This window comes from Daphnia pulex, chromosome 5 (assembly GCF_021134715.1).
Source record: "Daphnia pulex isolate KAP4 chromosome 5, ASM2113471v1".
NCBI classification, from domain to species: Eukaryota; Metazoa; Arthropoda; class Branchiopoda; order Diplostraca; family Daphniidae; genus Daphnia; species Daphnia pulex.
In genome coordinates, this window is record NC_060021.1 from 4,983,009 (window position 1) to 5,055,097 (window position 72,089).

At 45.4% G+C, this 72,089-nt stretch overlaps 2 protein-coding genes across 5 annotated transcripts; both read left to right on the forward strand.

Annotated features, from left to right (window-relative positions):
* The first annotated feature begins 2,783 nt into the window (after positions 1-2,783).
* On the forward strand, positions 2,784-41,499 carry LOC124194993 (potassium voltage-gated channel protein Shal-like). 3 transcript variants are annotated; one of them, XM_046589435.1, is made up of 10 exons: positions 2,785-3,348; positions 3,584-3,644; positions 6,277-7,499; positions 15,960-16,599; positions 23,019-23,140; positions 29,323-29,578; positions 33,436-33,598; positions 33,995-34,216; positions 38,414-38,758; positions 39,875-41,499. In XM_046589435.1, the coding sequence occupies exons 3-10, from the start codon at positions 7,355-7,357 to the stop codon at positions 40,160-40,162; spliced, it is 2,181 nt and encodes a 726-aa protein (XP_046445391.1). In that variant the 5' UTR covers positions 2,785-3,348; positions 3,584-3,644; positions 6,277-7,354; the 3' UTR covers positions 40,163-41,499. The 3 variants fall into 3 exon arrangements, with proteins under 3 accessions (XP_046445393.1, XP_046445391.1, XP_046445392.1); XM_046589437.1 differs by lacking the exon at positions 38,414-38,758 and having other exon boundaries at positions 2,784-3,348; XM_046589436.1 differs by lacking the exon at positions 3,584-3,644.
* A 13,136-nt stretch (positions 41,500-54,635) lies between these two features.
* Positions 54,636-62,582, forward strand: LOC124194994 (heparan sulfate glucosamine 3-O-sulfotransferase 5-like). Of its 2 annotated transcripts, none has more exons than XM_046589438.1 (5): positions 54,636-54,969; positions 57,988-59,148; positions 60,296-60,425; positions 60,507-60,796; positions 61,220-62,582. In XM_046589438.1, the coding sequence occupies exons 2-5, from the start codon at positions 58,423-58,425 to the stop codon at positions 61,319-61,321; spliced, it is 1,248 nt and encodes a 415-aa protein (XP_046445394.1). In that variant the 5' UTR covers positions 54,636-54,969; positions 57,988-58,422; the 3' UTR covers positions 61,322-62,582. The 2 variants fall into 2 exon arrangements, with proteins under 2 accessions (XP_046445394.1, XP_046445395.1); XM_046589439.1 differs by having other exon boundaries at positions 57,994-59,148.
* The last annotated feature ends 9,507 nt before the right edge of the window (positions 62,583-72,089 follow it).

Below are 72,089 nucleotides of genomic sequence, written 5' to 3' on the forward strand. Positions count from 1 at the left end.
ATCTTTGCAGCGCAGCGAGTACGCGGCAGGAGCAGGAGCGTCGCCGAATAAAGAAACGGGGATTTCTTCGGTTGTTGCAACCCCCGACGAGTCGAGTCGAGTCGAGTGCGGTTTCGTTCTCCCGCTGAATCCATTTGTATTTGTCAAACTGCGTCTAGAGCGACTTGCGTTATAAATATACGAGAGAAAGAGAGAGAAAGACGCCGCCGCCGCCCTTTATTGACGTATGGACGTAACGGACTTTTGTGCCAAAGAAGAAGAAAAGTTACGACAGTCAAATGCACGGTGAGAGTTTCGCGCCATAGCGACCATATATAAATGAGACTGACATGTTATTCTCACCGTTTTTTCACGTTAGATCCCAGTGTGTAGACTAGAGAGAGAGACTGTAAACATAAATATCAATAATACGGGCGACGGCGACAGAAGGAAAAACTCGACGCGGGCCACAATCCCCCCAAAAAAAGAAACGAGATGAAGTCATATTCACGCTGCTGAGGCTGTTGAATCTACAAAAATATCGCGACATTTGCAATGATGCGCGCCCTTCATCATCAACACACGGCGGCTTCTTTATTTTCTTTCCGCCATTTATTCACGCCCACCGTGATCCGCGCAACTTCATCAGCAATTAACGGCGCACGGTGTGCTGAGCCACGCATCTCTCTCTCTCTCCATTATATTCGCCATTACGAATGCAACAGAGACGCGCCGCTGCTGCATCTATATTTGATTTCATCTGCTGTTTGTTTGTGTCTTTGTTTGTTTGTTTATTTATTTGTCGTATTGTTGTTGTTGTTGTTGCCCGGCGGATGAGCTTTGGCCAACAACAACCCGTTGCTTTTTCGTCGCCGGCTATATCAGCAGCAGTGGCGTGTCTTTTGTTTCTTCCGGCCTGTTTTTTATTATTTGTTTGGTCCAATTTATGTATTATTGTAGACGTTGCGAGTATTAGATGGAAGCGACGGCGAGTTGCTGGTGAACTGCACTCGAACGGCTGGTGATACGACTCATAAATCACTGCTGGATAGCGCCACGCTGCTGGTGCAGTTCTTCATCGCACACACAATCGATCGGGTTATAGTCTCCTGCTTCCTGCTGCTCGGCAAACACACGCAGCGCACACACAGAGAGAGAGAGAAGGAGCAGCACGCACAAAAGCTTGTGGGACGAGAGCTAGACTATATAATAGCGCCAGCAGTACTGCTGTGTGCAGCAGTCTAAGCGGTGGCACAGCAGAGTATATTAATGGCCGATATATTTCAGCAGCAGCACTACACCCACTACCCCTTCATTCTCTCTCTCCTTCTCTCCGGTTGATTCACACATGCGTATGCAGTCGAGTACATGCTAGGTCCATTCATTATTTCCCTGTCGTATTTACTTATTCGCCCATTATTTTGACATGAAAGAGATAAGAGAAGGAGAGAATATAAGGAGAGACGGGTGGGTGGAGAATAATAAAGGCGACGACAACGACTTGAACCACATCACACACCGCGCCACATCGTCGACACAAGAGAAAAGCCACGCCTGACCGATCACCCCGGCGACTTTTCTAAACTTGAAAAAAGAAGAATTTTCTCAACAAGTTTTGGTCCTTTAAACATTCTGACGTCATACGCACTATAATAGTGTATATATATAGAGAGAGAGGCTCTGGTGAAATCACGTATATAGGAAACGCTTCGATATATCTGGCGGTTTAACCTCGGCCGACGACTCCGGCAGCAGGGCCACGGTTGAACTTGTCTCGGGTTCTTGATTGTATTTTCGGGTGGTTGTTTGGCCGCAGCCGCAATGTCGATCCAGCGGCTGGGAATTGGGGAGTCGCTTTTAGTCTTCTTTTGTTTTCTTTTCTATAGGCCTGGGCTAATAGTATATGGGGGGCTACTATCTGCTGGGCAGAAGAAGAAGAAGGAAGAAGAAGAGTAAGAAAGCTCTCTAATAGCATTAAGGAGATCTGGTACACTAAGAGGACTCGTTCATCGCAACAGTTCCCCGGGATCAACAATAAATGGAAAGGGCAGCCTCCTTATTCTCCTTTTCGATAAATATCACAATGGCTTCAAATATACTTGGGGTCTATATGCACAATACACAAGGATAGCATGATGAGCAAGAACCGAAAATAACCACAAAAGAAAAAAAGAAAAAAAGAAAAAGAAAAATCTAATGAGAGAATTCGCTGCTGATGAATTAAGGCGATGATAATAATGGTTGGATTTTGTCGACTGCGAAGACATTCATGACGCGCCTGCGCCGTCAAGAAAGAAAGAAAAAGAAGAAGAAGAAGAATTTCCTTCAACCCTTTGGCCCTTATTTGGCTCATTATGACATAAAAGCCGATCTGAATATAGAGTACACACAAGGAGCTCACTGTTCAAGACGGACCTATAGGCCTATAATAGCTTCCATTTGTCCGTGTGTGTCGGCAGTGAAGATTTTTGGCGCGATTAAGCCGCTCGACGCCGTTTATTTCAAACGAAAAAGGGCGACTGATGGCCATAACCGAAAAGAAGAAGAAGAAGAAGAAAAAAGGAGGGCCAGGTAAAAGGTAGAGAATTGAAATGCACGCCCGTATTTGATTAGTGGATGAATAGCGCGCCGGTGAATAAAAGAGGCAAACTCCTTTTTGGCTGATTTGGTCGCCGGCGCAGAGCGAACGGCGCGCGCGCTGTTTCTCTCTGGTGGAAGGGGGCCGGGGCTCTGCCTGCCTGCGTGCCTGCGTGCCGACTCCTGTAGGAGTCGACCAGGACCTTTGCTGGCAGAGACTCTTGGCGCAAAACCCGAAACCAGAGCCAGCAGGCGGACGGACGGGCAGCAGCAGCAGAAGCAGGAGCAGCAGCGGTGGAGTATAAGCTCGACAGGGCCAGGGCATTTTCGAATCAGTTGGCTGCACGACGCCCTGCTCGATGGCAACAATCTCAGGCACCGTCTCCGTCGACGCCTGATCCACTCACTGCTGGTCCAGCAGTCGGCCGTGAGACAGCAATTCACTTCTTCTTGTGCCGGGTGCCGCAAAAGACAAACAAACGCGTGTGTGTGTGTCTGTGTGTGTGTGTTTGATCCAGCATCCAGCAGACGCTCGGGCAGAGAGAGAGAGAGAGAAACAACTTGTTCCGCTCGGCTACCAGATAAACTCACGACTACAAAAGTGTGGTGGCTTTTTTTCCTTTTCTCTCTCCAGTGACTTTTGGCAGGGCCGTTTCAATCGGGATGCAGCCCGGTCCCCAGTCGCCGACGCACAGGCTCCAACAAGCAAAGGCGTGAGAAGTGGGACCGCGTGCAAACAAGACAAGACAAGACGACCAGCGCCCAAGAGCAACCGCAAGACGGGCAAACAATGTAAATTTTACCACCGACCTACCTACTAACGAGTATAGTCATATCCTCCCCATTTGGATGATGAATTTCGTTTTATCATCAGAGCATTTGCCATTTCTTTCCTTGTTTGTTATTTGTTTTTCCGTCTTTTTCGTCCGGTGGATTTTTGTTTTTTTGGCCAGCAGTCAGCAGATAGAAAAAAGGGGGTGGGAGGAAATCTCGCAATCTCTATCATATCTCTCTCTTGTGTGGCCAGGAATAAGAAGGAGGATCGAAAGCCCATCATCTCGCTGGATCCGTTGGGGATCCTCGTCATTGTGAGTTTTGCTTCTTCTTTTTCTTATTTACTATTTGGGCCGTCTAGATTTCCTCCTCCTTGCTCATCTTGATTCCATCACGGTGGGAGGAGGCGAAGGAGGAGGAATAGACCTATTGTATTTATGACAATATATACAGCAGTAGTGTGTGCCGCTGCTGTAACAGTTACATGTCTTCATGGCATTGGCCTGTCTGAGGCTTGGCGCGGGTCGCTCGGGGTCGGGTCGGGTCGGCGTCTCTACTCAACAAACTGCCCACGCGGGACTTGTAAATACAAATACATAGACAAAAGATCCCGCCCGTTTCATCCTTTTCTTCCTTCCGTCTTATTTCTTCCTCACCTTCTTCCTTTTCTCTTTCCCTCCTTTTCTCTTTCGTTCTCCCGTCCTCCCGCTCCTGCCGACATTTCATTTTCACTCCACCCACAGCAGGCAAACACAATTGGGAGCTATAAATAAATCATCTATATAAAGAGCCGCTGCCAGACAAGTGCGGTCCGTGATGTTGTGTTTTTTCTCGCTGCGGTTTCTCTTTCGTCCCGCCTTTCGTGAGCCTCTAACCTTTCCGCTTCATTATTTACATCAGAAATGATCAGGAAATCTCAAGTGTGAGTCGGCCGTAATCGACGTTTTTGGCACATCACCTAAGTCGTAAGCACACAGTCATCAGAGGAGGAGGGAAGGGGAAGGGGAGGCGTCGTGTTTTATTTTTTTCCTTGTTAACTCGACGTTCGACGTCGACGACAACGTCAGTCATTTTGTGCCGATCTACTTCATCAGCCAGCCAACCAGAACGGGCTAACGACGCGACCTACTAGTCGCGCGAGATTGGGAAAATAACAAAACAACAACAACCCAAAAACAACAAAACAGAAAACAAAACACAAAAACGTTACGAAGTGTGGCGTCCACGTCTCGGAGTAAATGTAACGGGCGAGTCTAACCAAACACACATTGGATGAAAGGGCCCAGCAGCAGCAGCCCCCAATCCCGTCCCAACGTCGTCCTGACGGACTGTGAAGGACGTCAGTGTGGGGAATGTCTATAGCGCATTTTCACGCTCGTTTTCTTCTTCTTTCTTTCTCTTTTCTCTTTTCTTTTCTCTTCTTTTCTCTCTCGGCGTTGCCTATATACTTGTGCCCCCATCAGTTTTCGGGGGTGGCAGGAGGCGAGAGTGAAAAAGAGAAGGGGAGAGAGCGAAATTCACGTTGTTATAAATAGACGACATCAAGGACGAAGGACGACGTGCGAGTTACTAGTGGAATCCACCCAACACAGTATAGAACAACCGACCGACATCAGCTCACAGCAGAGAGTCCAGGACGTGTAGCAAAGAGCCCAGGGAGGATCGTGAGAAGAGGAGGAGGAGGAGGAGGGAAGGGAAAAAATCTTTCGAAAGGGCTATATGGGAATTCCGCATACTTTCTCCTTCGTTATCGCCATTGCGCCTCCTCCCACATCTTTTTGGAGATCTGCGAGAATTTTCGGTTAACGGCTGGAACCTGTGCGTCTTGTTAGTTTTGGAGTGTCTCTCTCTTTATTCTCTCTCCATCTCTGCATCTATTCGCGAGCTGGACCGACTTTTTAGGGATGCGGATCACGCCGAGGCTAATGATTGAAAAACCCAACCACTACCACCACCACGACGCAAGTATTCCGGTCCTCAAGAGGGGGTTGCTGCCGGCCAAACTCAATTGTTGCAGACACACGAGGATGTCATTTCCACCACACACACACAGAGACCAGCAATGAATAAAAAAAGAGAAAGAAAGTGAAACTCGGGTTGGGGATGGCGACTCAAAATCCAATTGTCCGTCCGCATCCCAATCTACCTGGGATAGCCCTTGGGGGGTGGGTAGGGAAGGGCGAGAGAGAAAGATATTGACTGAGAGTTGGACGACACGACAGCAGCTGTATACAGTAACTCTCTCTCTGTTCAACAGTATATTGTACTATGCGTTCTCCGGTGCTACAGACGACGAGGATCGACAAGCGAACTGTTTGAACAGCTTATATTTACAGATCTAAAGAGGACGGACGACAAACGGGCAGACACTCGCTGCCCTGTGCGTGGGGACGTACAGGAGAAGACACCCGTTCGAATTCCGTCGATTAAAAAGAAACTGGCGTGCGTGTCGGATTGGAAAAATAAAATAAGAAAATAAAATAAAAATAACGTGGGGGGAAATGATTATTATTAGATCCCTACAGAGATAGAGAGACAGAGAGAAAGAGTTGTTGAGTCTGAAAAGATGTACAGTGGGTGTCAAAGTCGCCATGGCAACCCTAGACGGGGTTGGCGGGATATACCGAGAAAGGGTCTGTCGTGTCTAACGCGACCAGCATTTCCTCCTCTTTTTCTTTTTTCCCGTTTTCTTTTCCGACGATTCCAACCTGGCAACACCTTTTTCCCTTTTTCTCCTTCTCTTGTTCTTCCTTATCGATTGGCCCAAAGTAAAACGCGGGCGACGTGGAGTAGTATAGTAGCGTGTGCGGTAGATTGCGTCATGTTTTGATTTGTGAAAAAAATCGATTTCCCCGCCAACCCCCCGGTCCCCTTTGCACAACTCAAACAATTTTCTTTTTTCATTCTATTTCTGGGTGGATCCGACCTGTGACGTCACTTGGCCAGTTATTGTAGGGGCAGCCGGGAATAAAGAGGAAAACAACAGGAAAAATCACCCCAGAAAAAAGAAGAAGAAAAGAAGGAGGGGCCCTTGCTTGCCTGCTTCTTCCGGATATTGCCAATAAAGCGGGACGCATCCGTTACCACTTCTTCCGGTTGGGTTAGCCGCAACCGAGCGCAGCCGGGCGAGGACCGCTGCGGCCAAACACAACACAACCGACGGCAGCACAGCAACACCACCAACCACCAAGAAGAAAGAAGAAAGAAAGAAAAGTGACAAACCTCAATGTAGTGTACAGCAGTTATTCTTTTGTCAATCCATCCGCTTCCACAAGCAATTCACCGCGCCAGGAATCTTGACCAACCTCCCAATTTAATCCATTTAATAAAAAGAAGAAAATTCTATAGGAGACTTGTCGACTTGCCTTCCGAATTCTTTTGCCCGCAAAACATTCGTGCACGACACACACATCAACGGAGGAAAGAGCCAACCAAGAAGGAAGCGAAAAACGGAGAAGATGATGACGATGATGACATTGGGCCAATCCAATCGAGCCACGTATAACCACTTGTGACGAGATCTTTTGTGATTTTGCAAAAAGGAAACGCCGGAATCATTTCTCGCCGATCTGATTGGGCCATTACTTTTTGTTGTGTGTGTATTTGTGTTTGTGTGTGTGTGTGTGCGCCAGCGGCGGTGTTTGGTTCTCCCGGTGTTGTTGGTGTGTCGGCGTGTGTCGTGGATGTGCGTCAGTGCCGCCGTGTCTGTGCGGGACGGAAGGAAGCCGAGCCGTCAGGAGCGGATGCGTCTGCATCTCTCGACGCGTCTGCATCGTCGGCGGTGGTGGCTACACCAAGACGGGACGACGAAGACGAGCAGCTGGACCTGAAGATTTGTCCCCCTGCTGTACGTAGATCGGCGTCGACGACAAAGAGTCGATAACTTTTGGGCGACTTTGGCGAATCGAATCGGTTGGAGTGGAGAGTCGAGCGAGGCGCCAGTCGTCGCATTGGTCGAATCAAAATTGCGCCTCACAGCAGTGGTGATCTTAGCGTGGCAAACGGTGGTGGTGCTGCTGGCAATATGGCGTCGGTGGCCGCCTGGTTGCCCTTCGCCCGAGCGGCAGCCATCGGATGGGTGCCTATAGCCAACAATCCTTTGCCTCCGCCGCCCATCGCCAAGGAGCGGCGCAGGCCGGACGACGAGAAACTCATCGTCAACGTCTCAGGTAAAATATGACCGACCGACCACTTTTCGTTTTTTTTTTCGTTTTCTCACGGCTGATTCATTAACAATTATTTAATTGGGGGCATATCGGCTATACGGGTCTATATACGGCGCTGGCTGCTGCCAGCACTGCCATCGCACAAGTTTGGCAGCAGGAGCCAATTAGGAGCGCGTCGCTCGAGACATTTGAAACATTTTCCTGTGCGCGAGCAAAGTTTTCGGTGACAAGTGGCCCTCGAAAAAACGGCGAGTCAATAAGTTTCCAGGCGGGACGAGTGGGGGGCAAGGGGCGAACAAAGTTACTGGGACGTGAATCTTGGCTGATCGATGATTGCATTTGTATTCCATGAATTTTGATCACAGCAGCACAAAAGGGGCAACAGGGAAGAATTATTATTGGCACAGCGTTCCCTGTTTTTTTTTCTTCCCCCTTTGCCCGTGCGCACCTCCCACCTTTTCCTTTTTCTTTTGATTCGCTTCTCTTAACTTGGCAACAGCCGAGAGAGAAGAGAGAGAGAGAGACTCCCACTCGGACTATTTGATTCTCGTCGAACATTATAGACGCGCTAACAATTCGAAATCTTATCAAAAAAGTTGCGACAGACAACAAGTGCTGCTGCTGCTCCTGCTGCTCCTTCGGGGCTCATATTATTAGACGCACTCTTTTCTCTGGAAAAAGATGCTTGCAGCGGGAGAAATTAGAAATGTTTAACAAAAATAAAAAAGCGGCAAGAATTTTGTACAGGAGAATAGAAGCAACCGAGTATATAAGATGTATAACAATTGAATGTCTCTACACAATGGATCGATTTTTTTTTCGTGTATCCGACGGTTCCGTTGGAGATAGAAGAGTCTGATCGAGGGAAACGGATCTGCTGGCGTGACTCAACGCGATGGCGGAGAATATCTTCAAAATAATTTATTCATTTGCGCAGTCAGTCACACACACACACATTTCCCTGATGACATGGCATATAAGGCCGGTCGGCATTCCGTCTGTTGAATTTTTGAATCAAGTTGCCGATCCGTTTCACAGGCAAACAAATAATGGATTATTAAAAAACAGGAGCCCGGAAGAAATCGAGCGATGGGAATTTCCTTTTTAATTTGAAAAATAAGAAAAAAAGGGCGCCAGGCCGGAAGAGAAGATTTCTGTGCGGGAGTGGCGCCTTAATTGATCAAAGCTTTCATCCCTCCCACCCAAATCGCGAATGGGCGGCTGCTGGAAAGAGAGTTATACACACACACATTTATTCGACACTCCTCCCACCATCCAACGACGTTGTGATTTGACGTGACAAAAAGAATAAAAAGAGGAAAAAAGGAAAAAAAAGAAATCGATCGTTCCCTCCCAACTGACGGGCCAATCTCTCAGTTTCCTTCTTATTTCCACAACGGGAGAATGAAACATTTTTCTCATTTCGAGCTGAGGTCTTTTAAATCAAGTCCAGCAAATCATCAGACACGATCGAATGGCGGCCTGTCGATCGAGTCGTGGACTCGGCGGCTGGGATATTCGCCGGAATGGTGGACAAGATATGCTGGAGGAATCAGGGCATCAATTCGCTTGCCTTCCAATCCGCACCACTTAACTGTTGGAAATCCCCGAATCTCGGGGTCTTATCTTTTTCGAGCTGTGCTGGCATTCGGCCGTCGTCCCGTCGTCCGCTCTAGCGACACACACTGTCGACTCTCTCGTACAACAACATCCAGCCGAAACGAGATTGGCTCCGCTCGGCTGCTGCCGCCGTGTTGTCTCTGCCGTTATCGATCGGGAGAGGAGAGGAATGGCGAGAGAAACCAGAGAGAAGCGGACGAATGGAGAGAGAAAGAAAAGGTCGTCCAGCATCAGGTTGATTAGAATGACACGCACTTGTTGCCCTAGGAGGAAAAGGACGGGGGAAGGGGGAACAAAAAAATCCAGTGCCCGGAATAGAGGCACAACATGACGGACACAAACGATTACCACGCCCTCATCTTGTTCCGCTCTTGCAGGACAACACAAAGTTTCCCCTCCACTTTTTTCTGCCAGCACGCGGACCTCCTCTTCCATCATCCGACGTCCAAACGTGTCGTCGTCGTAGACACGCGCGTGCGGCGCTGCCGTTGGCAAAAGATACGGCGGCGGGCGAGCGGACGGGCGGGCGGGCGGCGGCGGGCCAAGGATATCATCGCGGAGTGTAACGGCCTGATGGTGTCCCCGGGAGAATTGGGCCGAGGCCACGCCCTCCTCTCTATCGTGCAAGATGAAAGAGCTTACATCCATCAGCGCATTGATCTCGATATAAAAAGAAGAGAAAAACTCCTTCCAGTTGCCTTTGCCCGTCGAGTCCATTCTGGGGGGGGGGGCCTTAACTGCCGCTCGTCACTCGTCAAAATGTTTCGCCATTTCGTGTCCCGTCGTGATGATTGCCATCGCTACTTACTACATCATCGCCGCTCTATTGAGAGTGAGCGGATAACGACCCACTTTTTATTCGCCTTCTGCGCCGCCCCTTAAACATTTTCTCTCCTCCCTCCCCCCCCCTCACATCCGCACCGAGATAGAGAGAAAGAGAGCGCATAAAAAGAAGCTAGGAGCCGACCAGCAGCAGCAGCACCTTTTTTTTCCTCCCCTTCTTTTACCCGGGGATCATCACATACATGTGATGGAATGACTGTTGTACACTTTCGGCCGACGACGACGACGACGCGCAGCTGATGGCGCGGCCCATTTAGACTTTTGACAAATCTTGTTTGCAACAACACAGATGATGGCCTGCTGCTGCTCTTCTTCTTCTTCTTCTTTTGCGACAACAATTCCCACCCCGTCGGTCACTAAAAGCCCAAAGACTCGCCCTTCCCCCCAACTTCCTTGTGTGTCATTTGCGGATACATTGGAAGAAAAGAAAACCACCAAACTAGAAAACAACGAACACAAATAAATGATCTTTTATTTTATTTTTTCTGTGTTCTGCCTCGCTTCCTCATAGGGGAAAAAGTGGAACGACGACGACGACGACGATTCTCTTGGGCTTTTACTGTCTGATGGGCCGGGCAGACAAAAAAAGGGGGGAGGGCAACCAAACTCCGCATCCGCAAGTGCCCGAATTGGATTGGAAAGGCAAAGGAAAAGTCAAAAGAAGGAAAAAAGAGGCTTTTAATAAATGTATGGCGGTAGCGGGAAAAGCAAGCAGCAACAAAAAATACAAATAAAGGGTAGCGCATATCTGCACAATGCACGAGCATCTTGCTGCTTGCTGGCCCGCGTGAGCAACAAGTTTTAGCCGGTGCCACGTTGGCTCCCTTTTGCTTTGTTTTTGCCCATAAATAGTAGAGCGAGCAAAAAGAGGGAATTATCAATCCAAATTTAATTTCAATCGCGCGAACGGCAGTTGCTGCTGCCCTGCCAGCTGTTGCATTATAAGTGACGCGCGATATACGCAGGGTCCCATAATAATGGGCCGTGCCACCTCCGCTTATATATTGCGGGGGGGTTATATCCGTCCATCCATCTCTCTCTTTTCTCTCCAGTGACTTTAAAAGTGGAAATAAACACACAAAACTCTCGACTTCTTTCATTTCCTACTGATGGATTATTGATGAAAATTATTTAGCGCATACTTTCTTTTTCTTTGCCTTGCGAGACGCCATTTCTCTACTCCACAATGGATGAGCTCTCAAAAGTCCTCAACTGCGAAAAACTTTTTCCTGCTAGGTACCCCCATTTTTCATCGTTTTGGCTCGAAGGCTGGCAACGTTTTGGCCATTGACTATTTAACATGGAAACTAATGCAGCAGCAGCAGCGACAAAACAAATTCAACAGATGCTGGAGATGAAGGCGCGTGCTTTTGTTTTCTTAGTGTCTTGAAGCTGAGCCAACAGAAAAATAGGGAAACGAACTATTGTGAATCCATTTCATTTTTCGAAAAAATGAAAAAAAATTACAGAAGACAAAAAATATTTGCGTCATCATTCCACTTGATGTCTGTTTAAAAAAAAGGGACGGGGGAAAGAGAGAGAGACAGAGAGTTTCGTTCGTGCAGACCTGGCTTGTCCGTCTTCCAATTAGACGTCGATTCAGCGTGGCCAGTGCCATTCTATCCCCACGAACTGGCACCAAATCGGCTCGGCGCTCCGGTTTCGATTTACGACGGGAAAATTCAGACGGAATTTCATGTGCGCATCTGGAGGAGAGAAAGCCGACGAGCCGAGGCACAGCCACAGCCACACACACACACACACACACGGCGAGGAGGCGAGTATATAGAAAAGAGGCGATCAATACTCGGCGTCGTCTGGCGGGAGGCACGCAGAGTGACGGAGGAGGAGGTCGGTTCTTTGCCGAGGGAAAAAGAAAGAAAGAAATGGACAAGAAAAGGGGGAGAGAAGAGAGAGAGAGAGAGAGAAGACAAAATGAGAGATGGATGGCGGATGGAATAGAGAAGACAGGCCGAGCGTGATCAGACCACGCATGCCCCCTACTAGCTCCTCTCTCTCTCATCTCTCGCCGACCGTCTTCACGTTCAAACGCCAATAAAACGGGCGTAAAAACAATTCATCCTCCCATGATGAACACATACCACGACAACACGGCCGGGCACATAGTACACCAGTCGATAGATAACCCCCACTGATATCAGAAATGATTGCATCGTCAAAACGAATATCGCCAACGCTGCTGGAGACGTTGAATTATTCGGTCGTGATTCATGTGAATATACTAGATCTACTTAGATTGACTGCTGAACATCTAGTCTAGCTAGATGTACACACTTGTTCATCTTCATTATGTAGTAGTGCGCTGGTAGACGACGACGACGACGACCAAGTTGGCCATTGTGTCACAGCCCCCAGCAGCCGCTTGGGTTTCCTTCCGTTCGCCACATACTAAATTAAAGAAGAGTCTGCCGGCTCAGTGGCCTGTCGGCGCAGAGGACAAAAGCCCGGCGCAAAAATATTCACCGTCACGACGACGACGACAATCCTCACACGGTCTGTGGTAAATGCCACCGCTGTCTCCCATTGTCGACAAAGAAAGGGAAAAACTTGTTTATTTGTTTATTTTTCCAAAGGAAAAAGAAAGCAACTTGGCGGCAGCGATGAAAGACGTGTTTTTTATTAAAATAGATGTTTTCATATTTCCCGGCGCCGTTGTGAATTGAGCGAGACACGTCGGTGACAGTCGGACGATAGGCGGGCGCGATGTGTGTACATCATTCACGGGATAATATCTCTGCCCGTTGTCGGCGATATGGAGCAGAGCAGAGCAGAGCAGAGGGGGGAGCCAAAATATTAACAGCCCGACGTTGTTGTTGCTGCTGCTACTAATTGAGAGATATGATCCAACTGATGATCTACCGATCCTGTCGCGGGAAATTTAGACTTTGGGAGGGAGAGTCTCCAAAGTGCAACGCACGCAACAGACAGCCAAAATGGGGCGCTAAATCACGACGACATCAGCAGAGGATCACAACAAATATGAATCATGTGAAATAAGGAAATTTTTTCTCTTTTATTTTCTCTCTCGTTGCGTCCGCGCTCCTTATCGTTTCCCGATCCTTCTCTTCGGCGATGCCCATCTTTGTCGAGTGGGAGGAACGCTGCGGGAGGTGGGTGGGGCAAAGAGCCAAGCGAAAAACGAATGGCCATACATCAGCAGCCCATCAGTTGGATATTCCTAACGCAGGAAAGAAAAAGGATCGAGACTGTCACACGCAGGAGAAAAGGATTCTTTAACCATGGCGAATAAAGAGCGAGTCACTCGATCGTATACAGTCAGATGGATAAGGGGAGGAGGAACAGGGAGAGGAGGAACCACCTGCTGCAAATAAAAGCCAATCCCGCCCAACCATTCTCTCTCTCTCTTCTGTTATAAAAGCATCGAAATAACAACAGGTCTTTTGATCAATATCCCCCCTGGAAAAAGAAACGTCAACTTTTTTCATCCATCTCGCCTGTTGGGGATTGGTGAAACTTTTGTTGGTTATTTGCCTCTGCATTGCCGACTGCGCCACTACTGGATGCTCAGCAAAAATGACGTCGTCGTCTTGAAGAATGTCGAGGACAAGAGAGACTAGGCCACACACACATATCCTAACTGCGGCTGAGGCGCACACGAAAGAAATCAAAAGAAAGAAAAAAAAGGAAAAAATAGGCCAAGATTACATCGTGGTGAATCCATGGTATGAGCGGAGACTGAACAGTGTGAACATCCACCACTTTGAGCAATAAGACTTATTTGTTCGCTTGTGCAGCAAAAGGACGAAGCGCCTCACACATGCAAGAGAGTTTCGAGTTGCTGTTGTGTACATAACAGCGCCATTCTCACTCCACGCCATTCTCACTCTATTGTGCACACACACACACACACACACACACACAGAGACTAGAATATGCAGCGAGCTCAAAAGATATCGTTCATCTTTTTCTCTTCTATTTTTTTCCTTCTCCGGAAGGACTCCGGCATCCTCCTCCTCCATCGTCGTCGTCGTCGTCGTCGTTGTGGGTGGTGGCTGCCGACTCGGGAGTTTATCTCCTTTATCGACTGGGCTACAAAAGGGGCGGGATATGAAAGGCAGCAAAGAAGATGCACGACGCCAAAGATCAAAAGTGCACACACACACACACACACACACACAGGGAAGAAATTGAGAGAATCTATTCAACGACAAAAGAGGGAGAAATTTGCGTTTGTTGTTGTTGTTGTTGCTACACCGGCAATCACTTACGATTATTAGAGACTCGCTCCCTCCTGCTAACAAGGAGCTTAGTTAAAATTAAAAAAGGGAAAAGAAACCCCAAAAAACTCGCCCGTGTCGCCCGCCTTTGCTGGTCGATCCGCGATCCCCCACCGTGCAGCTATTTATACCGTCCATTATGTGATGATCCGTTTGCATCCGCTGACAGGAATTCATTCGCTTCTGAGAAATCCAATCCTTACTGAGCCACTCTCATTTCCCCCCCCCCTGCGATCCGAGTCTCTTTCTTCTTGGCACACACACACACATCCAGCCAGCCAGGCAACACATCAAGAGCTTCAAAGATCCAGCGGACGGACGAATTGACCGTGAAACGAGTCTCTGCGTGACGAGCCAATAGGAGTGGTGACCAAACACGGGGCACGCCAGTCCCTTTTGATGTGTCCCCCAACTGTAAACGTCAAGGAGCTCCAAAGAAGAGCATCGCACCGGATGAACTTGTCTCTGTGTGTGTGTGTGTGCATACACGGCGAATCTGATGAACAACCAAGTCATCAACTCACCCAAGATGTGTCTTACTTGGCTCAAACCTCCCTAGGCAACAGCCCCCCCCCCCCCTACCCCCACCCCAGTTTTTGACAGTCCGGTTGCGCCTCTCTCTCTCACGATGTTTCCATATTCACGAGGGGGTTCCTCCTATCTCCTATTTATTTCCTCTTTCTCTTCCGGATGACTAGACCCTTCCATTTCCGCATTGGGCCTCGATAGATAGATTCTCCGCCATTGGCCACCATTACCGTGTTTGTTTCTCTCTGGTCCAGCAGTCGGCTCCTAATCGGGCCGATCTGTCATCATCAAGGCTCCTCCAGTCTCTTCATTCACATCATTTCGCCTCTAGGCCGTCGCCGAACTGCTCCTTCCCGCACCAACTGCCGCGCTGTCTCTTGCTGTGCTGTGCGCCGTGCAGGACACACATCGCACGGATGGATGGATCCCCCCCGATCCACAGGAGAAAAAAAACAAGCAAAAGTCTAGCTGCTGGTCCAAACTCCCACACACATCCGCACGCGCGTTAGACAAGATTGTCATACACACACACACATATACGCCAGGGCGGACATGTAAGACGTGACACAAAAGGCGATCCTGATTGATGACTACATACGACGACTCTTTACTTTACTACCCGGACTATACGACAGATAATAATCGGACGTTTCGCGCAAAATTTGAGACTTGGGACGTCAAGACGATATCCAGTTGTTTTCGATTCAAAAAGAAGGTCGGAAACATTCCGTTCACGGTCGTTTCGTTCCGCACGGGACACGCCACAGGCTGCCTTCGCGCAATGCGCGCGTCAACAAATGAAAAAGGAGAAAAATTCCGTTTAGCTGGGGAATTCGCTGGTATCGCGAAATGCGACATTGACGGATGGAAATATTGGGAGCGCAGGAGGGAAGGAATAATCTCTTTTAAGGAGCTATAGAAGAGGCTATAGCCACCAAGTGAAAGAGATGGAGGGGGGTGGCCACGGGGTTTTTAAGTATAGGATATACTACAGGGAGGACGGATAAGAAAAATAGCGGCTGCCATCCATCCATCTTGTACGTGCCCCAGGCCCCGTTCCGTTCCAATTGGCGTGAATGTCTCAAAGTGATGGCTACGATTAATTGGAATATTCCTTGGCCATCATTTTCATGTCCGCTTTAAAAAAATTATAAATAGAGAATAATTTGGATTCATTTCTCTTTTTCTTTGGGTGAAAAAAAATAAAAATTAGGACGGCGGTTCGAGACGTGGCGAAACACGCTGGAAAAATACCCGGACACGCTGCTGGGCTCCAACGAGCGTGAATTCTTCTACGACGAAGAGACGAAAGAGTACTTCTTCGACCGCGACCCGGACATCTTCCGGCACATCCTCAACTACTACCGGACGGGCAAACTGCACTACCCGAAGCACGAGTGCCTGACCAGCTACGACGAGGAGCTGGCCTTCTTCGGCATCGTGCCGGACGTCATCGGCGACTGCTGCTACGAGGACTACCGCGACCGCAAGCGGGAGAACGCCGAGCGCATCATGGACGACAAGCTGAGCGAGAACAACGAACAGAATTCGCAAGCGGCCCAGGACCTGCGCAACACCCGCGAGAAAATGTGGCGGGCCTTTGAGAACCCGCACACGTCGACGGCGGCCCTCGTCTTCTATTACGTCACCGGCTTCTTCATCGCCGTCAGCGTCATGGCCAACGTCGTCGAGACGGTGCCGTGCACCCTGGGCATGGCCATGCCACTGGCCGCCGATGGCCGGCTCTTGTCCAAGAACAGCGAATCCATTCCATGCGGCGAGAGATACAAAATCATCTTCTTCTGCCTAGACACGGCCTGCGTCATGATCTTCACTGCTGAATACTTGCTCAGGTAATTATTATTTTTATTATAGCCTCATCTACCGAAAAGAAATAAAATATTCAAAAGTCGATGAGACCCGTTATAACGGCCGGCAGCTAGGCTATATAGGCTAGCTCGGCCCGTTTCATTTCCATGTCGCTTTGTAAGATGTTGCAGCGCTATTGCTATAGCTGGCCGGCCATATAACTCGATAGATTATGACCCCCGTCTCACTACGCCGTTTCTTTTATTGGTCCATCATTTCCCGCGTGACGGATCGAGCAGAGCAGAGAACATGTTAGGCAAATAGTTAGCGGCTCGTATCACTCAGCTGGGATGGATCGTAAACCTCCTCCGCTCCTACACACCGGCACTATACTCTGCATTATACATCCATGTTGGCGATGTTATCATCAAATGTCGACTAGTTATAACAGCCGACAACGACTCCCGCACACACCACGCCATAGTACACAGCATACAGCAGAGAGAGAGAGAAGGAGATGCGGAGCAAAGCGGAAACGGACTCTAGTGTAACGTGTATACGTTCGTTAGGACGTCAAGTTGCATCATCCATCTCAAAGCATCCAGCCTTCAAGTTGAGGTGCCTAAAAGGAGGGGGGGGGGAAGGCGGAAGGACGTTACATATTTATAAATCTTTCATGGATATGCGCTTTTTTATGTGTATATGTGGCGCACACAAGATGAAGAAAAAGGGAAAAAAAAGGGGGAAAAAACGGCTATTGGTGGGCGAGTGAACAAATCCGATGAGATAGAAAGCCAAGTTTGGAGTTTGGTCGACGAGCAGATCAAAGAAGTGGCTGCTGTACGACATGGCGATTTGAGAGAGGCAAGAACTTGAAAGAGACTTTTACATCTGGCGATGAGGGGAGAATAGAGAGAGCAGAGAGAGAGCAGAGTCCCGACTCTGACTGGAATAAAAAGCAGATAGACTGGCAATCATCATCGTTGGTGGGGAGATGAAATTCCCGGGGCCAAAGCCGGATTCATATCTTATATTCTTCCTCCGTTTTGACAGAAAGAGAAACAAGGAGCGAGAGAGAAAGAGAGAGAGAGAGAGAAAATGAAGGCTGATGTCTCTAGACTTTCCCGCGGGAGCCATCATCTTATACACGAGTGCCGAGCGCTCTCTTTCATTTTCGGGCTTTTTTTTTTCCCCGACCCCGCCACTGGCCGGCAGACAATAAATGTCAACGAGGGGGGAGGGAAGTTTGCTTAAGAATAAAAAAAACGGCAACAAAAAGAAACTGACCTGCTGCCAGCAGAGATGATGATGACGTCGCTGGCCATCTATTTGGGCTGTCGTTTCATCGCGTCCCCCCCCCCCCAACCTCCTTCAGCCCATCCGACCCAACTCGCAACTCCGGGTCGTATCTTTTCTTCAGCTCCTCCTCCGACGTCTTTTGGCGCCCCTTCAACATGTCCTCCCACACACCTCGGCCGATCCTCCTCCTTCCCATCGTTGGCGTTCATCTGCGAGGAAAATGAGAAATGGCTAAACGAGATGAGAGAGGAGAGGAGAGGGAAACGTCATCAAGGAATAGATCAAAGTTCCATCCTATCGACTTCCATCACCGGCCGCGACGGATTTATTAGACCCTCAAAGTACTTTTGCCAATCAATAACGGCGGCGGCCGTCGTCGTCGTCGTCGGTGCCGATTGTTTGTTTGACTCTCCGCAATCGATCCCACGACCCGGCATTTAATTCATCTTTTGTTTCCTCTCGGCGTCCCCTTTGTGTCTCGTCCGCGACCGGCCAATCTCGCAGTCCATATAGCCAACGCCGAGCTCAACCGGCACGAAATAAAACAAAAACAAAACAAACTGGCGATCGGCAAAGCATTTCTTGTTTGCGCCAGCAATCGACGAAGACGGACTCGATGTCTGTCTGTTGTTTGGGCGCCTTTATTGACTGCCAGTGGTGGCGGCTCCGTTTGAAACAAACAGCTCCGTTATAGAGCAGTTTCTCAGCAGTGCATTGAATGAAACGTGAGTTTTTTTGTTTGGTTTTTTTCATTCCTTTTTGGCCGTTTCGACACGGCAATCAGTTACTGTGTGTGTGTGTGTCTGTGTGTACTGGAAAACATGGAGAGATGAATCAGAATGGCCGACCTTGTCTCTCCCAAAGTAACGGCCCAGCGACTTGTCCAAACTCCCGCGTATATTTATAGACGGGAGGAAGCCAACTGGGCTTGATAAACGGCGCACAGTGGTGTGTGCCTGCATGTGTGTGTGTGATTGGGTTGATGGTGCGGACCATTGCGTCATTGAGGGCAAGGTTATTCCGTGTAGCACATCACAACGAGGCATACATAGTCAGTTGGAGTGTATCGCCGCCGGTGGGGCGCGATGAAAACCAAATGGAGCGACGAACATTAGCGCCCAGGCAAGCAGCGACGGAACCCACACAGCACAGCACAGCACACAGGCCATCGCCTTTTAATTTTCCTCCGGCCGAATCGGAGCTTCATCCGTGAGACCATGACACGGCGATAACGTCAAATAGAATTTTCGACTCGCGGAAGAGGAGAGCAAATGAACTGGAATTTTCGACCCAATCCAATCACGTGTTGCAGGGCCTCAGCTCCCGACCTGTTCCATTATTCAAACTCATTAAGAGACTCTTGATCAAGAGAGAGAGTCTGAGAACTCAACGCAATCAAAAAGGCAAAGCCGACGACGACTTTGTGACATCGGCCGCCATTGGCCACACACAGCAGCAATTCACGGCTCGTAACGGCGGGGGTGGAATATAACATTACAATTAATTTCCATCAAAAACTGTAAAACAAAAGGGAAAAAAATGAATTTCAGTAACTACGCAACACGGTAGAGACACACGAAGCGTTTCGTGCGTTGTGCAAAAAAAAGGAGGGAAGAAAAAGAAAAAAAGGAAAAGCGAAGGAGAAAATTTGATAGCGAAAGAAAAATAAGAGAGTCACGGAGACGTGTGTGGGTGTCTCTCTCTCCATCCATGTATTATATATATATATATATCCATGATGCACGCAGCGACAATTTTGTCTATAGCGCAGACTAACAACAGTTACCGCCAGTGTTATTATTATTATATGTACGCATACAGACGTCGTCTTGACAATTTATTATTTATTTATTGATTGGTGGCGTGTGTTTTTCATTTTTTTCCTTTTACCCTTTTCTTCTCTGCCGCTTTGACCCTTACACGTGCCGTATTGCTCCTACACATGAACGGGAAATAACGGCATCAATTACCTGGCCTTTCCCCTATTTTGTTTGCCATAACTTTTTCTCTCTCTCTCCAAATCTTTTATGGGGATTTCACGAGGAATGAGGAAATTCACTTTGGGTCCTCCCTTTAGAAAGAAGAAAGAAAACAACTCCCAGGCTAATAGTTTGATTTGGCTTCCGCTGGTTATAGAGTCTACCCGCAGTCGAGTATATTCAGATTCAGGCATTGGTATTCTTCGTTCAGCTGCGAGGGGAGACTCCCGAAAAAACCCCAAACAACAGCAGCAAACGAACAAACAAACGACAACAACAACAACAAAAATTTCCCCCAAAAAAACAACAGCCAGTCACAGAAAGAGCCATGTCAAAGAAAGAAAGAAAGACAGAAAAAAAAGGCTGGCATTCTTTTCCAGCGTAGCCTTTTGTTTGTAGCTGTACAAAACACACATATCTGGAAAGTGGAGGGATGGCGGATATAAAAGAATATTAAATGCGCAGAGCTTTTAGCGTGGGTGGGCCATACAACAACAACAACAACTCTAAAGAACTGGTACATAGAGAGAGAGAACCCCGTCCGGGGGTTATAGGCGATGCCGATGGCGTGATAACTGGCCGTTTCATAAATATTACCTACACTATACAACAACTACACAGTATATATTTATATGTGTGTGTGTATGTGTACTCTATTTACATTTGATATGCTGAGCTGTTCTGTAGCACAGCAACTACTAAACTATAGCCAGTCGCTCCTCTTTAGGCGTCTATAGGAGACTAACAAACGGGCGAACGCCGATGTAGAACGTATAGCTACTGTACGTATACCAACTACTCCCGGGATATCAGGGCCGGAAGGTCCGGTTCCGGGGCCATAAGCTCTAATACGCGTATTAACTAAATCATAAAAAGAAAAGGAACCGGAGCAAAAAGTAAAAAAAATAAGGGGAAATCCATTAGTCAGATTGGATTTAACAGGAAACGGTATACAGCAAAAACAACAACAGCAAAGCACGTGTTCTATTGTTTTGTTCTTTTCTCCCAGTCCCCCACCCTAAGAGAGAAAAAAAAATAACTTCTTCGCGTCCATCACCATTTCCTTAAACATTAGGGCCCATTAGGTGTAGCGACACAAATAGTTGCAGGCTCTGCGGAAGCTTGAAATTATTTAAAAACTAAATATATATTTTCCCCCGTTTTCTCCTCCTCCCTGTGTTGTTGTTGTTGCGTCGTAGGAGGGAAAAGAGGTGCAACCCCCAAAAGGGTTGGTGGTTCTGTTTGAGTTGCCAATTTCTTTTTTTGTCCACCAGACACAAAAAGGGCAAAAAAGGAAAAGAGGAAAAAAGAGTCGAGTGGACTATGCCAGCCATTGCCATATATACATTCAATGGTTGACATTCACAGAGTGAAATGTCATCTCTTTCTTTTTGTACGTTATTTATTACCTGTGTCGACATATAAACTATATCCGTCGCCCGTCCCTTTCCATTAGAGCCGAGCTGGATATTTCCCATCCGCCGCCCGGGCATTTCTTTGCTTCTCTCATCATCAAACGTTAACGAGCCCCATCATTCCTAGTGCTTGTCTACTAACAAACGGACCGATAATCAATACGTAATCATGGCCGAAATGCAAGGCAAACTAATCAACTCACGGAGAGGAAAAAGGAAAAAAAGAGAAAAGAAGAGATGCGCTTAAACGGAATGAAACGTACCCAACAAATGGGGGTCGGCCGGCATTAGACGTTAAGCTCTTTCAATAACGAGGAGATTTCGACGGTGATGATGATGCGACAATGGCAACTCTAACAAGCTGCAAATGAGCAAAGAAACTCAATTGCACTCGCAACGACTCGCATCGCCCCGGCAGCAGCAGCACCTTGTCTGTATAAGAACTAAAGAAACTTAATTGCGAGTCCTCAACAGAGTTTGGAGAAGAAGAAGAAGAAGCGAATTGCATTAGATGCCGACTCGTTTTCTTCTCTACTTTGCCCCTTCATTGGATGGCAGCTATAACGATCGAGTGGGGCATTTGAGATGCGTCCACCTAATTGGGCGATCCAATAATAATCGCTCCCCGCGTTCGCCTTCCGTATATAGACGGCCTCAAGGCGAGTGTAGTCTCATTTAGAACTTGAAAGGTCATTCTTCTCTCTTTGAAACATTGATATGGAGATGGACCCCCCCTACTGTCTTTTGTATGCGCACGTAATTGTTGCTCACAGCGGCGCGGCAATTATTTCCCGGAAATATATAAAAAGACGCATGGGGCAACATGAATATCAGACTGCGCAACGTTAGCACAAGGAGCGAACCATCACCTCCAAGGCGACCAGAAATCGTCGTCGAGCAAAGAAAAAAGATCAGCAGTTGCCATGGCAACTCCAACAAGGGGAGAAAAACGGGAAAGCAAACGCACAACGGAGTTATTATATATAGTCTCCCCCCCCCCCAAATATGTATAATATCCCGGCGATCGATATCATAATCAGAGTAAACACGATGATGTTCCCCTCTCAAAAAAAGTCTTTTTAATTATGAAAAATGAAATTAAAAAAAAAAAAATTTCAAAATGGCAAACAAACCCAAAAAGAAAAAGGTGTCAGCCGTGTGCAAGAGCTGCTTCTTCATCGAAATTTTGGTGAAATATTCCATAAGAGCAGATCGTACGTTATTATTATTACGAAATGACGTTAAGGTATAATGCAGAACGAGTATAGTTGCGTACAGGTAGCTCTCGAGTCTAGTCTAGCCCTAAAGGATGTATAGGAGTTGCAAAAAGGGGAGTCTGCGTCTAGGGTGTGCGAGCATATCTAATCCACTCAACTCTCATCATTATTATCTCTCTTTCCCCCACCGTGTTGGATATGGTGTGTGCTGTGTGTTTGTACATGCAACGCTCGGCTCTGCATTTCCCTCCTTCCTGCTGCCAGTCGCCATGAATGATAATATCCTTGGGCATCCAGCAACTACGTAATAATGCGTGCTATAATAGATAGACAAAAGGGCGAAGCGGTAGTGATGTTATTCATAGACGGATGCGGACGACGACTCCTCCTGCTGCGTGGGAAACCAACGGGGCTATACACAATCATATGAGCAGCACCCCGCCACTTCCTGTTCCTGTTTGTTTTGTTTCAACTGTGCAACACGGTTGTTTTAGTACTGGATACCACCACTCTAACCTGACCTTCTTGTTTTTCCCAAAATTTCCAAAAACAGATTATTCGCCGCTCCCGACCGGTGCAAGTTCATGCGCTCGGTCATGTCCATCATCGACGTGGTGGCCATTTTGCCCTACTACATTGGCCTGGGCATCTCCACTGAAAACGACGATGTCTCAGGTAAATCAAATTTCTTTTTTTTTTAAACCAAATAAAAAAAGGGGGAGATCATCAAAAAGTATAGTCAAATGAAACGATTTTGGGGGTGATGCTGTATACAGCATTTGCGGGAGGATGGTAATAATAAGCGAAGGGGAGGGGGGAGAATATATCAAAAGGGAGTTGATTATGCGCTTCTTCCTCATCTTCTTCTCCGCGGCATTATCCATTATCTTTCATGTCCCTTTTTCATGGTCATTACGTCTATAATACCCGCACCCCATCGGCAATCTCCGTCTGCTTCATCTTCGGGAATGATCAAAACAATAACAATAAAACCCTCCCCCTTCGTAGATAACGCCAAACGGCGCGGTCCCGTTTATATATCAAGTGCACTTTCTCTCCTCTCTATTTGATACGGGTATAGTAGTATAGTGGTAGATATATATATATGCCGGGGGGCTATAATGGGAAATGGCTTGTTCTTCTTCTTCCTCGATTATTCCGCCGTGTATAAAATCCATCTGATCCTGCCAGTGGTGGCGATAGAAAAAAATCAAAACGAGATTTGTTTTTTCTTCTTCTTCGTCTTCTTCATTTTCCCTCCTTGATTGCTTTTTTTTCTTTCCCCTCCTTCCCCGCCTATTTTTGATAGCCTCCGCCCCGTTTGATGGAGCGATTCCGGTTATTGTTTTCGTTTCACCTTTTTTTTTCTTTCGTCCTCTCTCGTCCCGTTTCCTCCTCTGTTGTGTTTCTTTACATGTCGTCGATTTTCCCTTTCACGACACAGACAACACACTCGATACATACATACATACATATTTCCTTTCTCTACCATGGCCCCAGGGGTTCTTTTCTTCTTTCTCCTGTGCTGCTGCCGGGCAAAGCGCAAAAGTGCACGCAATTGAAATAACCCACTCAACCGTCGACCGTCGCCCGACTAAACCAATTGCTCAACCAATACTATACTAGACGAGTCCACTACTACTTTTCTTTCCAGCGCCACTCCGGCAGTGGCGCTAGGTTCAAGCTGTGCCATTACGTGTGTAGAACGCCAAGAGTTAAGACCCCCCGCTGCACTACTTCTTTAAAGTGTGTCAATATCTGCACAGGAAAGCCAAAAGTCTACCCGCTCGTTTTCATTAAGCCACCGCGAAAACGCTCCACTCACGTACTCCCGCCCAAAAGGAATTGTCGCCTTCCCCTCCCGGCAAAATCCTGGCCGTCTTCCGTGTGTAACCTTTTTTCATGAGGGGATTGTCTCTCCCAGTCTTTCCGGATGGTTGGCGCCCGCTTGGCTCACAGTCGATATCACCTTACCCGCCTCTTATATCCTTGTGACTGTATAATTTAGATCCGTCCGGTTCCCCGTTGTCTGTGACCCACGTCACATCGCACCGCTGATGGACTATACACCCAAGTATAGCGCAAATCTAATATCCAACGGGGGGCGTGCGCGTGTGTCGCCTTCTATACTCCCGCAGATGTAAATAGTCGCCCGGCTGCTGCTGCTAGTAAACCAGTGTCGATCGCTAGTGTGTAATCAAACACCCTCCATCCCCTTTAGCCCAGCGCCCATCTCTCCCGTCGAATTATTTATCTCCACTCGTCTAACCAGGAGCAAGAGCAACAGCAGGCAGCTGGCTCGGAACAGTTTAGATGCGGTGGAGGGTAGATCCCGCGGGATCTTTTAACCTTATAGAAAGAGAAGGTCGAACGGGCAGCATGAAGCGGGCATAATGGAAAGATGGCGACAACAATAATAACAATTCCGAGTCAAGGGCGGACAAGCCAAAAAGAAGAAAAATACAAACCACACAAAAACCACAAAAAAAGAAGAGCAACCGGTTGGCGGCGGTTATATCAAATGAAATCAATTGGTTCTCCCGCCCGCTTGCTGCCGTTTGTTTTTTGTTTTTTCGTGCGGCTGCAGAGAGTCGGCGGAGAGCATTGGGCGCTATTTTATGTACGGGACAGGATCATTCCGCCTCGACTGCCTTTAGCCACTGATTTATAGAAAACGGACAGAGAGACAAGGCGAGAGGCTGAAGGGCCAAGCTCAACTCGCCGACTCCCGTCGTGGCGTCGTCCGACTGCCGTTTCACTTGAGCGCCCAACACGAAGAGGTTTCGCTCGGGATTGGCGTTCGGTTGGAAAAAAAAAGAAAAGAAAAAACAACCGAAAATTCGAACCCATAGCTAAAGGCTAGGCTGCCCGGGAGGAGCAGGGGGTGGTTACGAATAAATAAAAGAGAAAAGGGAGACAACCAAAAGGGTCATGACGACGCAAGGGGATTTTCCGTGACGGTAAATCTCTGGGCGTATATATACATGTACTAGTATATAGTAAAGCAAGCCTCCATTTCTATTCGTTGGCCCCTTCTATTGTTTTGGTTTAACGGCTAAATGCGTCTCCTCCTGCTGCTGCTGTTGCTATTGCACACAGTACTACTACATAGATTATATAACTGTTTGGATTTGCGGCTCTCGCTTGCATTCAGTCGACTCACGCACCCGTGGCCTATATATATACCGAAACTCCTAGACGATATACTTTGCGCTAACAAAACGGTCTTCTTTCTTTCTTTCCTCCTTTCTTTTGAGAGGAGTCGAGTCGATGGAGGAATAGAGTTTTAGTGGCAGCAGTATTCTTTTTAATTTATCTCGACGGGAAATAATCAGTCGTCCCGTTGTTTTGAATTGACAATTGGGCCAAAAGGCATCGACTCTCGTAACGGCCGTCACTCCTCATTTGCATTTTCCCCTTTTTGCCGAGAGAGAAAATAAGAAATTTCTCTTTCGGGAGTTGTGCACAGAGCTGAATAACAAAGAAGGCGCAAATCAAAGGAACAAGAGCAAAGGAAGAAAATGGAGAAGAATCGAAAAAAGAAAGAAAAAAAAAGTTCTAACGAACAAGATATTTAGGTAAAAGTCGAGTTTATTAGTAGCTGGGCATCACAGCGTAAGATATCGGAACATGTCCGAACCTTTTAGTTTACAAGTAGCATCTCAAAGTTCCAATGCGTCAAGGGATACGTACAAGCGTAAAGGTAAAAGCATTTGCTTCACTACATCACTAGACGAAAGATCCGCAGAAATTCCTTTTTATCTTCCAATTTCTGTGGGAATTGAGAGGGGATCAAACGAGAAAGTTACCAAAATAAAATATCAAAGATGTCCACTCTTATTATTTCGAATCAAAAGGAAATCGACAACGATGGAAAAGTCCTTCCGTTTTATCCCGAATCTATTTCAAGTCATTTCTCCACGTCAAAAGTTGCAAAAATAAAATGAAATAAAAAGTAAAATAAAATAAAAAATAAATCCCGAGAAAATGGATTATTTCAATCCGTGTGATTCGCCTAGTCTCCAATGTTTCTGGCCGGACTTGGCAGCCGAACAAGAGCGAGAGACGATGAGGAAAAAAAAACAGAGTTTGGTGTTGTATAGGATGTACCGTGTAGTAATACTACTACTCTATAGTACTACAGTACTACTCTATAGTAGTAGTAGTAACAGCAGCAGTAGTAGTGCTCCGCGTATCGTTTTGGGATATTACACGCACAGGCGAAAGGGGATTGGGCGGCCAGGCAAAGTAGAGCACACGCAATCTCTGGCATCATTCAAATCGTAATAATCGAGCGCACGCCAAACTTTGCACCAACCGCCGACGCCGCCGCCGCATTTGTATAAGGACAAGAACAAGAAGAGAGAGAGACCCAAAAGGAAAGGAAAAATAATTATATGCGTGTACATACCGAGGCGCTGGTGCATATGTTTAGCATTTGGGCAAGAGCGTGTGAACCTCCGACCGGCTGATCATCTGCTTCACGCACAAACAAAGACTAGGCAGTACTGTTGCAAATTTAGTTCTACGAAAATAAAATACATTTAAACTAAATTGAATATTTTGTTTCTATGTACGTAATAAAATAAACAGAGTTTTACTTTGCAGATAATACGCGCGGTTTATGATTTACTTTTATCTAGTTTTTATAAGCTAAATACCAAACTAAATAATTAAACAACATTGATGACAAAAAAACTGAGATGCCTATAAAATGACGCTTTCATCATTTTCTTCTAAGTCTTGGTGGCCTCAGACTGAAGTAGAAAGTTTTGTCTGTATCTGCCTCTGCCAGCATTTTACACTATAAAATAATTCACGCTTAGGTTTACAAAATTAAGACAAGCACACCTGCCCAAATAGGAAGATGTGTACGGTAGTTGTAAAGTGTGCAAACTATTTCCTTATATAGGTTATTTAATCATTTCTTGTATATTTTCTCACTTTCTAAAAAATAATAATACAAAAATAAAATATATTTCACGAATTCAGGTGCCGTTTGTATTGTCTGCAATCTGGGATGGCTTGGTTTTACATTTGCCACATTATGAAAATAAGTCGAAAATTGACCCATTTTTTTTATTACCGAGTTTTTTATTGAATTTGTCTTAAAAAACTAAATAAAAAAAAACCTTTAAAGAACTAAATAAATCGAATCAAACCGAATAATATGATATAACTAGATAACGTCAAAAGTAGATTTTCTCGGAAGACACAGCCTCCGCCTCCCGTTCCGTAATCAGCGGTACACTCTCGTCCTTTTTTAGGCTACATATTTGTAGCTGGTGTACAAATTCGTCTTTGTACACCTTTTGTACACCTTTTGTATATACTGTAAAGGAAAAAACGATTTGTACGCCTCCTTTACAAGTATGCAAATTAGGTTTTTTCGAGTTTTTCACTCTTTAAGCGAAAGGAAGAGACCCAAAAATCTTTTTTTCTCTCTTCGTTTCTTCGTTTCTCTCCCATCCCTAACCGCCCTAATCTCAAGTTCTTTCTTGAAAAGCCGCGCGATGGAAATCCATAATGGCGGCTAAAAACGAAAAATGTTTCTAAGTCCCATCACCGAAATTCAATGGTGCTTTTAGATGAAAACTCGATAAGTTGTTGGCTTAATATATTGTTAGCAAGCTCTTTAATTCAACAATGATTGCAATCAATAGAAATCTTGAAATTAGAAGTTTCTTTCTCTGCCCTAAGAATTAATTGGTATTACAAGCTTCCCTACTATATATCAATAGCTGGTGGCACAGCGGATAAATACTGGCTTGTAAATCTGAGGTTCCGGGTTCGACTCCCGATAAAAGCAAATACGTTAATGGCAATTGGTGAAAGACATTAGAAAGCCATAAATTACAGAATGAGAAGGAGGAAAATATCAGATTAAATGAAGTAAAGATTAATAGAGATAAAATAGAGGGAAGCAAAAATTTTTTCCTTTCATTCTTGAAAGTGGGGGATGGGTGAGAAAAACGGTGGTCGCGCGAATTTGATAAAACAAAGACGTTATGACCTCGTGCCGGGTATACAAAAGGTGTACAAAAAAAATATGTACACCTTATGTACACCCGGGTGTACAAGCTTGTACCCACTTTCATTTAACACCAAGTATGTACACCCTTTGTACGCCCAAAAAGGACGAGAGTGTAGAACTTTTGCGCTTCCTAGAATCCATTTCGATTAACGTAATTGAAGGGCCAAGGAAGGAGAATTTTCTTTTTATACTGGACCATTTGTAACCAAGAAGAAATATTAGGACTCGGAGCCGCAGGTCATGTGATATTACGAACTGAGCGGACGTTGAGTCCATCTGTCATTTCTTTTTTTTTTTTTTTAGAATTCGGTTGTGTGTGTGTGTGTGTACGGAGGGGAGGGCGTGTTAAGTCACGCAGAATGTACGACGATGATGCGCCCGACGACTTGATGATAGTCTCTAACACAGACGGACAAGGCGCGCACACATATAACCAAAAAAAAAAAAAAGGAGGGAAACGGAAGGGAGGACATGGTCGTCAAATTGCTGTCCAATTCCATCGATTCGTCATCATTTTTCCCCCTCCTTGTCCGACGGGGAGGGATGAAGGAGCAAGACTATCAGCCGCGGAACTATAAGCAGCGGGAGTGAAAGACACGATTGCAAATGAGTCATAGCCGAGTGAGTGCGTGATGGTTAAGTTCACCGAGCCAGCACGGGGCTCAATCATCAGCCGGGCAATCGCCTAAATAACGACTATGAGTTTAAACACGTCTAGTCTATCATTATTTATTTATTCTGGACATTTTCTAACTCGCCCCTTGCGATCAAATCTAATCTAATGTCAAACTTTTCTTTTATTGCCTCGGCGATGGACAAACAGGAGCGTTTGTGACGTTGCGAGTCTTCCGCGTCTTCCGCATTTTCAAATTTTCGCGGCATTCGCAAGGCCTCCGCATCCTGGGCTACACGCTCAAGAGCTGCGCCTCCGAGCTGGGCTTCCTCGTCTTCTCGCTGGCCATGGCCATCATCATCTTCGCCACTGTCATGTTCTACGCAGAGAAGAACGTCGACGGAACCAATTTCACCTCCATTCCGGCCGCTTTCTGGTACACCATCGTCACCATGACAACTCTCGGGTACGTCGTCATCTTTTTTTTCTTTTTTCTTTCTTCCTCTACTCCCTTAAGAGTGTCGTTATTACTTCGTATTTTTGTAAAGAGCAAAACAAGATTCCACGGGTTTTGTAACGTGCCCTTATTGAATTCGTGCATAATAGGTGGAGCAATTCAATTCACTCGAAAAGAGATAAAAATCAATTTCCCCTTCTCCCCCAAAGAGCTGCTGTGCTGCTGCGGAGAGACTCGAGATTCCAATGAAAAGTTGCCCAAATAGAAAGCAGAGGCCAGGGAGGAGGCTGGAGGCCTGATAATGAAATAAAGAGTTTCCCCCTCCCTTTTTTTGCCCTTCCCCTTTCAAATGTTTGCGACCTTTATCGAATCGAGTGAGGTAGACAGACGTCAGCTGTTCAATAAACAGCGAGAAAGAGGAAAGAGAGAAATAAGAGAAATAAGAGAGAAAAGGGGATAGAAATTGAACAACACAAAAATAACGGGCCAAACATTGTAAGAGCACACGAGCCGTTGGATGACTGGTTGGATGGATGAATGGCCTGGATGGGCGAGAGAGGCAAAAAACCTCATACGAAAATAGAAAATAAAAAAAATAAAAAAAAAGGGGAAAGAAAGGAAGAAAAAAAAGAAAAAGGTATAGAAATGTAATACGCACAATAGGAAAGCTCAGCTCTGTGCCTGTGCTGCTCGAGTCTCTCTTTCTACGTGTGTGTGTGCGCTGTTGTGCGATCGATAGGTTATGAAAAGAGCAGCTCACCAGTCGAAAAGCAGTTCGTCATACATTTGGATATATCCATATATATAATACTGATATTTCCACAGAGTATAGTGCACGATGCACAACACAACGGCGACCGTGAAGAAAAGAGAGAGCTCCTAATATCAGCCGAGGTCTATATACTAGCTGGGCGACGCAACCCGGGCCAAAGATTTGTGTGTGTGTGTGTGTGACGAAAGAGAGAGAGAGAGAGATGTGGGCCCGGCATAGCTGGAGAGAGAGAGAGAGAGAGTCTCGCAATCAATAACTTGATGATGAAAAAAATCTCCCCCCGTCCCACAGAGTCTACAACACGGCCGTGTGTGGATAGTGTACAGCGTCTGGCGCAATAGACGGGTGACGTTGAATTTCTCTGCCGTTACCGAGGACGGAGGAGCCAATCCCGACATGTTTCCAGGGAAAATAACCTCCTCACCCGAATAGATTCTTTTCATATTTTTAGTCTGACGATGCCAAGTCCCTTCCTTCATTGCAGCGGCTCTATATAACTCGATCCATCTTGCCAAAGTGGTGCTATAGTGGGCTGCGCGTTATGATTTCTGACCGATTTGTCAAACGGGCTGCTCCTTATACAAGCACAAACTAAACTAAAAAAAAAAAAGACAAAATAAATCTTTCCACAAAATAACAACCGTGGACGATGGATCGGCCCGCCTCCTAACTTTCCTCCTTTTCAATAAAAAACGAAAAAACATTTTTTTCTTTTTTCTTTTCTTTTTTAATCAAAATCAAAAAGTGAATCGTCTGATCAATATTGCCCAGCTGGCAGCAATTCTTCTGGCCAGGGCATTCGTAAATTTTTATCAAAAGGGAGGGGTGCTCGGTCAAATCCCAAATTGGTTTCTCGTGCGTAGCTATTAGCTGCGACAAAAAAGGTTGAACGGGACTGCCCCTTTTCATCCCGCTGGCAAAGAAATAACGTAAAACCCGTTGTGATGTGACGGCCGTCGATGATGGCCAAGCCCAAGCAGAAGCAAGCCAAGCTCTGACTTTTTGACGTCAAGTGGTCGGTGCTGGCCGTAAAGAATTGATACACAAACACACTCGAGCTTAGATAAAAATAATAATAAAGGAGAAGAAGAAGAAGATGAAGAAGAAATAGAAGAAAAAAGAAGAGGGCAAGTATTATTAGACATTGGCCAGCAGCGTGAAGCGATTGGACACTTTGGCGGCTCGGCTCGGCTCAACTCGGCTCGATGGTTTCATCGACCAAAGTTTTCGATATATATTGGCGCGGATGAGCAATAGGAGGAGAAGGAGAAACGCGGGACTTGTTTCAATGGGTCCTGCGTGTCCAAGTTCGTGATTGGAGGAAGGGCGAGCCGGGCGAAGCGGAACAATCATAAAAGGTTAAGAGTAAAAGAGAGCGAGAGCGAGAGCTATAGAGAAAAGGCCAGTGAACGATAACACAGCGAGGCATCACAGAAGAAGATGAAGAAGAAGAAAAAAAAAAGAAAAAAAAAAAAGAAGAAGCGCAGAAGAGAAAAAGAGTGTCTGGTACTATACTACAAGAGAAAGGAAGGGTTACCATGACGACGTCCAATCAATACCCATTCTCCCACCTCCACTCTAGTCCTCCAGCAGCTCTCAACTCTTTGCCAAACAAGAAACACACGGCAGATATTGTCCGCAAATTTCGTTGCCTAGATATCTCGCCAGTTGATTCCAATCCAATTTACATACAAGTTAACAGCACGTCTAAACGACCGAAAAAGAAAAAAAAAACACATTTGCGTCTCTCAAGTTGTAGACGTCGAGTGGTGCATCCTCTCGAGTGACCTTTCCCTCCCACAGTCAATCCAACTCTCCATCATCACACGGACCCACTTGACTTGCGGGGCTCTCGGAACCTCCGCATCCCCATCCGTCTGGGCCGATAACGCCCAAGTAACTCTTGGGTCCTGACTGCTTGGAAACGGATCGAACCTGGGACGGGCAAAAAAAAAAAATGCCAAGCTACGGAGAAAATCGACAATGAAAAGAAAAGTCGAAACGATAAAATCAGGCAACGTCATCGTGGCGAAACAACAGTCTGGCGAGTTATAGTCATCGGAGCAAAAACTTTGGTGTGTGTCTTCATCATGTGCCGATCGATACTCTTCGACAACCTCCTTTTCGGTCTGTCCGGAGTATATATATATATGGGTGTGTGTGTGTGTGTGTGTGTGTGAAATGTTCTTTCTTTCGTCGCCTTTGTGTCGCGGATTGGCCAAGTTTCCTGGTGAAACAACGTGAGGTGACGGGGGTGGATGAATATATGGAGGAGGTGAATGCATCGCGAGTCACACAGCAGAGAGGAGGGAGACAGACGGAGACATTGTTGTCTGAACTCTCTCTCTCTCTAGTCTCTACTTGCTCTGACGTAAGTGTTTCACTCTCTCTTTCACTCGACAGGAGAGATCCATTCAACTTCGATCGTGGCCTGGACAAAGGGCCCGTCGTGTCCTTGTCTCTCTCTCCTCTCTCTCACCAAGAGGGAAAAAATCCATCGGCCGTCTCTCTCTCTCTCTCTCTCTCACTCTCTCAACGTCATATTGCCATGTTTTAGACGACGCCTATAGATTGCGAGGTTCGACGACGACGACGACGACCAAATTGAGCACAACACAATCAACCGAGGGCGGGTGGGATTGTGTTTGTGTGTGACGGGCGACAGGGCAGAAAGTGGGAAAAAAGGCGAAAACCTCCAACCAGGAAAAGAAGAAGAAGAAAAATGGAGCGAATCCAAAAAACGAAACAGACACACACACACACACACACACCGGAATCCAAGCGGAATCTCAACTTTCCCATCCGACATGTATAAATAAATAAATCTAAGGAAAAAGAAAAAAGAAAAAGGGTTGCCCCTGATCTATTTTCCCTTTTCTAAAAATGATTCCGGCGCTGATCCAGCAAGCCCAGTCACGCATTTCATTACAATTTTTCGACATAATCTCTACACGCCAGTGTGTCCTTCAGCGGAGTATATCTAATATCTATAATATCTTTGCACTCGTCAGCCGTGATGTGACGTCGCTATCCGGAATAATCCAGTATAATCATTTCTTTAATGAATTCCGTTTCATTTTGTCCATTGAAACAGGTACGGCGACATGGTTCCCAAAACGATAGCCGGCAAAGTGGTGGGCGGCGTCTGCTCGCTGAGCGGAGTGCTCGTCATTGCCCTGCCCGTTCCCGTCATCGTCTCCAACTTCAGTCGAATTTACCACCAAAATCAGCGGGCCGATAAGCGCAAGGCTCAAAAGGCAAGTTGTCGTCTCCATTTGGATTTTCTTGTCTTTTTCTTCCGCTTTCTCTCACCACCGGCGTTGGGGCGGAGACACCTGCGAGAGGCTGCGATGGGCCGGATCGTTCGTCACTGTCTTCGTCCCTCCTCTACCCGCCAGGAGCAATCCAGCCCGCTTCAACAACGACCTATCATCGCCGGGACCATTGATCACTCAATGATCCAGCGACATATCCACCCATTTGATCCATTGAGTTGTTAATATGCTGGCGAAGGGGGCTTAAGGACTTTTCGATTGGATTGGGTGGGATTGGATTTTTTTCCCTTTTATTTCTCCTTTTTCCCTTTTTTTTTCTTTATATTTAGACGTCCGCTAATGATTTGCCGGGATTTCCTTTCATTTTCAATCAAACAGAAAGCGCGACTGGCTCGCATCCGGCTGGCCAAAGCCACTTCGGGCGCCGCCTTCCTGTCCAAGAAACGGGCAGTCGAGTCGCGTCTCCTGGCCCAAGAGTCCGGACTGGGTCTCGACGGCGAAAACGGGGCCGGAGGCGCCGACGATCAGCATTGGCTACGAGAGGAGGACATATTCGAATTACAGCATCATCATCTGCTACGCTGCCTCGAGAAAGCCACGGTCAGTCTTTGAATTATTATTTTTCCATTTTTTCATTTAAAGGGAAATCAAAAGAAAAAAGAAAAAAACGAGGATGAACTTTATCGATCCTGCCCGTTCCATCACCTCATATCCTTTGCTCGGGTATAATGAGTCTGTGCCCAAAGGGGCGCTATCAATATTATTAGCGTTTCCAATTGGTTGCTCCGTTCAATCCGACACGTATACAACCCTCCTTCTGCGCACTACATATATAGTTACTCGCATTCGGATGCCTCTGGGCGTCCAAACTTTTCGGTTGTTTTGTCTTTTTTTTCTCGCCTTTTTTTAAGAAAAAAAAATAATAATTTACAAATTAAAAAGCCGAGGGCAAATCGGTTCGTATTAATTGGCAAACAATTTCAAAAGTCGATCCGTTTCAATTATAAATAGTCCAATTTGAGTCGCGACGTTAACTACAAAGCGAAGAAACCCAGTGGTTCAAAAAAAAGGGAAAAAATATCAAATGAGCAAAGGGGGGCAATAATCTCCGAGTGCGGCGGCCTATAGTGTTAAATGAATCATCAAGCGGAGAGAGGAGGGCCATGGCGAGCAGAAAGTTCTAGATGGCTGCTGCTGTAATATCACATTTCCCAGGCTAAAAGGGCAACAGCCTCGACACAACAACCGAGAAAAGAGTGAGAGAGAGAGAAGAGAGCGAAGCAGCTGATTCTATATAACCACCACCACACACGACAGGCAGCAGCAGCTATAGCCCGGCAGGCACCAGGCAGCACAGCACGGTCGTCAGGCATATCAAATCCTGCGAGAGATTCTGAGGGTTTCAATTCCCAGAGCTCTTTTCTTCGTCTTCTTCTTTCCTCTCTTTTTCTTTTCTTTTTTCTTGGGTAGAGACTAGCTGCTGCCGACCCCATGCATGGCAAAAGCGTCACCGACCGACAGCATCAAAGCTGCCAATGCCCAGTGTTCACGGACGAATCTCATTAGGCGCGTTTCTAGTGAAACGCCGTTTGCTCGGCTGGATGTTGATCGATCGACCTTTAGACTCTCTAAGATCTGCCAGTGCGGCCTTATATAACAGCACCACTAGATTATAAGCCCAGTCTCTCTCTCGACATGTACATAGTAGTGCATAACACTACACGACTAGTCTACTACTACGCCTGCCTATCTGCCTCTCTCTCTCAACTATCTGACCGTGTCCCGTTTCGCTCCGTCATCTGCACAGAGTTGCTCCATTTCCATCATCACGCCGCTCTTTTGTTTTGCCGCCCCCGGCCCCCCCCCCCCCCCCCCACTTTCCATTGGGCATCGTGGAGGAAATATCATCAGACCAGACTGACTTGACTCGTGTTCCTCAGGACTCGATCCCTTTTCAAAAGAATTTTAGCCAGTCGACCCACGTCGGTCAAAGGGGGAGGTGGACCCAACCCACGTACGAAAATGTTGCTCCTCGCCAAACGAAGCGCCGTTAAAAGAAGAAGAAGAAGAAGAAGAAGACGAATAAAAAGTTTCCGGGAATATCCGAGAATAAACTTTTATTTTTTATTTTCTGAAATGGTCGTATCATTTGATGAACCTCGAGGAACAATGTCGTCTCGGTCCGCTCGACTGGTGATCAATAATGAGCCCACGACAGCAGCAGCAGCAGCCCAGCGACGAGTGTGTGTACACAGTCGAGTAGTAAATTTGGAAATCATCGAATTGTTATCGCCGATTCGGTCATTCGGCTCCCCCCCCCCCTCCTGCCGCGTTTTCTTGGCCGTCGACGATCCCACGTCACGCCAAATGAAACCCCAAAAGTGAAGCGCAGCGAAATGTTCGTCGAATCGTTTCCTACCGACAGATGAAGAACATAAAAAGGAAGGACAAAAGGGTTCCCCTTTTTGGTCGTTTTTATTATTTCCCCTTTTTCTTCTTCTTAGTTCCTACCCGCTGCCGAAAAAAAGGGGGTGGGGGATCCATGACACACATCCGACAACGTAAGACGTTGACGAATGGGATCTCGGGACCCCTTTCAATTTGTCTTGCATTTCAATTCTTCCTGCGTCGACCTCGGCAACGACCGCCACTTTCAAACTTCTTCCTCTTCCTCCTCCGCCCAGATTTTCTCTTCTATTTCTTCTTGACCGGCCATTGTTTGTCCTTGTTCCCTTGTTCCCTGCGAAACCTTTGCCTATTCTTCGATTTAACGACATTTCAATCTTCCCCCCAGCCGGCCGGCCCATCACAAAGTGTTAAAGTTGCACATCTGCATGAGATTATCAATCAAAGCGTCAGCCAGTGAACTGGCGATATAGTATACGAGCCAGAGCGGTGCGGAAGGGAAAAAAAAGGAACAACTTATAGATCCAAGTGGAAAGGTTAGACTCGACGAACCCCGCCAGCCAGCTAACCACCACCGGGTAAAAAAAAAAATAGAGAACAGCAGTGTGTATATATGTATCTACCCGCCGATATTACGTACATTGTAAAGGCTGCAGGCAGAGTATATATAAGAGCAGAGTAGAGCAGAGCGGAATAAGGCTTTCTACATAGGGATTGATCAAGCAAACCACAACGGTAACGATTCAAGTCTATTGGGTCGTTATGGCTGGGCGGCCGTTACACCAACCGCACACTCGTCCTACTTAGATCGTACACAAGAGCAGCAACTAAACCGGAGCCCCAGCCTAGTTGGGTCTGGAAAAAGATGTAGGAGCCAGCGCCCGCAACAACAACAACAACAAACAACATATGGATTTATAATATTGGAATAGATGTGGCGTTTGTGCGTCATATTGGTCCGGCCCTTCTTTTCCGTCGTCGACATAAAAAGAAAAGGAAGAAGAAGAAGAAGATGGGAAAAAAAGAAAAGAGGAAACGAAATAGCTCGGGCTCTCTCGCCCATAGCACTGTGTGTCTAGTGTGTGTAGTGTGTAGTACATCTAAATAGGAGGGTAGCAGCCTGAAAGAAAATCGATGCTCTTGACGAGACGACGAGTAGTAGTGATACTGCCACATCGACTGGACTCGAGCCGGGGCGAGGCAGGGGCAAGGCAAGGCAAGGCAGTCAGGCCAGCCACCGAGGATGTTGTGCCTCTGCTGTTCTATTCCCCCCTTGCCATTCGGAAATCGATAGGGCATTATAATAGGCCAGTGCTGGCAATCTATCGGCTGCATTACGTGCACCGTCTCTCTTTCTCTTGTCTTTCTTGTCTCTCTGCCGTCAAGAGCATCTTCTCTATTAGTCGATATACAGAGGACAAATGTTACGCCACCGCAAAACAACGAAATGGGCATGCCAGCCTAGCAGCCAGACAAAATAACTCGGCGCGCGCCCCCCAATTTATAGACATGCGAATTCGCGTTGGCATATCAAAGGAGAGCCTCTTTCTCTTTTTTCTCTTTTGTTCTTGTCTCTGCGACGAGGAAACTGACGCGAAACTCGTTGCACCCGTTATTCGACTCTCTCTCTTTCTCTCGATCGAACTGAAAAGTCAGCAACCGAAATCAGATCTGACGAGATATGACCGTCGTCGTTATCTGTCGATCGCGAAACCAGGAAAATCTAACAAGAAACACAAAACAAGAACTAGTAGTTTGAAGGGGGTTGATTCCGCCCTACCTGCCTGCCTCCAAAAAAAAGGAGAGTCTTTGAAGTGAACTTCACTTCGACCTGCGTTTCTTTTTCGCGTTTTTATTTTTGTGCCAAACCAGCAGCTTCTTTACTGATTAGGTCTCCACCGACTTGGAGACTCGAGTGGAAAATCAATCAGCTGAAGAGAAGGACCTTTGTTGTCTCTCGACCTTCTTCTTCTTCTTTTTCAAAGTCTGCCAGCAGCAGAACCAAAGTTGCTCCATTCGAAGATGTGTCGATCGGAGCATTCGCCAGAGTGGCTCCGATGAGATTTGAAAATAACATGTGTAGCCGCAGCACACAAGTAGAAGTCGCTAAAAAGGAAAAGGAATAAGGAAAGAAAAAGAAAAGAGAATCAGAGAGACTTTTCAAAAGAGCCTAGACTTAGAAGGGTCTGATGCTTAGACACGAAGGCGACAGTGCAGACGTGCCCCACAGTCCAATCTATCCAATGGATTTCATTTAATTTAATAGAAATTGATGCACATCGATAGTGTGGTAGTGCACGTATACATGGCCCAAGGCACTGTACCAGTACCAGTTCTAGTCATCTAGTTTGGAAAAAGAAAATGGCAATTGATTTCTCGGTTTGTCGACAGGATCGTGAATTCATCGAACTGGAAAATCCGTTCAACGGTCAACCGCAATCGATGCAAAGGTCGGGCGGATCGCGGTCGACGTCGCCGACCGGAGGCCAGGGTTCTCTGGTGTCGCCGGCGGGCAACGTGCGGAATAAGCCACAAGGAGGAGGAGGAGGACGGTCATCCGCCTCTTCGCCATTGTCGCCCGATCGGCTCTCACAACAACAACAACAACATTCGGCCATGTGCCCTTGCTGTTCGTGCTGGACCTGCCTGCCACTTCACCAGCGGTCGTCGAGCACCTCTCCCGTGGCGTCGCCACCGCCCGTCCTCGGGCCCAGCGGTGGCGTTGCTCACCTGGCGGTACGTTCCAAAAAAACAAAAAACAAAACAAAACAACAATCGGCGATAAAAACAAAAAGACGACGGACAGCTAGACCTTGTCCGCCCGTCAAGATGATGATAAAGTGGCGTGACTTGATTTGGGTTTGGACAAGTTGTTCTCTTGCATCATCATTGTGATATTGTCGGGTCCCAACTTTTTCCAGCGGGTGGGGGTGGGGGGAGCACAAAGGCCCAAAAGAAGGACATGGGGGGAAAGCAAGATGGACGGACTGTGCTATAGACGCCGCTGTTGTTATTGTTGTTGTTTTTTTTTTTATTTGGGAGGAGGAAGGGGGGGGGACAAGTAAAGTCATTGGCTGGTTGACGACAGCGATGGGCTAGTCGCGTGAGCCACAAATTCCCTTCCGCGTGTCTCACGATTTCCCCCAAAAAGGACCGGAAAGAAACGGGAAATTTTCCTCGATGCTGCTCGATACACAAAATCTAGGGCATGGTCGTCTTCGATCATCCTACCTTCCCCCCCCCCCCCCCCCCCCATTCTTCGATTCCATAAATAGGAAAAAGCACAAGCTCATAAATAAATATGGAAAATAGGCCGAGAGCCCCGTCTAAACTGCGTCTACATTTTCGGGGTAAATGCCCCGTCCCGTCCGTGTACGCGTGCACTTCCCGTAACGACCAGAGCGAGAAGAGACTAGGGCGCATTCCGACTTTTGTCTTACGATGATGCGCCACAGGCCGTTATCTCCAAAACAAATAAAGGAGGGAAATGATATCGACGGGAAAAACAAATCGATTGCACACACTGTGTAAACCATATGCCCCGACCCCCAACCGTCTACCTCTTTTCTACCGTTGCCCGTTCGCTAAAACGTTACGACTGCACACACAAAACAAGGCCGGTCGTAATACAAGGCAATAGAGCGGGTCGTATAATCATAAGAAAAGAGCAGACGGGACTTACTATATTGACCGTCGTCGTGTGAGTGGTCAGGAATAAAGAGAAACGGACGGCCTCTCGGCTACAAGTGCCAGTCGGACATTGTACAGAATGAGAAAGTGTTCGCAACTAACCTGGTTTAATAAATTGTCTCTCTGTTTATCGTTTGTCCTCCAATTTTCGATCTGTGGCAGATGGACGACGTGCTGATGGGAGCGTCAATTGGCTCGGACGGGCCCATCAGTCAAGGATTCGCTCCGTCCAGCAGCAGCGGCAACGTGGCCATTCGACGGAGGCACAACGAAACTTCGTCGTCCTCGTCCTCGTCGTCGTCGCCCATGATGCAACAACAGGCGGGTGGTGGTGGAGGAGGAGAAGGGCCGCTGGAATTCCAAATTGGCGGCGGAGGAGGTGGCGGCCAGCAGCAGCAGCAACCACCGGTAGAAACTCGGCAAACCATTCTCCACATCTCCGCCCTGTAAAAAAAAAGCGACAAGATAAACCCAAAAATTTCACGTTTTTATTTAGGAAAAACAAAAACAAATTGTGTCAAAAAATTGAAATTTACAACAAAAAAAAGTTGCGTCATTTTTTTAGGTGAACAATTATCCCGTCATGTGCCCTGTTTCTTATACATCAATCCTTTTGAGCTCCCCATTTTTTGGAATGCCCCCTCAGTCATATTGATGACCGTGTTGTTTTCGTCGTTTTATATCAAAATGTTGATTCAATTCAGAACCGTCAATGGACGGACAAGTGTACCCACCGCCCCGAAATTTCTTTCCTGATAATTCTCGACCTCTCAGTGGCATCCAACTTTGTTTCCCTCTTGTGTCCGTCGATGAATGTTTCGCGCACTTGTACGACGTCGCCCAACCCCAGTGAGGGCGAAAAGGCATTTTCACATTTTGTTTTATTTTATTTTTCAGACAAGACACGCGTCATTTTTTTGTTTCATTTTCCCGTGAAACGAAGTTGGCAGAACGTGAAAAACAACAGCAACAAAACAATCAAGAATTGAGAGAGAGAGAAGGAGAGAGAAGGAGGGAGGTGTGCGTTTGACAGAGACGAGCGAACCACACGCGTGTCCTTCGTTGCCGATATTTATTTTTTGTTTTTCCTCACGTCTCGTCAATTCCTCCAGACGCCTCCCGTCTCCATCCAGACGGTGAGATTTGATCACGTCCTCCTTTGAAGGCGATTCGACTCTTCTTCTTCTTCCTCTTTTCTGACTTCCCGTACGAGTGCGATGAGTTGCGTCAAAGGCCCAAACTTCCAACCCCTGGCGCTTCCACGGCGAAACGAGACACATTTTGTTTGTTGATTGTCAATCGAAAGAATTCGGGCCATGTCAAACGTTGTTGTTGTTGTTTTTTTTCTTGTTATTATTGTGCCCGTTCTCTTTCCAACAGATCCGGCCGCTGTTACACACGCACACGCACAAAGACACATTGAAAAGAAGAATTATAAAATGGAGTTGCGCTTCCCCATCCAAATGGCGAATCAAGACGGATCGGCCAGCCGACACGCGCAATCCATTTATTCATTTGTTATCCGTTAGCTGCTTATTTATTTTTTGGCACTTTCAATTCTCACATGGCGTGCGTGTCCTCGGGAAAAGAATAGGAGACAACAACAACAAAAAAACACGCAGATTCAAATTATTTTTATTATTTTTTTAATCAACCAAACTGTATATGGGAAGAAATAAGAAAGGAGGTCGACATATCTGCACGCGCCAGGCCGTCACACACGAATTTGCATGGCTGTGCATTGAGCGGAACGTTGGACGAAAAAAAGAAAAGTTTGAATTTCAAAAGAAAAAAAAGAAGAAGAAAAAACTTTGATTCCAATAGGCGCCAGCGTGTCCACAACTCCACATCCACCACCACCACCACTACACAATATAGACCGTAACGATCAGCTGTGGTTGTAAACGTCTTCACAAATTAGTTGCTTGTTTGCTAGGAGGAGTGGCTCAACAGAAAGGAACGAGGGAAAACTTTTGATGAATTTTTATTTTTTATTTCGTTTTTTTAAAGAACGGCGACATTCAAGTGTGTCGCAGATTTCGTGCCAAATGGCAGTAGTAACTGCTGCTGCTGCTGTGCTATAGTCATATTTCTTTTATGTGGGAGGTGGGGGGTGGGTACTGGGTAGGAAGAAAAGCGAAAGAAACATTTTGATTCGGAGCCATGCCTTGTTGTCCTCGTGAAATCTCTCGTGCAGCACAACACAAGCACATGGAGCCGGGCCGGGCCGGGCCCCCCTCCTCGTAAAGAACAGACCGTTAAACAGCACCGGAAGCATTATTCCCCTATCAAAAAATGAGTGTACATAACAGTATAGCGTGTATACACATCCTTTATTATTATATACAGTGTATATTTATATATCCCGAAAAACAATCGATCGGATTGGGTTCAATTGGTCTGGACATCGTCTACTAGCCTAGCCTAGCCTACTCTGTCTCTCTGTCTCTCTCTCTCTCTCTGTCTCTCTCTCTCTCTCTGTCTCTCTCTCTCTCTCTCTTGTTTGACTTAGTTACTGACGCTGCATCTTCTCTGCGTTCTTTTCGACGTCACTGTGGTTTGTCATTGTTTGGTTTGACCGACTACAGTCTGACTCCCTTTTACTTTGTCTGTCACATAAATAGTTAACAAGGAAAGACGTCCTGTCCGAGTTATATAGTCGCAAACGCATCTTCCGTTTTCTTCTTGGCGGTTAAATCATTTTCCGATTCCCGCATTTGCTGGTGGGGCAGACGTTGGAAGAAATTAAGCTCTGACCGGGCAAACAAGCAGTCGCAATTCTGACTCTCGCGAATGAAAATAAAAGTTCAATTTTTTTTAAATGTGTCGTGAAAACCCCCAAGAAATTTGGATTCTGCCCTTCCAATTGCCCCATTTGAATGTAATTAAAAATGACGACGACGGTGAAATGTTGGCCGCATTCTGTTGAAATTGTTCTGTCGTGTAAAACTCTTTATCACGTGTCAACCCAAAATTGGATCCGATTCATGTTTGAGGCTCCGTTTCTGATATTTTATATGACTATAATATCTGATTGTTTGATTGATTCAATTTGTTTTTTAGAGAATTTCTTTATCGAACGTTGGGGAAAAAAACCGAAAAAAGATACCCGAGAGGACGGGGGACGGATGAGTTTTGTTCCTCAAGAAAAAATTTGTTTTTTTGTTTCTTTTTCATTGCGGCCATTCCCTATTAGTCCATCCTCCATGCCCCTGATCTCTGATCTTATCTTGTCTCTCTTACCTCTTTAACTATCCTTAACTCTCTTTTGTATAATGTACATCATCAAAGGGTATTTTCCACCACTTTTTAAAAACGGCTCGACTGAAGGAGAACAAGAACGCGATGAGAACATTTGATAATCACCGACGGTATATAATATATCTCTTCTATAACCGACAACAACAAAAAAATGTTATTTGATAGAATTTTGAAACCAAGGATAAAAAAAAACCTAAAACACACAAAAAAATATGAATTTTCTCAGAATTTCGTCATCCCCCCGTGTTCCCTTCGACCTCTCCACCACTCGTTTGCTGTATCAATTAAAGCCCCTATAACCCCCCGGAGAAAAAAGTAAAACAAAAAGTAAAATGAGCCAAGCGACAAAATAATAATCATATATAGATTTACGACAACACACACACACACACCCAACAACAAGAGTTCTTCTATATACTCATCAACAAATTTCTCCCATCGTTTTCCTTTCTTCCCTCTTATGATGATTGGCACCCCCCCACTCAAGAGCAGCAATTCCGTGAACCGGCGCAGCACAATTTGTGTGTGTGCGCTGGTGTCATGTGTCAGCGAATCCAAACAAGAGACACGACACATCAGCAACAAACAACATCAACATATTCTCTCTCTCTCTCTCTCTATCTCATCCCCTCTGTCTGTCTATTTCGATACACACTTAGATATATAAATATATATATATACTCATTTACTTTGTATACTGTGCTGAGCTGAGCTCCTTTCGAGCTCTCCCACACATCCACCACTCGACCCTCAAGCCCCACCCCATCCACTACCAACACCCGAAAATATCGTCGAAGAGTCAATAAATTCAAAGAAATCTGGAAAAAAACAAACAAAAAATAAAAATCTGAGTTGTCTTTTTTCTTTTTCTTCTCTCGGAGTTGGACCATCTCTCGTTCGTTTACAACCGGCGACGTCGTCGTCGTTTCGGTTGCATACGAAAAACTTTTTCTGTGCGCCCGTCCCCGGGCATAGCGGACCAGAGTCCGGGCACAGTTATACACACACACACACACACAAGTATATAGCGAGTGGAAATCCAAAGTCCTGGCAACTTTGGGATGCGTCCGTTAAGTACCTTTGAGTGAAAATCTAGACAACTTTGGTTGTGAGGCGTGTACATACATACACACATCAGACACACAGAGAGAGAGAGATAGTGGGACATGTATAAGTAGGCCTCCGTAGTCCGCCCCTTTGCAGACAACATCTATCTAGACGTGGTGCGGATGCGGATCAGTCCCGGCCCTGGGCCGCCCTCCTCTTCCGTCCACTTTCTATCAATCTGACAATTTTCCGCGTCCTGACGAGCAGACTGCGGCAAGCATCAAGCAAATCAACTCGTCCAAAGACTAAAGAGCTGTAATGCACAGCTCTGTACGCAGCCGGAGTCACCTTGCTACTGGTGATAGGCAGTGGCCTAGAGTGGTAGGGAATCTCCAATCAACTTAACGCCATTCGATAGAGCTCGTTAAGCCGATTCGAATGGTATATGGGAAAGTTTGTGCAAATGAACGCATCCTTGAGTAAATCGACTTTAAATTTTTGGGTTTACCGGGCTTCCGTAGCGTCCTTGGCCGCCACCCCTCGTCCCTTGAGGGATCACTTCCCTTTTATTCGGTACCTGGTACCTAAGACCCTATATTGCTAAAAAGTTTTGTCCGATACAAGAATCGAACTCGGAACCTTACCGCACATAGAGACACCAGCCGCGTGCTATAACCATGCTATACATGGCCATCATGCTCCACGGCGAAAATTTATTAGTTCTTATTGTCTATGTGATGTGATTGTTACATTTGTATTGAGAATTTTTTGGAAAGATACTAGTCGGTATGAGTCAGTTACTCTACACCTCAAAACACTTCATTGGCTACCAGTTCGCTACCGAATTGAATTTAAGATAGCTGCTTTTACTTATCGCTGTGTGTATGGTCTTGATCACTCCTATCTTGCTGAACTTGTTACTCCCTATGTTCCGAGTCGCGAGCTCAAAAGTACTGATTCCTGTACTTTGGCACGTTTACGTTCACGTTTGTGGAAAGGGCGCTATATAAATCAATTACATTATTATTACATTATTATTATTATTACTGTGTCGCCCCGCACCCGGTGTACTGTACAACTCCCAAATCTAAAATTTTAAAATCAGAATCGACGATACCTACAGAATTGCATACGGCGTAGGCGCAGCAACAAGTCGTCACGCAGACGTAGTAGCACTACGTAATGACTAATGAAACAATGAAAGACGTATTGCTTAACGGACTAAAACTGGAAATAGCAGACCTAGTCTGGAATAGACCACATTTAAACGAAAAAACCTATCCAGAAGCTGTAGAATCATCAATGTAAAAAAGTTGCAGAAATGAAAAAAAAAAAAACATTAAATAAAGTCTTGTCCTCTGTTACCATGTTAGCAGCTAAGGAAAAACAGAAAACGACTAGGAAAAAGCTTACGCAATTGTGCATGCAGTATAGCTGTTTTCCCTAAGAGAAACGGAAGAAATATCAAGCATTGAGCAACTACAAGCCGTTGAGAAATTTATGAAGAAATCAAAGAAAAATATGCAAAATTTGCTAGATGGGCTTCATGCCTAAGTTTGTGATATTGTCATGGACTAAAAATCTGGAAAGCAAATTGAAAGCAAACGGACTCTACAGGATTCCAGATCCAAATGACAAACTGAAAACGCAACCTGAGCAGCCGCCAGTGAATAACGCGTTATCAAACATAAACTTCGCAGATGAACAGGAAAATTTTAAGCTACTGTTAATGCGCGCGCAAAATATGAGAAATTACAAAGAAGAATAATAATGAAACAAAAACGTCGATTAAGGATAATGCAATCGATGACAGCCCCTGAGACAGCGACAAAGTGCATCTTTCAGTTCAGTCTTCAATGACAACGATTAAATCACTTAGCTTGAAAAAAGTTTAATCGACACATCAGCTGACAGACTACTGGTACAGGAATCCGTAAAGAAATTATAAAGACAACGGCACGGATGTAACGTAGATTTCATTGGAACTAAACGGTAAATCAAACATAATCGTCCGTGGATACGAGATCACCATCAAAGAAAAATAAAAGCAATCCAAAACCACTTTTAGCCGATATCCTCCCCGAGATGATGTCTAACTAACTTTGGTTACAGACTCATAGGCCCGTTAAAGGAATTTAAAAAAAATTAACTGATATACAGAAGTGCTGTAATGCCCACTTCAATATGGCCCCCAGTGATTGTTAAATAAACGTGACGTCATGAATGTGACTCCCGTGCAGGATCCCAGTGTGTTCTCCCTCTAATTCTCCCTTTCATTCTCCCTCCTATTCTCCCTCTTTTTCTACCTCCTATTCTACCTCTTATTCTCCCTCCTATTCTCCCTCTTATTCTCCCTCCTATTCTACCCCTTATTCTCCCTCTCATTCTCCCTCTCTGTCTTCCTCTCTGTCTTCCTCTCATTCTCCCTCTCATTCTCCATCTCCTCTTGTACTCCCGCTTATAGACTGGATGACGTAATACCAGTTACTTAAGACTAGTCTGCATTGCTCTCCTTGTAAGGGAGAGTACGTATATTACAGTACGAATATTGAAGAGGAAGACCAAATCAGCCTACCCACAACGGTATAACGCTTATCAGTACGTCCCTATCAGCGGATAACCACGGACACCCGCCACCTGAATACAAGATGATCTCCAGGCAGAGCATCATCAAGAACTATATAACATGTGACAACTTATGAAAAGATCGTCGAGAAAGAACACATCATTACTAATAGCGAATAGAAACGCATTCATAAATAACCAAGCCAACGGATATGTATCTTGAGTTTTTATTGTGTTCAAGTATTATTGATACGCAGTAATTGGAATTGTAGATTAATGGATCTTGTTTTGTGTTCCAAACAATTCATGCCCTTATCCAGCCACGTACTGACATTCTCATTTTAAAAGTATGCGTATGTATCAATGTTTTGTTAACCAATGTGGTATAGACACGAGTACATTTCTTTTAAAGGAAAGAGGTATGTAATGCGCAGCTCTGTACGCAACCGGAGTCACCTTACGACTGGTGATACAAATACTGTGTCGCCCCGCACCCGGTGTACTGTACAACTCCCAAATCTCACTCTTAATAACCGTTTTCAGTTTTGGACTCCCTTTTATGACCATGCGCAATTCTAAACTCTTCTTTATAACCTCACATATTTCTCACTCGCCATTAATGACCTGCTTCTACGGTTGACACACTCAGCCGTTGCACAGGCCGCGCGGGAGTATATAAACTCCCGTCGCAGCCTCCAGAGTCAGGCTAGTCATCTCACTCGTCAACTACCTATGGCAACAGTTGTAAGTCAAACCCTTCTTGCTCTCAGTTTGTATTCTGTGCTATGTAACAAATACACTTTTTCGGCCCAAATGTTTGAACCGTTATTCGAAGTAAGTGCGCCTTTTCGAGCCCCAAGAAAGCGCCTTACAGAGCAGATAGTATTAGAGGTGTGGCCCCTCTCTCGTCTATAATCCACAGGCGACACACCATGAATGCAAATGCCAAAAAATAAACCCAAAACGCGGAAAATATCAATAATCCGTCGCCGAGGGAGGAAGCGCCACTGAATCTCTAAAGACGACACCAATCAAAAGAAAACAGGAAAAAACACGAAACAGTTGATCGTATACGAATTCCCTCCCACAGATTATAAAAGGATGTGTGTTTACACATTAGTAATCCCGGTGAAACTTCCGGATTAGAATTTCATAACCGTCAACATGAAGAAACAATTAGCCAACTGTCGGTCAAAACCAAATGACAAACCAAAGTTTTTTTTGTGATGTTTTCTTTGGTTGTTTTGGCCTAGTGATGACGAATTTGTTATTCATGACGAACAAGAGTGGCCACTTGCCAAGACGAGGATGAAATGAATAATGAAAGGCATATCGCAGACCGGCAAAACCACTGGGCGGCCCAACTTTCTTTCTCGTTAACGGTGGCCGAGAGAAGTAGACGGAAAAGAGAATCAACCACGTCCAAGTTGTTAGCCGTGAAGTTTGAAAACAGCAACGTATGCCGCACACTTTTCGACTGTAATCTTCTTTCATCTCCCGGCACACAGAGACGACGACGACGAGGACGAGGGAGGAAAAAAAAATCACAGAGCCGAGCTTATAGAGGAACCGGTCGTCGTCGTCGTCGTCCCAACGGGAACCACCGCCTCCTACCGAATTCACGCGTTCCTCTTTGCATTATTATTCCAGAGCAAAAGAGGCAGAGCGAAGGGGGATTTGACGTTAATCTCTGCATTGCAAACGAGCGCTACCGTTTCGATTTTGCTTGTGGATTCGTTGCTTTTTTTTGTTGGGGGGGGGGCTCCTCCCCTCGAGAGAGAGAGCGAGAGAGAGAGAGAGAGAGAGAAGAAATAGATAAGTCGGTCGGGAAACATCCCCCCCCTTGTCTAAACTATTAAAGCTATTAATATCAAACTATAAACGGTTGAGCCAATATTCCAGGTATGCTCACACAAAAATATGTGGCTGAAATGATCTTATTCCAGAATTTAACCAAAGGAAATAAACTCGAGAACACGGCAGCTAAACATTTTTTCCAGACACAGAAACATTGCCAATGACATCTAGTGGGTGGAGGATCGACTCGTTTCAACATTTACTTTCGGTTTCTATGTAATTCCATCATAAAAACGCAATAATTTCTCATTTGACGTAGCTCGATTTTCACAATCCAAATCGAATTCAGAGTCGATTTTGATAGCAAAAAACAAGAAAGAAGTTGATCGTGAAAACTAACGATGGAATTGGTGGCACGTAGTTCCTTTTTTTACTGGTAGATGGTTGTTTCGATCAGCGATAAATAAAAAGGATCTCTTTCAAAAAGGAATAAAACCAGACAATATAGTTAGTCAGTAGTATTGCGCCTGTCGTAAATCCGTCATCGTTACACACTCTTTTTGTTTATGCTGACTCGTCCCTTCAAAGCTGTTACACAGCGGCAGTAGTAGACTAGTGGCCCCTTTTTTTGCATGATTGCTGTGTCACGGCGTATCAAATAACAAATCACCTGCTGTTTATGCCAGCGTTCCGGGTGATCCAACGATCCAGACAAACGGCGATCCAGAGTCATCCAATCGAATCGAGACACTTAAATACTTTGGGAACTTTTATATAAGGAAAAAGTTTCCGTGAACTCCCCTCTCATTCTCATTCTGCGTGCGCTATTTTTTGTTTTATTTGATTCGTTTTTGCTCTTCGGGAGTTGCGCGGCCCCCCGTGTCCTCCCGGATACAAGAGGGCCGTGAAACAGAAAAAAAAAACATAAAGAAAAAAAAGGAAGAAGAAAAAGATGGCGCTATTAGCCAAGTCCAACCGAATGAATGTGACCCAAAGGAGCACTTTAAGAAGAAGGGAATATTAACGACGACGACGGAAAGAGAATTCCAAAATGCCTTGTGGACCCGTTCCCGGACTCTCTTTTAAGACTTTTTTTTCTTCTTTTTTCTCTCGACATCGTTTCCTTTTTGGCCGGAAGCTGCTTCTTCTTACCTCTCACTCCCTACTCCCTACTCTGTACAATCTTTTCCCCTCCTGATTCGCCCACTCAGCACTTGCCAGACATATTCACCAAGTTTCCTTTTGATATCGACAGGAAAGAAAATCATTCCACCCATTTTCTCGCACAATGTGTGTGGAGGGGGGGGGTGAGGGTTCGTCGGCGATAAAGAACATGATCCTGGCCAGGGAAGAGAGAGGGCAGCACGCGTGTATAGCGCGTTGATCATTGTTTATTATTCGGTTGATTATTACATATCCGAAAGAGAGACGAGAGAATCGAGAAAAGAATTCGACCCAACACTTTGCACCCCCGGTACCCCCTCTGGTCTCTGGAGATACGCCCAGTTTGTTTTCATTATCGAAAATGAAACGAGACGTGGCAGCTAACCTTATTAGACATACATGCAACTGTTTTAATGAACCTGCACGCTCCTATTGATTATGTGATAAAGTCTCGTTCAACATTCCTAAATATTCTATGCCTTTTCGTTGTGGGGCCCTTCCGCACGTGAACGACAAACTAATTCGACGCAGTCAAGAACAAAAAGGTGAACGACGACGAATCAAGAGAAAATGGGGAACATTTTCAGAGAAATCGCAGAGAGAAATGGAGGCGAGAGAAGAGTTTTTGACGAATGCGCGGGGTGATTGTTCTTTTCTCGTCGATCCTGACGCGCGCACAATTTTTAGTTGTAGTCGCTGTGTAGTGTAGACATGACCTGTACGAAGAAATGTTTCCCTTTGAGCGATTTATTTCATTTGTCGACATTCGGCGTCTTTTTTTTATTCACCAAGAGAAGAGTCTCTCGGGTTCATTGAATTTCGCCAGCCGACGAGCGACGAGCGACGAACGGCTCGTCGGAAAAAAAAAGATGATTTGAATGGCCCGCAGACTTTCTCCGACGTGATTACCTGGAGTACCATATCTTCAGTCTGTTGCCTTTTGTGCGCGCCATCTACCTTTGCGTCTCAATAGGGGAGCCCGGCAGCATCAAAGTCTCGTTTGATTTCATCCTGTGCGCTCTGTTTAATTTTGTTGCCAGTTTTTGGAGAGACCCGCCACTAGATCCGCCCGCGTGCAACTGCGTTCCTGGAAAAGTGGAATAGAAGAATCGTGTTGGTAGTACACATCCGTGTCTCTTTTGGGGGGGGGTCCACCTTCTTTTTTTTGGAAAGGGGAGAGAGAAATTTTGTTTCCGAGCCGATCGATAAAAGCCTACGGCACGGCCTACAGGCGTCGGTTAGTCGGTTACATCGGCACGTCCGTAATGGCCGTTGTGTGTCCCACACGTGGACATTTCTCCGCGCGTTATCTTGTCTTGACGCGTCTTTTATATATGGCGTCACGCCCACAGTCTCGGTCGGCCGGTTGAAACCAGCAGACAAAATAAATGATGATTGTTGCATCAATAAAAATGCGAACGCTCGCTTAGCCAACCTTGAGCTATGCGCCCACGCCGTGACGTCAATCAATTAGGGTCGGTCGTGAGTGCGATGGATATTTAGGGGGGGTGGCTGCCTCCCTCTTCCAGCTGTAGCAGTAGTGTAGCAACTAGCGCCACTTGTTCCTGCTCTTTTCTTTTCTTTATTTTATTTTTATTTTATTTTGTTTTTACCTGCTGACGTACAGCAGTCGATCCTTGCAATGCGATCCCATTTCGGGGGAGGCACCAACAATAAAAAAGAAAACTATATAACTTCTTTTTTCTTTCTCGTATCACGTATCTTTTTTCGTGAGGGTGGAGAGGGGGGCAACGACCGAGCGAACGAAAAGGTACGAAAAGAAAAGGAGCAACTCGTGAGGGAGCTCACATCATTAGGCGGAGACGAGACTCGGATAACAACAACAAAGGATAGGAGAATTTGAGATGAGGGACTAGATGGAGTAACTCTATTCGCGATGGATCCCTGGCAAAATCCTTGCTCGCTTGTTACCAAAGTTTTCCACTCGACGTCAAACAAAAACAAATACAAGAAAAAGGGTGGGGGAGGTGGGAGAAGAAGAACTTGTGGAAATGGTAGGTGGTGGGGGTGGTGGGGATCCATGAAAGAAGATGAAAAGGGCGGGCGGGCGCAAAGCGTCAAAACATCCGCACCTAAATGGGTCTGAAGCAGCGAGCGCTGATTTGCTTTGGATGCGCTGAACTGAGCCCCCCTCCCTCGCGTTACATGAAGTCGCTTTATATTTATACGCCTTGTACACCCTACTTTAACAAAAAGCGATAAACAAAATCTAAACGTGCTTTCCACTTTTTAGATGACATTTTTTTTCTTTTTTTTTCTTTCACTCCGGCGGCTACTACGAGCGTAATACGTCGACGGGTGTAGAGCGCTGACGTAATGGATGGCTTGCGGATGAAAGGACCTGGCGCCTAATCAAAAGTCATTTGATTGCTCGAGAGAATTTATGTTTCCAGTCCATACACCATCGACTATATAGAAAATTGCGGAGAACAGCAAGGAAACTGCACAAAATCATTTGAAACCAGAAAGAAAAAAATTGCACGGTCGACGGATGAACGCACTTTCTCTGTCGGGTCGTTCATTTATCGCAAATTCTAGTTGACATTTCAGATTTACTCGAGTGTGTGCGGACGGACAGAAAATTTGCAATGAATAGCCATTGCCCATTGGTCGGCTGGTCAAATTCAATGAACGAATGTGGTCAAAGGCAAACGAGGGTCGACAAATCTATTCGCCATAAACCGGTTATTTCTTTGCGAACGGCGAGCCTATTAGATTCCATTTGGAATTCAGAGGAGAGAAAAGGATTGAGGTATGTATGACATTGATCGGATTCCGGTAAGAAAATACACTTTTGATTATTGTATGCGGCACCTAATCACCAAGCCGAAACAAACACGAAAACCCACCCACTCACCCACACAGCAGAGGGGAGAGACTGTTTGTATAAATATAATAACGAGCCAGAAATTATGGATGGATTGGAGCATCTTGCGGAAGAAGAAATAGAAGAGGAGGAGGAAACGAGTAGAGTCTAACACAACGTCACGTAATGCGAAGAGACGGAAATTCTTTCGCTTCCCCTTCCCTCTTCGTCTTCATTTGAGTGTGTGCAAGAGTCCCATTCGGTTCGTTACACGCTTGTTAACGAGGAATGTCTCCGCATGTCGACCTTGTTAGCTCCCCCAGATAGCGCAGAGTATATTATACGGCCCGAATGGCAGAGTTAACACTGCCATTAAGGGAGTGGCGATAAGGGGAAGAAGAAGGAGGGCTTGTTTTTTTCTCTTCGAGTGATGAAAGAGCCCAAAAGCTATTCGGTATATATAAATATAAACGAGGATTACTACTCTTTCTCTCCACACACACACACAGGCTGAATAAACACACACACAGAGAGACCAACTCTCGGCACCAAGGAGCCAAACGAGAAGGTATATAACGTATGTTGCCTGCTGGCCACAATGGCGTGTGCTTACAAGTCATCAACGGTTAGGAGCCACTCGGCTTGTTTAGTCGATGGGCTGCACGAAACACACAGCCGGCCACAGGCCAATAAACATCCCACCACTGCTGCTGCTAGCCGATGTAAACCTCATTTCATCCGCGACTGCTGCTGTCTTCATCGTCTTAACTGAATGAGAGTCAGACAAGTCGTCACGAATGTTATAATCAAGTAAAAGAAACACATCGGTCGATTGCCAGTCGAAACATTTTTTTTTCCTCCTCCCTCCATTTCCCTGCGGCTGGCACGCGCGTCGAGCCTTTTCCTTCGTTTCTCTCCGGCAGACACAATCTAATATCAACTACGTATTGTACGTCTTGTCTGTTTGTTTCCCCAAGCGACCGGGCGGCGAATAAAACAGAGAGAACAAGAAACAATAATTCCAAATAGCACAGCAGTACAACTCTCGTCTCTCTCTCTCTCTCCCAATTCAACGTGTACGAGGAGGGAGAGAAAAATTGGCAACAAAAAGATTGAAGTCCTTTCCACGTAATAATATCGAAGGCCCGCAGTAAAACGCCAGCAGCAGAAAAAGCGGGGCGGAGGAGGAAATAAAAATAGTTTTCGGGACGATGAAGGTTGTAATAGCTTATATAGAGGCCCAGCCAACCAGGAAGAAGAAACCATCCGTCATTTCGGCCCAGGGTCGGGGTACGTACTACTACTACGAGGCTCCCTTGAAACACACGCAGAGCGGGAGTGTGTAGTGCCAGTAGTCGAGTTTGTGTAGTGGCACCTTGGGGACCACCAGGGCGAAGATGAAGGATATGGGCATAAGATGAAAGGGAAAAAAGAGAAGAAAAAAAAGTTGCCGGCGCTGCGGAGGATTGAAAGAATGTAGTAGGAGGGAAAAAAGGGGGGAAATGAATAAAGGGAGAAAAAGAAAGAAAAACGATCAAGATAGATGCGCGGCCATCATCATCATCATCTGCAACAACTCGGGGGTGCGTGAGAGAGAAAAGATCCAACTCAATTTCGCGCATCGCGGAGCAATGGCCGAAAGTGTCGAAACAAAAAGTTTGTCCAGTTGTTCCGTTTTCTTTTCTATTTTTTTTTACTGTTTTTCCTTTTTCAGTATGACATTTTCCTTATGATTTGTTCGTCCGCTGCTGTTTTTCTTAACACTGCAGACGCAGTTTCCGCTCTAATCAACCGAAGAGACAACAACCGAACGACATGGCCGCCAGGTGAGTTGCTGCTGCTGGCGCCCCTTTCCAGTTATTGATAAATGAAATTACCTAGCGAATCATCGGCTTCAAAAGACGAGAGAGAGAAATCGATGGAAAAAAGAAAAAGGGAAAAAGAAGAAGAAAAAAAATTTCTCGTCACGCAACTCTCGTCCTCCGGACACGGAATAAAATGGCCAATTGGATCGCAGTAAAAATAGGAAAAAAAAACGAAAAGGTGAACCGAATTGCGCGCTGGATATCGCAGCTGGAGGAGGAGGAGGAAAATGCAATCAGATAAAGATATGGAACGCAGCAAAGGTATTACTCTATACTCTACTACGTATATAAGGCGAAACCTAAAAGCGGAATAACGAGTCTGCGCACAAAGGGGCGGCCCGCGCGTCGGTGCCCGCCAGCACCGCACAGACGAGATGGTAAAGACACGGCGGTTCAAAGTCGATGACGAAGGCAGAAGGCGGTCACCCACCATCCGTCGACCTGGTCTCTCCTCACATTTTTTGACCTATTCATCATCCCCATTCCGCGTGTGTGCTGCAATCACAGTGAGTGTTCATGTGTGTGTCTCTGTGTGTAGTGTGTGTGTGTGTGTGAGGAAATTTTTATAACCCTGCTGGACTACATCTTGATTTCTCCGACCCGTTTTTCGAATAACACTCGAAAGATATAATCGACATTCCACTTTAAAACGATGAACAATTCGTGACTAGCACGTGACCGGACCGTGACTTCCGGTCACTTCCTCTCCTCTGACAACTGGTCAAAATGAGGTAAGCGGGAAAAAAATAACAAAAAGAAAACATTGTATTTCTCGGAACATAGGGGAACAAGTAGAGTAATAGAAAATAGATGCAACGAGGATTACAACCGCCTCCACAAAAGAAAGCGATTGTAATCCGTACCGGATGCTTCCAATACACTTTACCTTCCTGCCTGTCACTAACCTGTCACCACTACATGGAATCCACTCAAAAAGAGGGGAGAGAGAATGCATCTCGCCAAAAAAAAAAAACAGCTCACGCGAATAATACATAAATATAATGGAGAAAATCCCCCCTTCCCTACCCCAGCCCGCGAAAAGACTTCATCTTTCTCCCCCTCCTCCTTTTTCTCATGTTTGTTGTTTTTTCTGTTGTTGCTGTTATTGTTGCGTCGTCTCAATCTTCATTAGTCCGCGCGGATGGAAGAGAAGAAGAAGAAAAGATGGAAAGACGACACAGACACACAAACACAAAAGAAAAAGATATTTGATGCCGACCCACACACAGTCACACACACATCTCTCGCTGGGCGCTCATGAAGATGGAAACAACCACCAAGGGGTCACCACCCTACTCCACCCTCCTCCTCCTCCCTCCTGCTGCCCGCCTCTTTCATTCCCGGGCGCCATTGTAACGTCACCCAAACAACCTGCACACGGTGTCGCCCTTGCCCCGTGTCACTCACGACTCGCATTGTAACGATCCTGGGCGGAATATAACGAGCGGAAGCGGTCGATTAAGGCTTTCCACCATCATCCCTTCTTATCTTTTTGGATTATTACCAATGTCATCTGCTGTCCTTTGCATCTTTCACGTGCCGGCGTGAGTGAATGAGAAGAGAGGTGCGGCATCATCTGTTTTGAACCAGCACCCGGCTCCTATAAGGAGGAACCGATAATGGGGGGGGGGGCTCAGGTGAATCGGGTCCCTTATCAAGCTCCGGATCATGTTATGCCGCTCTTTTTGTTGATTAGAGTTTCTCACTTTTTTCTTTCTTTATCTGTGGGACTAGTTTATGATTGGCGAGTTCCAATAAAAATAACATGCGCCCATCTCTTCTATAAAAAGGTGTTTTGATGCTGCATCCGTCCTACTACGACAACGTCGACTACACAACTCTTTATTATTCACAACGGTATACACACACGTCGGTATACGCGGGAGAGAGGCAGGCAGGAAGCTCGGACGATCGATAAATAAAACCCTATACACACACAATGCTGCACACACACACAGACACACCGTTCATCAGAGTATATAGGTACGAATCCTACCAGAGATAAGGCACGCTCCTCCTCCATCTTCCGCCCTCCGGTTTTCTGAGAGAGAGAGAAAGGAGCCAGAAGTGCATCAGTCAGGAGCTGCTGGGACTGCAGTAGTATGGTGGGGAGGGGGGGGGGAGTGGGGTAACATGCTGGCATCATTAACATGATGAGTTCCCGCCGATGCCAGAAGAGGAAATGGAACAAGAAGAAGACCGATCTTCAACTTGCCGGTTCCGAGTAACTTTTACCACCACGACCAACCGCAAGGATGGGCGGCAGTGCGGTCTCTGGTTTTCTTTTCGCTCCCGATCCCTTCCGCTCCTTTGCCGGGACTATATAGGCGGTGTAAAGGAGCATATATATGTAAAGGTGCGTGTCTAGCCCAGTGAAAAAGGAAAAACTCCCCGACTCCTCTCTTTTCCTTTTTCTTCCGCCATCTTTTTTACTCTCCTCCTCCCTCTTTTTCTCCCTTCCGCAACCCAAAGGCAACACACACACACACACACACACAAAGTCACGGAAGAGAACAATCAACATAATGATGCCCGACGTGCAGAGCTGCCTTCCGAGTTTCTTCTTCTTTTCCAGCAACGGTCTAACATCCACAGTCAGTCAGTCAGTCTAAAAGCAGCGACTGCGTTAGACTCTCTCGTCTCTCACTTTACCTTCACATAATCTAACGTATACCCGGGAGCGCAGTTGCGATGGAGAAAGGAGCTAGGAGCAGCTTCAACTTTCTTCTTCTCCTTTCTTACTTGTGCGACTCTTTTTTCTTTCGCAACTAAACCCTTTTTTTTTCTTACCCCGTTTCTACTCCATTTGCTCCTATATTCTTTTTGGCTCCTTGCAAGTTTCCACCCAAAAAAAAGGAGTAAAATGACCGGTAACGAGAGAGAGAAAATCCTCTGCGTCACACGGTGGTGACACATCGCATAGCCACGGCAACATGGGGGGGGGGGGGTGAATTTCTCTTCGATCAATTGTTTCCCCGTTAAAATAACAGACACGAAAAAAGGACGCGCCCAATTTTTTGGCGTTCCCACCCCAGAAAAGTCGATTAGTAAAATGATTTCTGTCCGTACTACTAAACTACGTCGTGCAAAGAGAAAAAAAGAAAAAAAAAATGGGTCGAATAAAATGATAAAATGTCCGCGTGTAGAGAAAACAATATCCAGCGCTCATCGATCGTCTCTCTCTACTACCTTTAGAGTCGAATGGCGGGCAACTTTTTTTCTCCCTCCCTCCCTTCCAACTCCTCCTATGTTGTACAGTAGAGAGCTGGAACACCAACATGACCTATAGACCGCTCGTCGACGTCTTTGCCTACTCCTCAATCACCTAACAAGATGGCAAATATTTGTCCAATGCGCACCACCCGTGTATTTATGTTGGAAAATTTCCTGCTAGATACACAAGAGAAACTAACCGGTAAAGGAATGTCATGCCACCCACATGCCAGAGGGAGAAAAAAAAATCCAAAAGTTCGCCCTCTGAAAAAGAGTCAACTTTTTTTTTTCTCTTCCAGTCACATAACTGGATGGGATTTTCTTGCCTCCGCTCACGTAGAGCAATTCGGGAATCAAACTTGTGCGCCAGCCTTATATAGTTCTCCGACGGCCTTTCTTATTGAACACGAAAGAGAGAGACTCGACGTAGAGAATGGAAGGCACTAGACAGAGAAATCAAAGGGAGTCAAGTCGGGAGAGAGTAGAAAATAATAAAAAATAAACTTAACTTCATTTTGTCTTTTTCTCTCCCCAAGTACTAGATTTTTATCGTCATCAGCCGCCGACGTGCCATTGGATTGCAATCTGATTTCATTCGTCGACTGACTCACCAACTCTCAAACTCTTCTCTTCTCTCCAGCTCTGCTTTTGCCCTTGGCCAGCTTTACCCTTGGCTGGAATTGACTGACGTGTCCAGCGCAAAAAAAGAAAAAAAGTGGAACCTCCAAAAAACCTGGTGGTCGTTGGTCGTGGTGTTGTCTATCGATCGCTCCTGCCACACACGTATATACCCATAGCGACACACTAACTCTCCAGCAGCCAGCCAGCCAGTCCAGTCCAGTCACACATACACACACACACGACACGACGGCCATAGAACAGCAGCGGCGACTTAACTGACACACACACACACAACAGCGAGTCATTTAAAGAAGAAGAAGAAGAATAGGAAAAAGGAGACGGCCTTTCTTATGGGTCGTCGTCGTTCTCTTGGCAGCAGGTTGTTGGCCGGCCTGGCGCTAGTGTCCATGTCAATCTGTCTGGTGCTGCTCCATCAATTGAGTCACCAGGAGGCGAGAGCTGTGATAGGAGCAGGAGGAGCAGGAGGAGGAGGCAATGAAGCTATTGAAAGGCGAGAAAGACATTCCCATCGATATTTGCTTATGGCTGGCGGTGGCTCCATTCCAGGAGGAGCCGTAGGAGCCGCCGAACCACCAAAGTCTCACGTGACAAAAACGGCGGCAGGGACAGCAGACGACCATGGGGACGGGAGAGAACAGAACCACAACAACAACAATCAGTCTCAGTTGATGCCAATTTTGGATCGACGGTTGCCACGGTTACTCATCATCGGCGTGAGGAAAGGAGGCACGCGGGCCCTGCTGGAAATGCTCAACCTCCATCCCAACATCGCCATGGTCCCCGTCGAGGTCCACTTTTTCGACAAATTCGACAACTACCAGCGCGGACTCGACTGGTACCGGTCGCAAATGCCCCTGTCCACCGACGCCCAGCTGACGGTCGAAAAGTCGCCCAGCTATTACGTCACGCCAGAGGTGCCGGAACGCGTCTACGCCATGAATCCGCACGTTCAACTCGTCCTCATCGTCCGGGACCCAGTCACTCGACTCCTCTCCGATTTCGCCCAGATCGAAGCCTCCAGGGCCACCCAGAATCTTCCCAACCGACGATTCCAGGTAATTCATCAAAACATCCCATTTTAAATGCGTTACACACTTGAATCAAATATGACTTGAAACAACGCACAGAGTAGCTATACGGGGAAGACGACACGACATTTTTGTCGTTCCCCGCGCTGTCAAACTATTTCCACTGAATCATGAATGAATCGATTGACAGGTGGAATTGAATTCAGGAGATGACTGTAGAAGGAGCTCCTAAACTAAACGGTAGCCAACCCCAGTACCGTACTATATATAAAAAGAAAAAAAAAAGGAAAATTGTAGGGGAAAAAAGGTCCTAGCGCGTGTTCCTCTTTGGTGATTCAGTGGATCGATAAAGTAGGAGCCGAATAGAGAGAGAGAGTCTTGACGTAACGTTGAATAATTGGTTCGTCAGTTGTCAGTGTTGATTAGGTTCGTTATGTACGACGCATCCATCGGAACCCCCGTCTGCGGCACTCGGCTCCGCATGGACCGGTGAGAGGGACATAACATAAACATTATTAGACTCCTACAAGATATTTGGTCATTTCAATACCTCCGAGGGGTCTGCTGTAGCCCTATATTTATAGACTGGCTGCCACTTACTGGGCCGTGGCTCTGCATCCGGGGTAGACTGGGTACACGGCGGTCCTCGTTCACGCAGAGGAGCCGCTAATGAAAGTGTGTGCTGTGTGTGTGTGTGTGTGCGGGACTCTCCCGCACTCGCACACACTTGAAGCCCAGCAAACCGATGCAGTCGGACCGAATCGTCGGAAAGGAGAAGAGATGAGCTAAGTCTCAGTCGATTTCCCTGGAGAGAGAGAGAGGGAGTCTCCCTGGAAACACCAGCTCCCCATACAGAGAAAAAACGCGGGAGACCAGCCAGAGTTCCAACACGAAAAGATTGCATTGGCCGACTGATTTGCAATCCAGTCACAGGAATTTCGTCGAGACGCCAGTCATTTTTTTTCTCCCCCCCCCTCTTTTGACGCAATGCAATCAAGTCGATATGACTTGCTTTACATGTATACCATCAAGTGTTCCTACACAACTTTCGGCATTTAGTAAACAGGTCTCGTCGCCCGCTCTATTTACCGTATTTTTTTGAAAAAAAGAAATAGTCACTGAATTTTTTGGGGGGTACGAAAAACTTGATCTTGATTCAATCTCGTCATCAAAGGACGTGGCTTTGCTGCCAAATGGAGAAGTCAACACCCAAAATCGGGCCCTTCACGTTTCGCTTTATGCCAAATTCTTGTCGCGATGGCTCCATGTTTTCCCCCGACGGCAACTCCACATCGTCGATGGAGGTAAAAAAAAATTTTCTTCCATCCATTGATTCGTTGTCTCTTCTCCAGGCAACCCATTTATTATCGATTTGACGCAAACAGATCGGCTCATTCACGATCCCTATCCGGAACTGCAGAAAGTGGAGCGGTTCCTCGGCCTGGACCATCTGATCCGCCGGGATCAGTTTTACTTCAACGCCACTAAAGGATTTTACTGTTTAATGGGCGTGCCATCACCAACGGCCAACCTGGTGACGAATATTAACGACGACAATTTCACGTCGAGCAGCAGTAGCAGCAGCAGCGCATCAGTCGACGACCATGCCAACTACTACCCGCACCACTACCACCACAAATGCCTGGCCGGCAGCAAAGGGAGGAGGCATCCGCAGGTATACGTGAATTCTCTGCCATGATTCATTGATCAAACGCGGACGCCGACGGACGGAATTCCAAATGTCCGGAGCGATGCCGCCGCCGGTTGGCTGACTCCCCGCTGCCAACCAATTGGCTGCCGCTTTGACGATGAGGAGGGCGAAGTTGGTTCAAATCCCGGGCACCGCCATTATAACCCTCGTTAATGATTCACGTTAGTCGACAGTGCGTGAAAACCGCAACGGGCCTATATAATAATCACCCTGGGAGACCAGCCAGCTGCTCTCTCCGTCCTTCTACTATACTCTACCCGACCGTCGTTCTATTTGCTTCGACTAATTCAATCAAGACTTCCCACGTCCTTTTTCCTACTTTTGATATATATATATTTTTTAATCAAATAAATAATGATTGATTTCTATTTTCTGCTCTAACAAAAGGTACCGGATGAGGTGATTTCCGTTTTGCGGCAGTTCTTCGCGCCGCACAACCGCAAATTCTTCGCAATGGTCGGGCAGGATTTCCATTGGCCGGAACAGTAGTAACGTCATCATTCCACCGAAAAAAAAAATAAAAGAATAAATCAAGTGGCCTAACGAACTCGGCTGTGATCTTCGACAACAAAAAAACGAAAAACAAAAAAATTTCCCAAATTCATCATCTTTTCTTCTCTTCTCTCTCCGCCTGTTTGTACATTTTCACCATGGCGTCGTCGTCGTCTTTCAAAGCTAATTTATATTACAACAATATAATATGTATTACGTGTGTGTGTAAGATATATCTTTCATGTTGTTTTCTCCTGTGAAAACGAAAAACCGCACCAATTTCCGATCTTCTATTCTCGTTCAAGAAATGCACCGCACCTATTTTTTATCGCCCTCCCTTTTTCATTGTTTCTTCTATTCTTTTATTGATTATTGCTCGAGAGATCTGATTATCGCCCGAATCGAAAGAGAGAACTTACAGAATTGAAAAAAAAGAAGCAAAAATCAAAGTTCAACGATACAATCGAATGGCAGTTATAACTCAACGACTTTTTTTCTATGGACCCGTTCATTTTCATGTGCCACAATCTCCTGCCATCCGCCGTCGATTCCCTCCAAGATAACAAGAAACTCTGGCGAATAAAAAAGGACAAGAAAAAGAAAAGAGTGGGGCAATCATCCTCTCAGTCAATAATTCTCTCCGTCTCTACACCTCCACGATAATAATGGAAAGAGATGTTGCCGCATTACATTCACGTCCAAACAGAGAAGATGAGAGTGGCTGTCGCGTTTGGAAAGGCGGAGTACTGTTACACCGTCGCTCCTCTTGTATATAAACAAAAGGGGCGCGCAGGAATAGAAGAAAACTCAAATGTGAGAAAATGAACATCTGCGACGTGTCAGTCAATCCCACACATAACGCATTCCGAATCTCTTTTTGTTCTCCAAATCGATGAATGGCCTCTTGTGTGGGTGTGTGTACAAATCCATCTGTCTCGTTTTTCTTTTCCTTATTCTTTTCAGATGTGACATAACAACTAAAATACAAGATCTTTATATATTACTATTACATGAATATAATATATACGTACATATATTTATCTTTTCGCATCAATGTCCCTCCAATTTTCCTACAACTTGCGTTCGCTATTAAATTACTGAAACGAAAAAACAAAAAAAAATAATATAACGTCTTCATTGTTTTTCCTTTAATGTTATCTTTTTCTACATCATCAGGTCTCGTCGTTTTCATATTTATGTACTAACCATACTGAATTCATTGATTTGCTAACATCAATAAACCGCATTGACTGTTTCATTTCCGTTTGCTCCGCCAGTATACAAGTCAATTAGCACGACATAAATAACAAAGCGAATCCTTTCCTCGGGATGGAAAAGAAAAAAAAAACGACAATGAATTTAAGATTATTGTTTTGTGCACTGGATAGATTGTTAATGTCATCCATCTCTTTGGCCACAGAGGACAAAGAAATCAAATAAACGCCAAAATAGGTTGCCGGCTTCATTCATCATGGCCGACCGACCGAACTAAACAACAAAAGAAAGCAGGAGAAAAAGAAGAACACTCTGCTGAATGTTTATTGAACTAGCCAAGGTGCTGGGATTCATTCACTATACGTGCTGGACACTGAATAACCACAGCAATCAAGTCGAACATGTAGTAGTAGTCTGGCAATCCAAATAAAAAACTTGTCTCTAAAAGATATATCGAAAGAAAAAGAAATGAGCGTCTCTGACACAAAGGCCAAGGAACCTGACTACAATTCCACGATCTGTCGTAAGACACGTGCTAATCCCCTTAAGGTGCTGTCGAGGAAAGCCTATTGGGAAAAGCAGCAGTTACTACTTCTCTATACTAGTATTATATTGAGCACACAAAAAGAAGAAGACGGCAACGCGATAAGAAGAAAACCTTGTTCCTTTTTCTCTTTTATCGTTCACCGGTTCGTGAGGGGGGATAATACTGTACGACCTGGGCGGGACCTTTTGGAGACGATAACGACTGGGCAAGGAGGAGGGTCGGGTCAAGACCCATCATCAATCCGTTGGTTTGGGGGGCACTTAAGTCCAGCAACGCGCTCAACCGGCAGCGATCAATTGGGCTGCACAGTCCCCAAACACTTTCGCCCATCAACAAAGAAAAGAAAAAGGAAAAATAAAACACAAAAAGGGTCAACAAATAAAACATTTTTTTTTCTTCAACCCCCATAAATATCCGGAGCATATCATTTGCTATGTGCGCACTACCACCGACGATTCGAAATATTCCACAACGATAAATCGTCAGACAAGGAGATTCCTCTTGAACACAAAAGAGATGAATGTTGCCCCAATTGTATCCGGTAGACCATCAACATTTCCGGGGAGAAAGTGAGAAAGAAACACGTGTGCCATCAAAAGAACGGTTCGCAAAAAAAAGAACGATCTTGCTCAGCGGGAGGATTCGTTACATCGCTCCATGCCGGATCCTATTTAGACTAGGCAAACAGTGGCGATGATTCAGACCCAGCACAACGGCAATGGCTGCGTGTGCACTTTAAGCTTTCACCTTATCTGAAATTGCCATCTGCTTAGAGAGGGAATAAATTGGATCTAAACTTTTATGCGCGTCGCATCTTCCGCCGCCGGAGCATTTTCAACATTATTCTTATCCGCACGTGGCTTTGCCGATCGGTGGTTGGGAGAAAGAAAACAAAAGCGCGTACACAAACACAATGACAAGACCATTAAAAACAAGCGAACCTCTTAACTGTCGTCGTCTTTGCTTCTTAACGGGATAAAAACAACACGGGAGGAAAAAAGCCAACGGGAAAAATTTAACTTTCATAACATGGCGTGCACGCATGGCTTTTTTCTATTTTTTCGTTCAGCAGGTGTAACGGGTTCAGTCTAACGCGAGCTGCAATATCTTAACGGAATCAATCAAAGAATTAATAGTAGTGAAATGGGGCGAATAAAAAAGTTGCTGCCGGCGGGACGGATATGAATCGACACGAACGACAAAGTGAAAGGAAACTTACGCGACCTCTGTGACACAACAACAAAAGGGCAGAAAATCAATGGCAATAAAGGGATCAGTGAAAACGTCTAGACCATACGCAGTTCATTACAGGTCCTTTCAGTTTCCCACCGTTCACACGATTTAATCTTATACGGCTCTGACTGATGGCTATAAAAGAAGAGGAAGAAGGTTAAGCGTGCCAAAGCTGTTAGACACGCCGGTTCGTTCCGTACAACCTTTGAAGATGAACCTTGTGATGGCGCTTATTTCAAGTTTGCTCAGATATTCAATGAGGAAATGCGATAAGGGAAGAAACAAACTCATCCACTCGTCATCGAGTGGAACTGCATTCCGTTTCTGCTCTCCCGCAGCAATTGAATGATTGAAGATTTCGATCTTCCAATGTTTTTTCTTCTTCCTTCAAAGTGGAACGACAGGATCCATCAACCCCGCGAGCACCGACCAACCTACAACATGACGTCTCTCTGATAACATTAAAGAGCAAATGTCAATGGGTTCGACAAAGACCGAGGACGGTTCCATTCTACCTTGCAATGACAAGGGCGCGGCTCTTTCATAAATGATACGCGACTCGTCGGTCGTAGGCATCAACTCAACCGGCAGGTATAATCTTTTAAATAATAATAAAAAAAAGGAACCGCCCCTTTCATCCGTCAAACTGATTGGGTATTCCGCAGAAATAATGTGTATGTTTTACTCGTCGCGGGGATATAAGTAGAGACGACGACGACGAGAGAACCTCATGAAATAAACATTGATTTCGTATAAACCTCATGTCTGTCTCTCCCGCTGGCCTTTCATTTTGTTTGTGCGCCCGGGTCGATGGATGCCGCATCCGCCGAATACTGAACCTTTCGGCATACACCGCGCACGATTTCCGAGAAGGTTTACAAATGTTCCCCTTTTTTTTACTTTGTGTCTCTGTTTGTGGACTCCACTGGGTTATTTCTCGCGTTCCTTTGTCTTGTGTTCCAGGTCTATACCGCGAAACAAATGGGGGAGAGTTGAATAACAATCCAGAACAAGAAAAAAAAGGATGGAATAATCAAAAGACGTTGTTCACCGATAGCCCGAAGTTCGACAAGGAAAACTTTGGCGTTCAGTGACAATTGCCTTTTTTGGCCACTATACACTGGACGGAATCGCAGTTCAAAGCAAACCACAAAATACGTACAGAATAATAAAAAAAAAACGGAATAACAACAGCCCTCCTTCCTAAAGGCAACTAACTTGAGTCGTGTAACTGTAGTACGCAATATGGACAGCATAAATATACGTTTCTGTGCAATCAAGCTTACTCTTCTTCATTCAGGGTCAGGGCGTATCCCAAACTTTGCGGGTTTTTTAACATAGAATGTGCAATGCAATCACGCACTCGACTTTAGGGTAAATGCGGTTAAAAATAAAGATCAAAATGATACGACTTGGCGTTCACGCAACATTCGCCGACGTAAAAGTCGTGAAAAATGTACAGCGTCACGATTATTTAATATGGCTCATCATTCCAGAATACATGAACAATTAAAAGATATTTCAGAAAGGCCTGGTAAATTTCTGATGTTTTGAAATCCCCTTTTTACCTTTGTTTCCCCCATTCAAAAACGATGGTTTGCCCCATATCGAGGTGTATTGGGAAGGAAAAAAAATTTCAGCCTCAGCAGTTTATTTCCTTGCTTTTGGCGGATTGCGTGACTCTAAAAATCCCGAATTCAGGATCCCGCCGCGAGCGAAACAGCAGAAAACTATATTCAGTGTAAAGCTCCTCCCCTCGTCCACCTCTGCGTCAGCTATCAAAGTCAAACTAAGGCACTATAACCCGGCACGAGTAAAACGGAGCCCAGTAGAACAGAACATGGCGTGGGTGTAATAATGGGATTCACCTGAGGGGTCAACTCGAACGTCACAGATCAAACAAAACTCGAAGGATTCAAACACAAAGGAACCAACCGACCAACCCAACCACCAAGTTTAAGTTGGGTGCATAAAAAAAAATAACCCCAAAATGGTACCGAAAGTCGAAAATGATGGCCGCATCACGCACCTGTCAGCCAACGTGACGGTATCGATTTTTGTACTCTGCCGGCTGTATTCAATTGAAATCGACACGACTATTATGCGTATCTGGACTAAAAAATGAAGAGAGCTACACACTGGGACGGAAAATGTAGTACAGCAGGTGGTTGCCTAGGAGATGACGTCAAAGCTGTTGTTGTCGACAATTGTGGTGTACGGATATTTTCCCGAAAACGCGACGACGGAATGAATCGATCCAACTTCTCCCACTTGAGGCTTCCATCGAGACACAAAGGCTCATCAACGTCATTCATGGAATACCTTTCAAAGGGAAATTATCGAGTATATACTCGAAGATAGCACAAAGAGAAGAAGAATGTTTTGTGATATTACCTGCTCTTGTCGTATCAAACGCCAATGTTCATGTTAATTGACTCCCGTGTGTGTTACGGACATGTTCTTTATCGACTTGACGAGCTAATGAACATGACTGCAGTGGCAGCCGTATAGTAAGTAGTAGCATCTAAACTTAGGCAAGCGCCTAAATGAGAGAGAGCTCGTTAGCAACACTCGTGTTATTCCGACACCGCCGGGCTCTTCTCTTTCTCTACTACTGTATATTGCTTCCTAACCGTAATCTGCTGGCGCTCTATTTGCTCCTGGCACTGGAATAAAAAGTTGACTAGTTCGCAGGGATTTAGAACGAACGTTATACTTGGTACCCCAGTTCCACCCACCTTGATATGCATCGCTGGCTCTGACCTATAAAAACAATATTTAGACCAAAAACGTTTGACGTAAAATAAATACGAAAAACTTGTAGAACTTATTTAGAATCAAAGAATCAAACGGGAGATGAAATGAAAGACAATGCGCGTCAGTGTGGAGATGGTCAAACTCAATAGGGAATGAGCAGGTCTGTCACAAAAGTAGTGGCCCAACATCGATTGCACCTTTGCTGGAGATATTCCGACTTTTGTCGATTGGCATCAATTATTGCGCACATCATCTGCCTGGGCGGAAAAAGAGAGTAAGGCCCAAAAAAGCTACACGAATAATGCACGTGGAAGTCTCTGCCGATGGCGGCAAAATGCGATCAATAAACGACACGTTTTATTGTACATAAAAAAAATTTTAAAGAAAGAAGCATGGCTCGCCAAATGTCCTAGTTCTACCAATTACATCAATGGTTGGTCGGTAGAGTGGAAAAAAATAACTTTCTGATCAAATTCAAAGCTTCAACTTGGCACTCTGTCGTCAGCTCTGCAGGGTAGCAACAACTGAGCCAACACATTTCAGACTTTCGAGTTAGGTCGCGTTCCTTGTTTAATAAGATGTCGTTTGCGGGTAAAGTCAAACTCTCGGCTCATCATACAAAAAGTACTTGGGGCTACTTTTCCCTCCAACAAGTTTCTTCTTCTTCGCCTCATCTTTAAGATAACAAAACGACTTACAAGTCACGGAAAGGACCGGAAAACTTTTCTTGCCGAGGAGGGTTATACACCTACAACTCACGGAATTAGAGAGATATATCCATCCGGATGTATATATAGTGCCGAGTAACCAAGAGCAACAAAGCGATAGCGCCAAAAAAGAGACAACACAAAAAATAAAACCTTCAACGACTTGTTCATTGCTATGCTATGCGAAGAGAGAACAAACGCGAAAAAGTTCCGTAAACGGGGGGAATGTGTTTTGTAGTCTACAACTTATGACCCAATCCATTACCTCCATGGTCGGATAGGCTACTCGTGAAAACTTGGGGCGGTTCGGCGTTGGCAATGAAAAGTATATAAAGAGAGTCTATATGAGATCGCAACTATTAATCATCTCTAGCGTGAGCAACTTGACGTTCGTTCACACACACAAGGGGAAGTTTTACCTTAACGGCATCGTATTTATAAGTGGTAGCAATTAGGGCATCGGGAATCGATCGGCAGCTCAGCAGACCTCATTTTTGAAGCATCATATGCGGAAGAAGTGGAATAGGGGGAAACGGAATAAACGTAAAGGCATCTGACAATTTGACAGACTGACTGAAGTTGAAGTAACTCACGATGACGTAGCAGCACAAGCAAAACCCCGATCGAATCAAAGCTCTTCACGGAGAGACTCCTGGGGCTTTGCTTTTTCGGTCATCCAATGAGAATGCTCCCCGTATTTCCGATACATAGACACACAGACGGGATGGATGGAAGCATGCACGCACGCCCACATGAACTGCTGCGAGACCTTAGAGACGAAAATTCGATTCTGTCCAACAGCGTGTCGTCCAGCGTGGGGTTTGTCATCCGTGACAATTGGCTTTTCGGCCTTTTCTCTCGCTTCATTCTACTGGACGGATCAAACAATGACGGCCAAAGCAAAACAAAAAAATTCATGTGGGAATAAAGACAAGAATAACACAGTCCCCCCCCCTAACTCGAGTCATGTAACTATGCTATACGGACGGTCTAAATATACTACATTTTCAGTGCAATCACGCTCACTATTCTTCATTCAGGGCCAGGGCGTGTCCCAAACTTTTCAGGGGGTTTTAAGTAACAATGAGCAGTTCAATCACGCAATCAATTACTAAACTTTGGGGGAAATTTTGAGAAAATGTATCGAAATGATGCGACTTACCGGTTCATGCAACATTCCCCAACCTGGACGATCCTGAGAAAAACACGATTAAATCTGGGCTTCAATGATGAGAAAATCTAAAATAACAATTAACAAAGAAATTTTAACTACCATTCTTCAAATAATTTGAGACTGTCCTTGTCCACACTGCCACCTTCCAAAAGTCTTCATCAGAGACCGCCTTTGAACATGCACAATGTTCACGTGCTTTTCCTGGCCCCCAGTTATAGCCATGATTTTCCGACTCTTTTATTTGCATCTCCCCCCAAAAGTTTAATAGGTAGTCGACGCAAAGTAATTAGGTTTCGGATCATTATCAACGATCACGATGCCTGGCACATGGCAGCACATCATTACTCACAATTACGGGCTAATCAGGGCATTGATTGTTGCCAACAAGGAGTATCACCTTACGAAGGTAAGACTTGGGAGCCACAAGCAAACCAAGTTAATGGAACAGATTCAATCAAACATAATTGATTTAGGCAAAGAACTCGTCAAGTTTCGACTTGCACGTGACGTAGGAAAGAAACACACTTAATGGCAACTTAATGGCCATTTTTCAAAGCAGATCATAGTCTTCCACTTTTACTTTCTGAAATACGCCGTTACGTTGCCAGAAACCTAATCTAATTTTTTTTCAAGTAGCTAAAAAATCAAAATCAAAAGCCTGCTTTTTAAATGAAAAAAACCCAAAAAACAATAGAATTAAAAAGATAAAACGTAGAAATATATTTTGCCATGGGTATATGGACTATGGAGAGATGGTTGCCAATGAATTCCTCCTAAGGGAATTCGACGGGAAGCTACTTTTTACTAGCGATTTTTCATGGAGGTCCCTTCAAAAAAGCGCCATCTAGGAATGGTCTGGAGTATTAGTTTCGTTTTCAGTAGCTTTTTTAGCCTCTCCTCGTCTCCTGAACGTTACAAACTTACAATCACAGAAACTGAAAACTATTCACAATTAACACTATCAAGTTCCAAAATGCAATTAAATAATCAAAATTGTACAAAAAATGAAAATGTGTTTATGCATTTTCAATGGAAATAGCATGTCCACGTAGTCCAATTACACACCCGTTTGGGGGCGCGATTTCAAAGGGACCCTTTAGTAAAATGAACGTAAATTTAAGTAATAAATAATACTAATAACCTAAATTTAACACGAAATTATTTCAAGCTGAATCCGACAACTGACGTCCTGACCGACAATTTTCTATTTAGTTCATGGTCAAACGTCTGCTCAACGATCAACACGTGCCCCAACATGTTACTAAATTTGTCCTTGAGACACAAATTTGCCCTTGATATTGGATCCTATCATTAGTCAATTTGTTAGTAAATTTATTATAGCAAGTTGTTGTTGTATTTTATATAATTTTTTTTATACAGTTACCTACCGAAAGTATTTGGAAGCTCGAGAAGACCTTATGCAGAAACGCTGATTTTTAGTCCTCTCAGTGCTACGGTTTTTGGACCGACTGGGGTTATTTGCACCGGTTTTTGTTTTTCTCGTGTAGAGCCTTTCCTAATCACCCGATTTGTAAAATAAATGTTTTGTTGTATTTGTCTCACTTTTTTCTACCTCCAGTATTTTTTATTTTATTTTAGAGTCGCTAGTTTACCCACTAACGATTTTTAAAGTTGCGGAAAAAAGTGGGCTTGGAAAAATTTGGGGCTTATATGGGACAGGGCGAAACACTCTAAATTTAGCACTAAAATATTGTTATAAATTAATTAAAAAAATATCATGCGATTACTTTTGCCACCTAGTATTTGTTTTTCACTATGTTTTTAGGTTTATTGTATGTTTAAAAATTTTTTTTGCGTTGCCACTGAGCTAATCTCCGCCCATTACAGACTCCCTTTTAGTCCCAGTTAACCCCACATCTTCGTCCCAAATATCCCCCCCCCTCCTAAAACGCTTTTGGGAAAACTTGAATTATAAACGATTATAAAACACATTTTTGAAGTAAGAAATTTTATTTTGGGGGGGATTAAATATAAAAGTATATCTCACTTTTCTTTTAAAATTTTGAAATTTTGAGTAAATAAAAAAAACAAAAATGTTTTTCAAAGAATTTTAAAGGGCTCTTTTTATTTATTAAAAAACTAAAAAACTTACTGTACAAAAGAAATGATTTTTTAGGGAATAAAGTAGATACCTATGAACAACATCATAAATTAATTTTAGAAATTTAGAACTAAATTAAATATTTTTTACCTTGCTGGTTCACTTAGTACAGTGGACTCTCCCCTATTTTATTCCGTACTCGTTCCCCTTTTTTGTCGATACAATGAGCTAAGGTTTAGCAAACATTTTTGTTTAAAAAAAATGAAAAAGTTGCGAGACATTGTGTCAATTTTTTTCTTGACACAATATCTCGGAACTGGTTACATGACAAAAATGTCATGGGAAAAGTTGACAATTGCCTACTTTTCCTTGACATCTCTTCTTAGAGAGTATCGTCCAGGTTTCCTATGCCAATTTAGTTTCTAGTCGTTCCCATCCCATCTTGTAATATTTATTTACCTTATCATCATCCTCTTCATGTACAGTATCCCGCATGGAAACTGGGACAGCCGCTAGGTGGTTCTTACGAGTATCAAGCGTAGAACCCCTAGCGGCTGTCCCAGTTTCAATGCAGGATACTGTACTCCCCTGTACTCACGATACAGCATGCCCCTATACAAAGTTCTGGATGGGTTGGCAGGAGGTGAATTTTAATGCTCTTCTTCCATGCACTGCCAAGAAACCCAGTACAAGAACTGATACATAACCAATCTAAAAACCCTCATCATCAAAACCAACATCATCAAGCTCAAGAACACTAATGTAATGGGCAACACCAGCAACATAACAATAATGATGAGCGTCGACATAATCCACGTGGACAATGTGGAATTTTTATTAATGTTCAAACATTCCGACACCTGACGTCCTCTTTCTAGTTTAGTTGGTCAAACGTCTGCTCAACGCGTGGATCGGCACGTGCCGCAACACGTTATTAAATTTTTCTTTGAGACACTTATTGGTCTTGATAGATCACATCCTATCATTACCCACCCGGCAAGTCAACGGTTGTTACCATGCACCTACCAGACAGCTTCCTTTAAAGATTAGGTAAGTACCAAGGGTGTATT

Coding starts and splice junctions, on each gene's coding strand:
- LOC124194993 (XM_046589435.1), top strand. CDS start 7,355: ATGGCGTCGGTGGCCGCCTGGTTGCCCTTCGCCCGAGCGGCAGCCATC. Junction 16,600..23,018: donor ACTGCTGAATACTTGCTCAG/GTAATTATTATT, acceptor TTCCAAAAACAG/ATTATTCGCCGCTCCCGACC. Junction 23,141..29,322: donor TGAAAACGACGATGTCTCAG/GTAAATCAAATT, acceptor ATGGACAAACAG/GAGCGTTTGTGACGTTGCGA.
- LOC124194994 (XM_046589438.1), top strand. CDS start 58,423: ATGGGTCGTCGTCGTTCTCTTGGCAGCAGGTTGTTGGCCGGCCTGGCG. Junction 59,149..60,295: donor TTCCCAACCGACGATTCCAG/GTAATTCATCAA, acceptor TCGTCATCAAAG/GACGTGGCTTTGCTGCCAAA. Junction 60,426..60,506: donor ACTCCACATCGTCGATGGAG/GTAAAAAAAAAT, acceptor TGACGCAAACAG/ATCGGCTCATTCACGATCCC.